This window comes from Coturnix japonica, chromosome 9 (assembly GCF_001577835.2).
Source record: "Coturnix japonica isolate 7356 chromosome 9, Coturnix japonica 2.1, whole genome shotgun sequence".
NCBI classification, from domain to species: Eukaryota; Metazoa; Chordata; class Aves; order Galliformes; family Phasianidae; genus Coturnix; species Coturnix japonica.
Window position 1 is genome coordinate 18,143,978 of NC_029524.1, and position 60,948 is coordinate 18,204,925.

Below are 60,948 nucleotides of genomic sequence, written 5' to 3' on the forward strand. Positions count from 1 at the left end.
ATTTTGAAAGGGAACATACACGCCTGTTGAAAAACACAGTCAAAATAATCAACCATGTAGAGGTCTGTGAAGTAGGAATACTGCTGGCCTGGCACAAGGCTACCCTGAACTTAAGTTATTGAGGCTGAAGCAAAGTGCACATGCACCCTTCTCCTGTGCCTTTCACTAGCTGTTTTCAGGGTCTTTGAACCCCAGCAGCATCCCCAACGAGCTCCACAGTGAAAGACCCATAGGATTTCCATAACACATGGCAGAGAATGAATGACAGAAGCACCATATTTACCATTTCCAAAGTGACTTACACTGGTTTTGTTCCTGCCCATAATTCTGGCAGATAGAGAAGGATATTACAGCAGTTATTTTTGCACGTTATCATCCAACCATAAGCAATCTCATATAGCAATAGATTGGTTCTTTTGATGAAGTACAACATTGTTTTCATTTTACAAGTAAAGAACAGTTTGCAGCACAGCCCATCTGCTCCCGGGAGCATGGAGGCAGCTTTCTGTACACTGCTGGCATACGTGGTCTAGAGGGGGAAGTAGGGCTGAAAAGAAGGGAAGACAAGTGAGCTCATGAGAGCCAGAAAGGGAACAGCTCCCCCATTCCAGAAGGTTCAATGCCTTCCTGACAGTTTTAGCTTGCACAGCACAACCCCAACACCTGGATCTTTGATGAGAAGGTAAGACTTTCATTCTATCAATCCACCTTCTACTCTGCCTCAACTTAAAAATCAGGAAGCTGAAGCTAAATCAGTTTAAAGGCAGTGAGAGAGCAAACAGACATTAAGGCATCCCTAAAGGTTTCTTCCAACAATGCAATTAAGTCAAAATATTAATATGAAGCAAAAAAATGTTGCAGGTCTTTCCACAGAGACAGAGTGAACGACACCACCTTTACACTAAAGCAGAAGGCTGTTAACATCTTCCTACAAGCAAGATGTTGTAGACTGCATGTTCTCAGCTGAAGAATTTGCAATCTGAGCAAAAACACCAGCAGCTTCTTCTCTAAGAGTGCTCCAGAAGGACCCTTGCAGAAGCGTGCTGTGCTCCAGAAGAGAACAGCTCAACACTGCAACACTGTATGCAAACAGGATGTTGATTAAGGTTTGCTATAAGGAGCTTCTCAAGTGGAAAAGGAAAAAGTAATTTCTGCATTTGGATGAAATTTAAGTTAGGAAGTAAACCATGAAAAGAAAAGGCCTAAAGAGCAAGTTAAAAATATAAGGATCTATTTTGTATATGGAGATATTTTGGTTAAGAGCAACTATAATTCACGAAGACTGGAATGACAGAAGAGACATTTCTTCCTTTTAAAATCTGCCACACACTCTTCTTTCCACCCTTCAACTATTTTAAGGCTCATTTCCCCACATTTCTCAGACAAAATTAATCAGCACTACCAGAGACAATTAGGGCATCCTGCTCCCCTGACCGCTAATCAATCCCTGCTCTCTACTGATCCTGTATCAATATTTGTGATGTTTATGTGCCCTCTGGGATATAGATCGGGAACACCAGGCTCATTTAGATTAGGTCTCATTATCACTGCTGTTCTCGGGATCTGTGGATGCAGGTCTGCCACAGAAGACTCTTAACCCCACGGGTTACTAATGCACCACTGCGTCTTATTCACATCCTCTCTCTGATTAGATGGAGCAGCTAAATAACACAAGAGTTCCTCCAGCCTTTGTGCACTGCATCTAGATGCAAAGCAAATCAATATGAGATGATTAATTACACACTCAACTATTATAACAACAATAAGATTTTTTAGTTCCTACTGCTATCGGGCTACAGCATCTGTCCTTCAGCTTCTACTTAACTATCCTCCTCCTTCCCCTAGGGTAGAATAATCTGTTTTGTTTAGCAAGAAATGTAGAAGATAAACGTGTACACACTGATCATTCAGCAGTGATTTGCCCAGTCACTTTTCTTGCATCTTTAATCCAGGAGTTATTTATTTTAAATTGAGCCAAATACTCCCAGCAACACCAAGTTTCACACTTTCTGCTACTTTCTGGCTGGCTTCTACAAGACCAGGCCTGTGCTTTACCTGAAGCCTGGAGGGGATGGCAAATGTAGCATCATCACTTCAGCATGCAACTCTGATAAACTCCAAATACCCACCTCCATTCACGTGCAGGGAAGCTGAGTACATTGCTGTGTGTACTGCATCCAAAACAGCAGGTTATCCCACAGCAAGGCTGGAGTGAGGCTTAGTGTAAAGAGTTTGTGACCCAAATAGGAAATAATTGGCAAGATGATCTGTTAGCATCTCTTTAACCCCTCTGGTTTTCTTTACAGTTGGCTTTTGTGTTAGCTGCCTTCTGCATACCTCCACACACCTCTCAGTTGGGGCTATTTTCAAACAAGAGAATGGAAAGGACAGCATCCTGGAGCTGCACAGAGAAGCCCTTCCAGCAGCAGAGTGACTTCCAGGCAGCTCAAGGATCCAGCTCCAGAGTAATAACAAACCATGAGGAAAGTCAGACAGGAGAAGGCTAACAGATAGTTTGCATATACACACCACTAAGACAGAGCAAGCCATTGCCCAGAAGTCAGCTGTAAGAGGAAGGTGTGAAGCAGCAGCAGGCACTTCTAGATGAAATTTCACTTTAAATACACCCAGGCTCAATTATCATTCCACTGCAGAAGAGTGAATAATAAAAGTAACCCCAGCAAGTCTGCCAGGTACACACGCTCGAGTTTCTCTTGGCAAGAAAGCACAGGAGGATCTCATGCTAAAATATTAAAATGAAAACCACTGAAAAAATATCACACTACTTGAGCCAGAAGGAGAAAAAGCTCAGTTTTGTTTACAGCAAATGCTGCATGGCTTGACATTGAAACCAGTGAAGCCAGCGGAAAGCATCAGTGTTGTTCGTCAAACAGCAAAATGGCTTGGACTCTGCCATCTCCTTCATGGTGGATGCCAGATTTTTAACTAAACTACTTTTCCTCAAAGCTCACTTCCAAAGTAATGCGTAATACATGAAGGAAAACTTCAATTCTTACATGTTGATATCTTGAGCAGTAAAATACCCCTTTTCTTTAGTCTCCAACGAATCCTCAGGTTGATACCACTGGTGCAGGATTGCCACCAAGCAGTTTTGGTAGAGCTAAATGTTTGATGAATTCTAGCCACACGCAGCCAACAGAAATGGGGTAACTAACAGACATACATGAGTGTCCTACTGCTCAGCAGGGATAAGCAAGAAAACAGCATTTGCATCTTTCACAGTGGAAACTTGCATTCAAGTTCTAAGTAGCCCACAGACTCCTGGTGCTATTTCCAGACAGAAAGGGCTCAGGTCCTTGTCTTGTGAGGAACACAGTTATGAGATAAGTGCATGCATGTGGAATCCTTTTGCAATTGATGCATCTGGCAGGCAGGCAGAGCATTAGCAGCAACACAGAGGCAGAATCACAGACTGGTGTGAAGGGTTGAAGCATATAGAAACTCACTGCCAATGCAAGAATAGCCTCACCGAAGAAGACTAGGCACAAAATACATAAACACATGGTAATTTGAGATGCATTTTCTGTTACAAAATCATAAGGAGCACCACAAGAAAATGGCTTCTCAGCCACAGCCTGAGCTATTGGGATATATTTTCCAAGTAAAAAGCATGGTATGGGCATGATGTCTGCTGCCTAAAAGCTGCTGTAGATTCAGTAAAGGAAGAAGGCATGATACTTCCACTAAGGAATCCAAAACTCCAGCACTCATATTCCTCTAACTCTTCCCTTTCAAATGCATGGATTGAATGCTAATCCACAGGTCAAAGCACCAAAACAAATAAATAAGTAATAAAAAAATACAACTGCATGTACAGCTCAGCTTATAGAACCAATACAGCTGAAAGCATGCACTGGAGAGGCAAGAAATACTTCAGTGCACTCCCAGAACTATTAATGCTGAGTTTCAAACCAAGAGCAGCATGGAACCCAAAGCAAAAAGAGCAAGACTGCGTGTGCTCAGTACACAATCTTCAAAAGCTTTGATTCAGCAATAATGAAAGGAAATTTCTTTCTCCTCAGAAATAAATTAAAAGCAATGCATTTTAGAGAGAACATAAGCAATAACAGGCTTGGATTTCAGAAGGAGGAAATCCATTAACTGTGTTCAAAGAAGGAAGGTATTTAATTGGTGAGTAACATGATTTTGCAATATGGGCTGTTAACTCTCTGAGAGCCAAAGCATCATTTCCAACACCAAGGTTCTGCTGAGGAGCCAGACTAGGTTTTCCACTAACATGACTGATGTGTGCATTAATACTGAGTCGTGTCAATATTTCAGAATGACACTTAATTAAACCTGAAAAAGTGCTGGCAAGTTCTCTCTCTCCTCCTTAGGGTGTGTTTTTGAAGAGTAGCTTAAACCCAAACCCCATTGGGAGTAAGAGGAAGGAATGGCTTCTTTGCCTTAAACTTGCAGGTTTAAAGCTCATACTGTGTGCACATAGAATCGCCTGGATTGAAAAGGACCACAATGATTATCCAGTTCCAACCCACTGTTATGTGTAGGGTCACCAGCCACCAGATAGGGCTGCCCAGAGCCACATCCAACCTGGCCTTGAATGCCTCCAGGGATGGGGCATCTCCTTGAGCAACCTGTTCCAGTGCATCGTCACCCTCTGGGTGAAAAACTTCCCCCTGATATCCAATCTAGACCTCCCCTGTCTCAGTTTAAAATCATTCCCTCCTGCCCTAACACTATCCACCCTCACAGTCATGAATACATACATGTATATATTTAAGTTATTGCAATTATGATTAGCAACTTTCTAGATCTCTTTATGAAAGCAGGCATTCATGTAACCAGGAAATATATTTACAGTCAATCAGCTCAGCTCCCCCTTACAAAAATACAGCATCTTCAAGCTATCAGATTTTATTACCACATATTTCCATTATTTTATGGCTATGCCAGAGTTTTGATAGAAGTATCTTGATCTCATTTTTCTCCTGAAGAATAAAGTGTTATACAACATGAACAGAACATCAGCAGGATGATGCTCACCCACTTCCTTTAATCATCCCATCAATGAATATACCAGGGCACAGAAAGAGAAACCTTTACTATCTGTTTAAAAATAAATAAATAAAAGCCACACACCTGAACTCCAAGTTGATTTTCCTCCAGAAATTCTGCTGAAAAGAGGCTTTACAGGCCAACTCTTTGTGAACATGGTTCTGTTAGGGAGACGACCAGCATGAGCTCAATCTGCTGGCAGCACACTGTAGTGCAGCAGCTAGGATTGTTTTGTTCAGCACGACATTCATATTCACAAAGATGAGAAATTCTTCAATATTTATTTTCTTTCCTAGCAACCACTACTGGATACTGGAGAGAGATAGCGGGATTAAAAGCCGCCATCTTTGGGAGCAGAAGATTTTCCATTACAGCAACAGAAGGGAAATGTACCACACTCTTTATTTCAGCTCCCAAACCTGAATACATCAGGCCCCAGAAACCATCTCTCAACAACTGCAAATGGGCTTTGCTGAAGCTCAAAAACCCAACATTCTGCCTAAATAGGCTGAAACAGTGTCTCACCAAGACATGACTACACAGCCTTCTTCCATATCACCTAGAGAGTCTTGTGACAAAATTCCAGGCAAAGATCTATCACCATATACCTTATGGAAGCACTCGCAATGCTTTGCTATAGCCGAACAAACCACATGTCGCTTTAAATATATTTAAATTCAGTGCAAATAATGATTAGGATCTAAATGTACCTTCTTGTATGAAAGCACCCTGTACACCACTAGTTACAGTGAAACACATTCAAGTCCTCAACAGCACAGACTTCAACTTTTTAGTTACATCTACATGCCTGAAATAATTAAAGACTGCAGTTTGCATTGCTTTGAAACAGTGTCCACAACCACAGGGTCAGCAGTGAAGCCCTGCAGCAGTAGCTCAATACCTTTGCTACACATTCACCTTTAGAGATGATTGGCAGTGGTAAAGTAAACTGTCCCATGCAGATACAAAACTGAATACTACAATTTGCTTTTGGGGAGTGATTTATCTTAAGGAGCCTATGTGGAATTAAAGAAGCCTGAAAACTGTTTCTAAGCCAGGAATCCAGCTCTAAAGTCAGGTGTTCCTTGAGATGCAATCAAAGTGACTTGCCTATGGGGTAATGTGGCAATACGCAGCTGCAACATCTGAGGATTTTAAAAATGGAACAAAATGGTTTTAATTAAAGACTGTGGTGAAATCCTATAAAACCAAAGCAGACCCCTCATGTGTCATCCCAGGCCACAGAGCATGGCACTGGGCTGAGTGTGGAAGATAAAGTAGCTCTCACTTATGTGCCAGCTGGGAGCAGGAGGAACCATTCACTGAGGCACATCTGAATTCCTGCTAAGAATGAGTCCAAGTAGCGCACAAAGTGAGGCTCTTGGCATTCACCTTGTAACCACTCCTTCCTCCTGCTCTGTCCTATGTGGATAACTATGGGGAAGCATATATACTTTCAAAACATACTGTGAATACTTCTTGAACAAAGGTTTTCTTCTTCTGACAGCAGCTTAAACCTTCTGGTCTTAGTTCTCATTCCTGCCCCAGCCCTGTTTTCTGTTAGGCAGAATCCTGAATGTAAGCTCAGTGTTGCATAGCTGCACATCACCAGCTTCAATGTCATGATGTGTCTCAATTTTTAACCACTGGTCTTACAGCAGCAGATGGAACTGTTAACAATAAGCTTTTTGAGATTCTTCATTTCAGGGTCTCAATGCTATGTCCTTTTAGTGAAAATGTGTATTTGGACCCTGGTTGTTCTTTAAGTTCTAATATAAGATCATCAAGGGCTAATTGTCTGGAAACACAGCTGATGGAGTTAGTCATCCCATGATCTGTTCTGCATTATATCTCCTCAGGGGGCTTGGAAGCAGAAAAACCAACATCCACACAGACCCCGTGCATTTCTAGCTAGGAGCAAACCTTCAAGTTAGCAGCGAAACAAGAGCAATTATGAGAAATATCTTACATACCCTCAGCCACATAGGAACTCGTTCAAAAAGACAGTAAATGCTAAGGAAGAAAGCATCCAGCACAAAATGTGCCAAGGGATGCATTTGTTGTACTTATCCCATTGACCACAAATTATCAATGCCAAAAGAACAAAACTGAAACAGCAGAAAAGGTGATTGATGGCAGTGCAAGCTGGGCAAGCAATGACTTCTTGTATTTCTGAGTGCACCAATGTCGCTAAGCAGGGCAAAGGGAGAGGGGAGAAATACTTAACACATGCTCAGACTCAACAATGCAAATTAGGGTGATTTCAGGGATAGCCCACCTGGAGAAAGCACTCAGAACTTGGCACCTGCATTAGAGCTGGGGGAAGGGAGAGGAGCATGTGTTTTCCTGCACAGCTGCTCCCAATGACTCGGACACAATGGCAGATAACTCTTGTATGGTGCCATTCCTAGCAGAAATTGTTCGGGGGCAACTCACAGCTGGCACCACCTTCAGCATCAGAAGTTCTGGATGGACATTATTACTGATAGAGCAACCACAGCTCTATCTGGGCCGACGGTGCCCTTCAAGGAGATTAATTGCTTATACAAAGAGAAAGGAGCCCCAAAGAAACACTGGGTGCTCCACGAAGTGCAGGGCTTCAGCAGATTAACCTGACTTCTCTTACACACCGTAGCCCTACAAAATGGAGTAAGGTTTACCATTAGTCTGCTAGGGGCCATTTACGCGTATTGGCCTGATATTGCCTGGGAATACATTGCACGACAGACTCAGACGTTTCACTTTTGCGACGCGAGAAGTAATGACAAGGAAACCAAACAGCAAGCAGTGAATTGTGCGAGAGCGGGATGGAGTTGAATGGAGCACAAAGTACGTAAATAGGAGGAGGAACAAAGAGGGCAGGGATGGAGGTAGGAACACCTCAGGACCGCTCTCACAGCGCTTGGGGGTGGGGAGAACGGAGCGTCCGCGATCTCCTAACAATGCAGGGGAGCTCTGCAGGGGGAAACTCTCTACACAAAGCACGCAACAGTTTCCAGCCATCACATTTACACTTACAACCAGCAAAAACTTCATCCGTGAGATTCCGCGCACGTTTCAGTCTGTCCTACTAAAGAATCTGTCCGGAAAGATGAGCGTTTCGCCTCACATTCCTCAACAAAGGGCTCTCACCGCCGAGAACACCTCCGAAACTTGCTCGGGGCCGCGAGCCGTGCTTGCAGCTCTTTGTGTCCGCTCACCACCAACTGCCGCGGGCCGCCGCTGCTACGGCTCTCAGCTCCGTTTGCACGCGGTCCGTGCCGCTCCCGGGCGGCTTTGAGGTTTGTTCCTCTGTTTTTGCTGCTCTTCCCGCACCGCAGGTAGCGCTCCCGCAGCCCTCGCTCACAACAGCCCCGCACGCGGCTCAGCGCTGCCACCCAGCAGCGTCGGGAAGAAGAAAAACCTCAGCCCCGAGAGCATCACCGGAGAGCTCCTGGTCTCCGCCCGAACTTTCTGCCCCCGAGCCCTCAAACAAAGCGCTCTCCCCTCCCAGCCCACACTCACATGCCCCGCTGCAATCTCGAGTCCTCCGCTCTGCTCACACGGGCCGCCAGCGCCCAGCCCAGCCCGAGGCACAGCCACACCGCTCCCATCGCGCACGGCTCCGAGCCCCTCTCAGCAGCAGCCGCCCACCACCCTCCAAACCCTATAAAGGGGCGGTGAGGCCCGGCCCACAGCCCGCCCCTCACCGGGGCTGAGAGCGGAGAGACCCCGGCGAGGAATCCTCACGGACCCCTTGCGCTCATACAGTCCATATGCTCACTTACCCCTTCGGCTTCTCGCTGCGGAGCTCAGAGCGCCCTGCCCCCATTATCTCGCTTGAAGTTGCCCCCAATTAACTCTTGTGGCGGAGAGATGCGAGGGGATTTCTCATCTACAGCAAGGAGACATACAGCCCTTCTCTGACCTTAGAATTGTACCCTAAGATCAGCACCGCACTGCTGAGCCCTCCCCTCCCCTCCTCTCCCTGCATCTGGAGCAGTTGGAGCTCCGCAGGACACTTGGTCGGGTTAATCTCATTACCTCCCACAGAGCACATCGTTTTCTAATCATTTTACTTCTTAGAGCCCGGGAAATCTTTCTTCATAAAATAATAGACCTTCATTATGTCAAGGCTGAGTGTTAATTATGTCCCGAGTCGTCATCCTTATTTGGACCACTTTCAGGATCACATCATGGCCAAATAGCAAAATATCTGATTGCCCGGCCATGGTTTCTCCAGGAAAGGTAAATTAGTATTAAATTTTTGTTCTGTCTTAAGGAACTCAACTATAAACCATCAAAAATTATTCAATATTTCAAACCTGCATGTGATGGCTCCAAATGATGCACAGTTATTAAGGACAGTGGAAAGGCAGCATGCACATTGGGTCTACTGAAGTGCAGAGTTCCCATCGCCTTCCTTGGTGAAGGCCACTCAGTGGATGAAACCTTTGCATGGGGGCATGGAGTGGAATACAGCTGAGTTCTAAGGATGGTGTGGTTTACAGCCCCTTGTAATCAGCACAGGACAGCGTGGAGGCCTTGCTTTAGGAGATGACACTGACATTATCCAGCACTGAAATGCAAACCCAGTTTGCTCAATGTGCCCTTCTTCAAATATTATATAATGTTTTATTCTCAGCTGCTTTTTAATTGAGAACATCTCACAGGGCTGTTGACTTTAATGGGACGATTCACACGAGTAAGAGTTGCAGGGAAGCGGCATTTGTGAAGGCAGCTTCAAAAGCCCATTGGGATAATTGATCTGACTGTGCCTGAGTCAGTTAAATCTTCAGGCCTGATACAGACAATGCAGACATGAAAGCAGACTCATTTATTCCAGTTCTTACAGTGGGAGCAGTGGGAAATGTCAGGAAAAAAGGGTGGTGGGTACAGAATTACTGACTACTTCACATCACACAGCCCTGCCAGGACCAACCAGATGCAATCAGTCATGAAACTTATTTGCTACAAAACTGTGTATCCTTGAGTTTGATACCTATAAACTGTCTCATACCCACCACCAAAGCAATGTTGGCAAAAGTGTTTTGTTCCTGACTGGTGAAAGGAACAAATTAAATCCTGTCTTGCTCAGCATTGGAACTGAGCAGCCAAAGTCCTGCTTCCCCCAGGCGACTCTGTGCAGGTGAGCTATAATCTAAGCCAATCACACAGAATAAAAGCTGTCAGAAAAAAAGAACATCTCATGTAGCACTGCAGGACTTTCTGTCAGGTGGAAAATACGTAATTTCCATTATTCTCATCTTGCACTGATCAGGACGTTCTTTGTACAGTTTCAGGTGCAACCCTTTGCTAGGCACTATCGAACGGCGTATTTACAACAGAGTGGAGATCATGAGTTCTGCAGAGTCACTGGCATCTCTCGTGGAGTCTCATACTATCTTCTTCATTCTAAAGTGTACTTCTCTCCCCATTAGCATTCATTGATGATTATTTTATTTTATGAGTGTGAATGTGTGAATGAGGATGGCTACAGTTCTGAGTCACACCACCCTATGCCATTCCCATTTTTTCTGCCCAATCCTCAATATCTCCAAGTCTTTTTTACATCATAGTTAGTTCCAGGATTTAACATTCCCTTCTGATTGGAAGAAATTCTCTTGCAGAGACTGTAATTAGAAAGACTGTGCTGTGTTCTGTTATTAGCAGGAATTGTGATTTTTGGAGTGGTGGGTTAATTGCTAATAACCATATGCAATGCTTCTCTCAAGATGTTTCCCATTACAGTAATTAACTTAGCAGCTGGGGTAACAGACATTTACCATTTGTCTTCACAGTATCCCTGATTTAGGATTGTTCCAAAAACCGATTTGGACTTTGTTCAATTCCCATGCACAAGATGAGAAACAGGGATGCCGAGAGAGAGAGACTTGGGAAAGAACCAGCTGCAGAGATGGTACCTGTTTGTGGATGCAGATTCTCCATCCGTGAATCCTCAGGACTCCTGAAGTTTGCTACAACAGCCTCAGATTGGGACTGCCACCTTCATTGTGCCAACTGGAAGGCAGACCAGTGTGACAAAAGAACATTAAAAAACAAAGTATGGATTGCTGTGTTGCTCAAAACATCAGCTGATTAACCTTTAGCCTTTCTGAGGATTGATTAATTGAAAAATGCACAATGCTCTTTTTCAGACTCATATTATTAACCCCGGGATTCCCTATGGTTTGTAACTCTTTTTTTCTCCATGTTTCACAGTCAGCTCTACAGATATAAACATTTTAGGTAAATATTTCCTTTCTGTGCCATCTCACTGGAGTTCCTCCTTCCACAATAAGCAGTAAGAGCCAGGTTAGAATTACAGCAATATTTGCAAGTCTGTGGCTAACCTGAAATTTAAGAAGGAAACAGAGGTGGCCTACAAAGCCAGACCACCTGACAGAACAAAGGCAGCTTTGTAAATTTAATTCATTAATGGAAGATATTTAAAGGATTCCTTTTGCTCACAAGGTCATAGGAGCACAGTGAGAAGCTGGGTCCATTTTTCAATTTGTTCTGGCCAAACAGAGCAAGTCCTCTACAAGACTGAATTAAAGAAGGTCTGTTAATGCCTTCAAAGATGTGAAGCCGCGTACCAAGGCAACCAGAGGCTTCCTCTGCTGCAACAAATTGGCGTTGCTCCATTGCAGTGAATGGGGGAGCACTAATCTACGGTAAGTGAGGATCTTGCCTGCACCGATAATCCTAATTATGGACTTGCTTCCAGAGGTACATTTTCTAAAGCAGCTGTGTAAGGTGAGACAATTTAGTTCAAATTATTTTATCCAACAGGTAAGTAAAAGCGGTACATAAATACATATTGGTGCTGCAGTGGATCTTAACATCCAATAGCTTTCTGGCACTGCATCATTCTCTGATATTTTCCCCTACATCACAGAACAGTAAGTTTCTGATAACGGTGCTCACAGACAGTTTTGATTATCACCACTTGTCAGGGAATGGATAAGTTGGAGAATTAACTCCATGTTTGACTGAAAATAATGCTACCTGAAGCACATCAGGACAGTGATCATTCCTGCTAGTAAAAGCCTCCAAACCCCATCCATTAACCCAGAATCAAAATCCCTGCTTCATTCCTACTGACAGTTTTGGTGTGGGCGTGAATTTGCTGTCACCATCCTGCCTATTCCCCATCTGGGGTTGGAACTAGACGATCCTTGAGGTCCCTTCCAACCCAAGCCATTCTGTGATTCTATGATCTCCTCTATGCCATCCTTCCAACAGGCAGCAACTCTGCTTTCCCATTTGCACTGAATAACAGAACTGTGTGCTCTCATTGATGTTCAGTATTCGGGCTGAAGAGAGGGCAGGAAGGGCTGGGAGGGATGAAAAAGAAAATTTGACCCCAGTGTAGCCTCTCTAAAAGGAAAAAAAATATATTAAGAAGTATTTCTTTTTGACAGAATAAGTAGAAATCTATTGATATTCAAGTCAAGTATGTATTTCTGTAGGGAGCTCTTACATCTGATGGAGAAAATAAAATGTTACCCACGTTCACAATTACTTATATAAAGGCCACTGACCTCATCTCTTAGCTTTTCGCTTTAACATTAGTTAACCAAAACCCCAGTAAGAACTGACTATTGACAGTGTAATCCTAAAGTATGTTTTATGTTAGCAGGCAATAACAACTGGGAGTAGTTTCATCTATTTCTGGATTTGGATTAATGACACTCCAATGAGCAACTGATCCAGCATACTTACATTCAAATTAAGATCACACATCTGGGAGACTTTGCATCTTCCCTGCCCTACACAGGTGAGAGCCAGATGTAACTGAGGCTCAGCAGAACTATCCCAGTTCCATTTTGGAGCAAAGAATGAGGGTGCAGGCACTTCAGGGTTTCCCAGAGCAGTGCAAACATTACAAATCATTTTCTAGGAGAAAATGTTGTTTGGGTGGTTGATTTTTCTTTTAATTTTTAACAGTTCTTTACTGAATCCTTTAATTTCTTTGGGCCATTCTATTACCCACCTGTAAAGCTGCAGACAGCTGAACCAGCAGCTCATTCCAACATGCAGCAGGGTACCCATGTGCTGTGTGCTCCCAGAAATCAAATCTGGGGAACTCGTGCTAGGAGTGTTTAAAAGCTCATCAAGTGAGGAAATACAGAGAGCACCCTGAGGTCATCCCTGTGATGGCAGGTAAACAACACCATCTGAATTCCAGCTATTTTTGGTCTATCTGAGGGGGAGGAGGTCTCAAAACGTTATTCGCTGAGAAGACTGCAACAGAGAAATGCACTAAAAAAAAAAGAAAAAAAGATTAAAATGTGTAATGAAATCACTCAGTTTTGCATAATAACTGGTAGCACAGTGCAGCAGTGTCAGGGCTGCACTGGGATCGCAAAGGGAGGAACTCAACCCCAGAACACGGGCACTAACAACACTGCAGCAACTCCTTATGTGAACTACAGTCTTAACCAGCGCTAATACTTCAAGAGCTCTAATTTATCCTCTGGGGTAGGCAGCCTCCTCACAGTTTGGTTTTAGATGTCGGGACTGGTAACTTTAATCTGCATCGCCAAAAATGCAGTTGCAAAATATATCAAAGGCAAGAAGTGCTCAGAAGTAGAGCTCTCCTCAGGGTTTCCCCGTCCCTTTGGAATTGCTCACATATCTCAGATGTGAGCTCCTTGGAAAGTCTGCGTTGTCTCCTTTGTCTAACACAGTGCTGAGCATATCACTGCTACCGAAAATACCGAATATTCAAAGGAATACAAGTTTTGTGGGTTTGCTTCCAATTAGGAGCTAATTAAATCCCAGGAATACACTTTCACACAACTTGTCACAGAAGAATCGAAACTCCACAGTGTGTCTCTGTGTATAACTGTGCATAACTTTCCTCTCAGTTCTGCTGACACAACTAGATCACACTTCATTCTGAGATGTGAGAGCTGTACTTGGCCATTTTTCCCTCTGAATTATCTGCTTGGCTACTGTCACCATTGATCTCTTAAGTCCTTGACTGAGTAATCGTCAACGTAGCGGCTTAGAGAAAAAGAAGGAGGGAAGGATGAAATGAAAGAGGAGAGCTTTTTCCTCATTCTTCGTGTTTTTATGGCCTTTGAAAGATGCCGTATGTATGGCATCAAGGAGCCTTGCCTGTGTTTTTTCCTTTCAAGATGAATCCACTGCCAATGTGCTTACCGACCATTGACAGGAATCAGGAGGATTTCACTGGAGTTAGGAAACTTGAACTTGAAATCTAAACAAAACATTTGAATACCTCATGGTTATCTTTTCCTATTAACACTCGAGGACAGAACTATGGGTTTGGAATCAGTAGCAAGCACAGGAGCTGACCCTCATTTTCAGTTTTCTTAGAATATACCATGATTTAAAATTCAGACAACTTCATATTTTAATAGAAAGAGAAGTTTTTCCCTTCCTCCTGCTCCCCTTCACCTTCTCATACAACAATGACCCACATGATCTTGATAATTAAAACTCCCTTTGAATTTGTTTTAGTCAAAATGAGTCAGACTCAGACTCCTTCACCTATTCTTCAAACAGCACTGCTCAGTTGACTTTAGTAAGAGATTAAAGATGTGAGGAAACTGAAACCCTCACAGGGTATTTCCAAGCATCCGTCCGTCCTTCCCTATCAAGTTACCAACCAATATCTCTTGAAAAGATAAATGAACTATTAAGAAAGTTGGCAATAGAGGGATTCTGTTTTCCTAAGCGTGGCTACATGAAAGGCACAGAGGGCTCTTCTTTGTGACAACTATATACATAAAAAGATTTTCATTTCCTTTATTCTCAAGAAATCTTAAGTATCCTTGAGCAGCTCTTTGAATACATTGAGTTGGCCTGATATTGCTGTGCACATATATATCAGTATTTACATATTACAAGGGAGGATTTTCACGTTCTTGTCTATGGGGAGTTGATGAACTGAAAACGGTTTGATAAGTTTTCTTTTTCAAATCTCACAGGAGACAGATATTAGCATCAGCACTATCATCAGCATTTGTTGCTAAATGCAAATAAAATCATTCCAAGTATGGGAATTATGCTGACCAGGCTTCCTCAAACAGCGAGCACAGGGCTGCAGCACGAAGGTGGCAATCCAATATTTCACACATGCCTGTGTGTCTGTTTATCTGCAGCTTACCAGGTCACACTGTGATCATACCAACCATAACCAAACACTGTTGGAATGGAATTGCCAGGCTCAATGCCCACACCTATTACTGACTTCTGGAGAAGTCTGCAATGCTACAAAGACTTATAGAAAAAGTGTTTCAGAAGTAGATAAGGGCCCAAAGCGCAGTCATCGCTCCAACAAAATCACTGAGTGGGTGAAGTACAACAGATCAAACCTGCTTTATTAATATGAGTAGCAAGAAAGCAACAAATCAAGCTAGATTATACGCTGGAAAGGGCAGTGTCATTGGTTAGAGTTGTTTTAGACTGACCTCAAAACCTGTCTAAAAATCAGTAATTTCTGAGGGTTGTTTCTCAGCTATTTCTCTTATAATTAAATATTTATGGACTCAAATTCTGAAAAGTTATGAGGGAAAATCATGCCAAACTAAATCAATGTTCTTTTATAATTGCTCTTTAGGTGTAAACTCTAATCTATACAGCTTCAATGAAGCACTTCTTGCACGTGGAGCATCATTACTTTGACATCAAGCAGCCTACAGTGCACGAAAAGCTAAGGAGAATGTCATTGTGAGCAATCATCAGAAGAGAACTCTTCACTTATGGGAAGGTCAGTAGTGAACCTCTCAGGGCTGAGCCTGGTGGGTAGAAAAGCATTGCTGTCTGTGCCATGGGACAAGCAATAGGTATGGCCTCACTGCATTTGATGGTGAAAAAGCTCAGAGAGGATGTTGAGAGAATATCATGCTGGAAAACAAGAAGACCTTGAGGCTGGTTGGAAGAAATCAGAAAATACAAGATTTCAGGTGATACACTTTGGGGCTAACAACAAGCTTGCAAGTAAGGCTTGTTGTGACTAGAAGAACGAAGGCTGGGGCAGAGAGATGGATCACTGTGACTGACCTCTTAAAGCACACTGCAAAGGAGGTGGGACAGGATAAGTATCAGCAACACACTTGAATGTTGGCAAAAGGAAAAGACAATGCTGGCATAAGAACAAGGCAGCTAAACCAGCCATATATGTTTAAACAGGAAATTATGAAGGAATGTTTAAGCATTTAACAAGAGAGTGTCTAGAATGGCTTCCTATTGCAAGTGATTGGAAAAACAAGAAAAAAAAGCAAGCTAAACAGTGGAACTTTGTAATTAATTAAATGAATTCTAAAATATGTTTTTGTGTGATAACAGAGAACTGGATTTGGTCACCAGGTGATGCCTTTCAGTCCTGTGTTCCTGGCTGTTGTTCAGCCTTTTAATTAAGAATCCTATCACCATAACCATAGTGTGTTGCAGCCTCAGGTACAAGAATAGCACAATGATCTTTTCTCCGGTAATTCATGTGCTGAAAATGAGGCTCTACTGTAAGCAGCTGCATGAAATAGCTTCAGAGGTTGGAAACTTTACTAAGGTTTGCTGATTTCCAACAAATGAACCTTTTGCTTCTGAAAGGTGGGAATCATCTTTTGGTTTATATTCAGGAACAACAGAATCCTGAACCTTGCTTAGGGGTCCTTATCATTATGCTAATATAAATAACAACAACAATAACAGGCAGTCTGACCCCCAAATCACAGCATGCTATCATGTTTCCCCTTAAGAAGAGGGCAATGTCTGTCCTTTAGATCACGCAGAAGTACCTAGAGGCTGAATAAAAGGAAGGCCCAGCTACATTTCTAAAACACTTCTCTTGAAACCATTCTTTGACTGATAAAGCACATCTACCAAGGTTAGCACTAGTGGGTAAACAGGAGAAGTGGGCAGGTTCTGTAATACCTTCATGCAACATCAGCGAAGTTGTCTCCTAAATTTGCTTTATAAGACCTTCACCTCCAGCAATGAGGCATGCAGGGAAAACTCTGGCTGATCAGCAATTGCAATGCTGATTCCATGGATCTAATGTTTGCACAATGTACTTTTGACCTGGATACTGTTTGCTACAAAGGAATAAAATCTCACTCCTACTCCCTCACTCTTTGTAACATTTTTTCCACTTTGTTACTGAACTCTGGGTAGGAAAATATGAGAGAAACATTTAATTTCATAAAGCTGATATGACAGACAACATTCACTTAACATCAATTAGCTTTTATTAGAGTTGATAACTTGAACCCAGGCAGTGAGACACTGACATTAGGAGCTTGGTCCAGACATGAGAGGGACAAAGTGGGATGGCTCTATGGCTCTGCTGTTCCTCCTGGGTCACTTAACTACGGGTAGCAGTGCCTGGTTACTGGTCCCCATGCTGCTCCAGATACCAGAAATTACAGCAATGTGCTAAAACCAAGCACGGAAAGTGATTTTATATTGATTTTCTTTTAATTCTCACTGAAAATGATGTTTGTTTCCTGAACTGGCTATGCTGGCTGCTGGAGCATTCGAGAGCCAGAATCCTCGCAGTCAAAGAGAATTTCTTACATCTTCTCTTTCAGATGGGGAGCACAACAGTGATAGTCCTCGGACACATAATTCTAATGGGTAAAATATTCTGTTCATTTTAAGGCTTGCTTTTACTTAGCTGAAAGTCTGCACAGGAACCAGAATTCAAAAGTTCAGGTATTCAAACAGAATCATAGAATCAACAAGGCAGGAAAAGTCCTCCAACTTCATCCATTTCAACCATTCACCTACCACCAGTATTTCTCCACTAAGCTATGTCCCTTAGTACAACACCTGAAATAAGACTTTGGGTTTATTTTCTTGCTCTCATTGCTCACAGGCGACCTAAAAAAAGTCGCAAAGAGAGTTGTAAATGCAGTTAATTAACTTGAGGCTGTTTAGCACTTTGAAAATAGAGGCAGAACCTAATCTTACTGCACTAAAAACAAATGGACATTCAGCACATGGCAGCTGTAATCTATAAGGAAGCCATTCACATTATCCAACAAACACAGAAGACAAAACTCAACCTAAATCTCTACTCTCTCTGAGCTTAAATACAAACTATCTAGATCCATTTGTTAGCCCATGCTCAGAAAGCTATGGCTACATGAAAGCCATCAGAGTCAAGCTGCCATAGAGCTCGTGGGCTCAAGACAGAGGTTGGCACTGGGGCAGAGAAGCAGGGTCATCCAAGGCTCCTTCTGCTCCTGCATCCCATGGTTAGGTGCAGGGCACTGTGCAGGAGCTCACAGCAGCTTCTCTTGCTTATTTCTAGAAAAACAGACCAGAGGAATGAGGAAATTAAAACAGGAATCAGTGAGAGGTGGGTCAAACTCTCTAGTTCTGTGCTGACGACAGTCTGGAGAAGTTTTAGCGATGTTAATTGTTTGTCTTCCTCAAAGGTCTTTCTCTATGGACAGCAATGGCAAGAGGACAGTGGACAAAGAGCTCTGAAAATTGCTCTTTGAGGGTTAAATTATCATACTTAAAAGCAACAATCAGTGTGACAAAATCCCTACAATAGACTATTATTCTTTCTTCATACAGAAATCCTGTATTTCAGAGTAGAGAGATACTTTTAAAGGGAGAAGAAATCAAATGTTTATTTGTCAATTAAAGTAGAAATCAAGAAAATGCTACTTATTACTGAAGGAACCAGAACAAAAAAATCTCAGATCCTTCAGGGGGTAAATATCAACATACAGATACAGCTCACCTGGACGAGCAGAGCAGTTAATGATCACTATTTATCCAAAGTGAAATTTAAAAAGTCACTTCAGGACATTCAAAATTCATGTCACTGCTCTCCCAGCAGGTACCCAGCATGGATTCCTGTGTCGCTTCTGCTGTCAAACAGGGGCTTTCCATCCTCCTCCATTCAACCAGCCACTGATCCTCAGTGCCTGGTGAAAGACGTGATGTGATCCAGCAGAGCTGCCGTCCTACACCAGCTGAGAACCAGCTGCTTTGTGTCTCCACATTCTATCCAGAAACGAGATTCACCGTAAAGATATAATTGGCAATTACAAGGTCACATTAAATGGTATGGAGCGAGCTATTTAAATACATCAGAGTTAAGTATGCAACGAATACAAGTACATCGGGTAAAAGGCTATAGTCATGAATAAATAATAAGATAAAAATATCACAGATCAGCTCGTTCCGTTGCATCACATTGAAACTTCAGTTTGGTTTCAGACATGTGAAAGAACAAATGAAAGGCAGAGCAAAGACAGGAGCTGTGCTTGGAGGATGATTCCTTGCTGATGCTGTGTGAGCAGACTGCAGCTCAATGGTAAGCACAAATGTGTGAGCAAAACCAGAAGAAACTCCTGCTGACATCTCCTCCTCTTGTCTGAGATGCAGGTTTCCTGAGTTGATAGAGTTAAGGTACATTGTTACCTACTTTGAGGGGAAAAATAGACAATAGACGTATGCTGAAATAAGGGAATGACTTTGTGAATGTGGACAGCAGACTGTACTCCGTCTTTTCATGCTGTCATGTTCCTTTGTTGATGTCTCTCTTCTAAGATCAGCTTGCTCCATGCCTCACCAATTGTCTTTTGTTTTCTCACAGCAGGGAAGGCTCAGTTAATCCATATGTCACCACAGAAATTCAGGCTTCTCTTTGATAGGAACCAAGCATGACAGCAATCTATTGTAAAGGTGTTTGGAACTATCATTTCTTCCAAGCTAATTTATTGACTGGGTGGCTTTCAGAAATAATACGTCTGTTTCCCAAGATAATGAGCTGTGACTTACGAAGGCCATGTGAGCACTTGGATAGCCTAATGATGGGAAATAAACTCATAATAAACTACTGCTCTCTAGAAATCACTCTCTGCTGTGTGATGTGCCACTCCAAACCTCAGACAATGTGAATATTTCCATCCGTTCCCTGGTGCAATGATTTTGTTTGATAAGCCTTAGCCTTGTAAAACAAACTCCTAATCATGAAGCCTTTGACAGATCAGGATACCAAGAATGTATCTGATCTTAGCGCTGAGGATGACAGCTTTGCTGAGCAAACTGCAGCTTTAGCACTGTGGCCCTATGGGGCAGATGCGATCCCATTAATATTTAGGTAGGGCTCCAGAATCCATAGATTAGTAAATCAGAGCTGACAAAGTGAAGCATCCATGCAGATAAAAGACCTTTAACACACTTCACCGACCAGCCTCCTCCCAGGATACTTCAATTAAATATATATACCACAGTGCCATCACGTAAACACTGCATCTTTCCTGTAGCATTCAGAGAATCATTTCAATACTTGTTAAGAATGGTTTCCGTTGTTCCTGTTGCCATTTCTAGGAATGAGGATGGACAACACACAGCTACATTTCCACAGTATAAAGAGCACACGAAAGAAATGTGACTTTCTTAAGGAGGGGAGTCACCTCTTTGAAAGGGTAGATAAGAGCAGGACATGGGGAAATGGTTTTAAGTTGTAGGAGAGAAGATTTAGGCTGGCTGTTCTTTACTATGAGAGTGGTGAGGTGCTGGAACAGCTGCCCAGGATGCCTCCCGTCCCTGGAGGTGTTCAAGGTTGGATGGGGCCCTGGGCAGCCTGGTCTTGTACTACAGATGGAGGTTGGCAGCCCTGCCTGCAGCAGGGAGTTGGAGCTAGATGATCCTTGAGGTCCCTTCCAACCCGAGACATTCTGTGATTCTATGATACCCAAACACAACAACAACAACAACAACAACAACAACAACAAAAATGCCTATGGTGTCACCTTCAGAAAACAGGACTGTGCTCAGTGTCTGCTGAGGCTGCAGGAAAGGCCACCACAGCCCAGTCCAGCCCATCTTTAACTGTAGGATGCTGAAGAAATTGCTGTGATGCACAGAGCTTTTCTGGCACATTTGCAACATTCAAAGAAAATGGGTATTCAAAAAACCCATCATAAAGTTTTTGTGCCTTTAGGTGTAAAGCCAGCAGGGCTTTTTACGATTGCTGCCACCCGTGCTCATTCTGGAGTAATCAGCTATAAAGCAGTTGAGCACCAGAAAGCTCTGGGCCGCTCTGTGTTTATGGTTCTTTTAAGGCTAGCACTTTAAAGGCTGACCCTGAATCATCCTGACCTTTACGGAGGTGCTGAAATGTCTGTGCTTTACATCATCAAGGAAAGAAATTGCTGCCTTCAAATGTTCTTGACCTTGTTCAGCACATTCCTCATGCCTTCTCTGATTTGCTTTTAGTTGCCAATGAAGCACCATCAATGAGTTTAGAGATGAGAAATAAATTGCAGAAGTTACATTCCAGGAGCATTTACAATTTCTTCTAACAATTAAGAGTTCCCTTCCAGCACTGTGAACTCCAGATTGCTGTGGATGCTCTGTCTTTTGCTTATATTTCTATGAATTATTATGTGATTTCTACAAACACACTTCAGCATATTGTACTTACATCAACACTTACCAATGCTTAACAAAACTTTTGACAAACATGGTCTGTTCTGAGAACATACAGAGAAAATAATATTGAGCTACAGAGTCATCAGTATTTTCTAAGCCCTATTTTCTCTTTAGCACAACAGATGTCCATTGAAAAGAAAAATATGTTTTAGATGCAGTCACAATTAGGGGGATTTTTCCTCCACAAACAGGAGCCCTTAAAAGCTGTTCATGAGAAGAGTGGGTGAGCAAAGCTCTTACTTCAAGCTGCCCTGCTGGGTCTCTGTGTATTCAGAATTCCACTTTCTACCCCAGTTGGAGCAATTCTGATCAGTGTGGGATGGCTCGGTAGTAAAATTTCTGTTCAGCATAAATGAACTGATGCAATTTTATTTGTGAAGTAAAACCTGGATTTTGAAGGGTGAAATTCTGAGAAATGAATAATCTCAATGAGCTACAGCAGCCCTCTTACAATAGGTTTAAAACCAATTTGCCATAAATACTTGTGTGCAAGCCTTACAGGCAGTCCAAGTCTTCTAAAGTGATACCTCATAGGTCACATCCAACTAGTGCAGGTCAGACAATTACCTGTTGCTTTCAATTAAGCTTTGCGAAAACACCTCTGCGTCATAGTGTGCCATGAAGGAAAATAATGAGGCAACATAAACCAAAGTGCTTCACTTGCAGAGCAGAGTTGGGGCTGTGTGAATGCACTGAAAACAGGCAACTCAGTCACACGTAAGGATAGCAGGGCAGTGAAAATAGGATAAAGAGCTGAGGGCAGGATGGAAGGCTTGCCAAGACACAGCCCAGCTTCCACCAGCTGTGAACTCACACTCCATGACTTGCTACCCCTGCAACTCCAAGGTAATAATCAGTGTTAGCATTGCACTTGGCACTGCTTTAGTGTGATCATCCTGGTGATCTTGAAACACTTCACAACCTTCTGGCAAATACTGCCTTAAAGTTCTGGAAAAGTTTCCCAAATCTTATAGACAGGGAAAAAAAATATTAATAAAAATCATGGAAATCAAACATTGTTTCCATTATATTAACATCCAGGAATACCCACACAGCTGTGTGAAAAATACACAGTGAGAGAAAAAATCTTTACAGCATAAATAAATAACGCATGTGAAGATGAGAAAGATCATCTCAAATTTAGAGAGAAGCAAAAGGCATTTATGCAATGTGTCTAAAGAAATCAGAAGCAGAAATGAAATGCTCAGAGCAGAACACAGACACACAGAGCACAGACAGGATGCTTGGAGCAGACAGCTTGAGGCTCATCGTGCTGTCCTTGCCAGGTGTAGTACAATAGAATGTTCTCACTTTTTTTCTAGGGGCATGTAACCAGTACATGAAAGTGCATTAGCTGTTGGGAAACTGAGATGAATGTTAACGTACTGTTATAATTCCCTGTCTAAAGGCATAGTAAACATCTTTGGACTGTGGGATGAACTCTCTGATGAAACTGGGGAAGGATATTTTTTTCTGTTTGCTATTTGTCATCCATTTACTGGCTCTGAAATAACAATTTACGACTCATTTTTTCTTCTCTTAAACAGAACCTACTCCCAGGTCACGTGGAAGAAGAGTGAATTTACTACTTTGGGGAACATTAAAAGCTGTTGGTTTGGGTAGCTAACATCTTCAGTCACACTGCCCATGTTAAATGACAGAATCTACCCAGTGTAGATAGTGGGATCACAACAGAAAAAAAGCCTTGCTTTACTTACGTGTATACCAAACACACACTCTGAGGACGGGATGCCTTGGTGACCAATTAATCCACCTCTAAATGTACAAGTCAGTTTATGTCAATAGAAATCAGATGTGCTTTTTATGCCAGAATTTTGACTGAAGCTGTTAGAAATGTACAGTTTGTGACAGAATGAAAGCATTAATATTACAGCACCTTGCAGTAAACAGAACCCATTCAGCTCTATAGCAAGCCTGAGACACACAAGAGAACACAGGAGCCAGGGATGGGTGGGTAAGGGCACTGGCTTCCAACAAGGTGCCCTGATACAATGGAAGGGTAGGATAGGCAGAAAGAACCTCTCACAAAGATCCACACATCCAGAAGACTCCTTCAGGTCCCAGCACCTTCACATATACCCATGGAAGACGTATTTCCTTAGAGAACCTTGATTTCAGGAACTTTGTGAGTCAGGACTTTATTTCCATCTCTGTAAGTCACCTTATGTAGCAGCAAAGGAAAACCTTTCATCACATTAAGTCTGAAACAAAAACAGACCGCTTCAGATCTCGAAAAGAGAGACAAAGATAAAGCCAAGGCACACCTCGCTCTCTTCAACCACTCGAATCAGAACCATGGCAATGCCCATCACAGTCGGGATATAGGCAGAAGGTTTTACATGCATCAGTGACTTGGTGCCATCTGGTGGACACAGACTGGAAGCCTACAGCACCATCTGCACTGAGGTTACCGAGAAGCACTTTCTGGATGAAGTTCTGTGACAGGAGGACATCCACACTGCTTCCATTTCTCAACCTCCCTTTCCTCCTTCTTCCTCCTTACCCCCTCTCCCCCCCCCACCTCCCCCCCCCCCCGATCTGATATGCTGTTGTTGTTGAGGATAAACTGAACATAAAGTGCAAAAGTTCATAGTTAAAGAGCTAAGTCTGCCTAACAAGAAGGACGGGAGAAAGGAGAAATCTCATACCAGCTTCAGCCCCGAGGCCTGGATGCAGGGCCACTCTGAAAACGTTTATGTCAGTCAGAGAGAAGCACTTTCCATAGTCATGAAGAGCAGCTTCTTCTGTAGCCAGCAGGTTACTCTGCCTTTGCTAAGAAATTCACACATCAGTGCCATCCATACACTGCAATGAATAAACACAACGTGAAAATTAACATTTAATCCCATCCAAGCAGTGTTAAAGCAACCAATCCATCATGACTACAAAGCAACCTAATAGCAGGCACGACCACGCTGTGCTAATTGGGGCCAGAACATTTCAGCACTTTACTCACAAGAAATATTTCTGTCACTATATATTCTCATTATAAGGTGCTAAAATTGGCGGACAAATATACTGATCCTTTTTAATGTATTACCTGACTGTGCTACAGTGAGGGCTCCTTGTCTCAATGAAAAGTGAACCGATTTCTCAAAAGCACTGGTGCCACTGATTTACATAGAGGTTTCCATTCACTGCCACTGACATGCTGATAGGATGGAGAGCTTCAATGCATGTTCTGGATCTCTGTTACAAACAGAGGGTTGACCTGAGAAGGCATTTAATAGCTCAAACATCACGTCTGAACAAATTATTTGCCTAAAAATTGCATTTCAGAGCACCATCCAGACTCTCTGAGTTAGCAGTGGAACCACAGTATCACAGATACCCAAACCAAACCATTCTGTGATTCTGTGACTCCATGATTCCCACTCAGAAAACATGGAAAATCACTTTCCATGAAGAGAAAATCCTGTTTTGTTTCAGACCAGTCTGAGTGTCTATATTCATAGACAAATGTTTGCATATTTGGCTGTAAGTGATGGATAAAGAAGATGGACCATTCTTACTAATCCCAGCGTCTTCAGGAAATCATATAAAACTTCTTGAACAAGTTTCAGTATTTGTTCTGGAACACACGAGCAGAGCCCTCACAGACAGAGCATGCTGACCCGAGGGAAAAAAGGCAGCCTAGGAAAGTTCAGACAGCCCATTCTGAAACATGTTTCCAAATATCAATGTGAGAAATGCAGCAAAAATTCCATGTTTCAGGGTGAACAACTCCAGAACGGGCAAGAATCTTGCAATGCAATCTCATCTATGCTTACTATACCCTACCTCTCCAACTCCATTTATTGGCCCCAAAGCACACACATCCCTCTTCCCTCAAAATACCCTACAAAAGTGAAAAATAAGTGCCTGACTTCAAAAGCTCCACAGCTCTGTAACAGTAGACCAAGAGTATTTTAATTAGAAAAAGATTCAGACAGCATGCTACAGGTCCAGCTCTGCACTTCAAACTGCTCCAAAATGCAGCTTGGCTGTTGTATTTCAGCTGGGGCCTCTTACGTTTATTGTGGAAATAAAGATGAGGAAAAAAAAAATCCCCACTGTAGCATTGGTGTAAGTCCAGATTGACAATAAAATTACTGGAGTTTCTCAGGATTGACTCTAAGAGGAAGTTTTATCGCTGCATATTGACACCAGTCATACACCAGGTTATAAGGCAAGGAAAACAAAGGGATCACATATTAAATTGTGAAGTCAGAAGAAAGTAAAAGTGAAATCTTAAGTATATGATATTCAATAATCTGATGGTGAACTTAACAGAACTGGTATGTCAACTGACAAAACTGTCTGCAGGCATTCCAGTCTTTGTCTCATATACATAATATTCATCACATAATGCTCTTCTCTTCTGAGAAAAGGAATAAACTCTCTTCATTGTTGGTATTCAATAGCTAAAATATTCAGTGATGTATTTTGATTTTCAGTCATTTGGGTTCTTTAACCCCTTGGAGCAAAAGAGCTCTATTCCAGATGTACTTTAATCTTCCTACAGCTTCTGCCAAATTTCTGCTTTCTGTTTTCCATTCACTTAGTGCCCTCATCACATGCAGTGTGTCTGTGTCACTTCCTCCCTATATGTTTAGGCTTTTTCTTCAGTCATGCAGTATGTAAGAACAGCCAAAACAAGAATCCAGGCTCTTTATGGTTGCTATGTTTAAGTATGGGAACTTCTGTGGGGCTCGGTTTGAAAAGGAGATTTCTTTGGAAGTTAGTAGTTACAACACTGCAATCAACTTGCATGTACAGCTACTCTCATCAATTCTCATGCCCCCCCTTGCAGGTGAGCACAAGCAAGACTCCAAAAAGCACCAAATATCTAAAGAGAAACAATGGGGAATTGGGTTTCCAAGCATACCTGACACTGCAGGGATTTGGGGTATGTGCTGAAACAAATGGACTGCCAACAGCCATCTGTCCCAGCAGGCACCTGATATCTCTTTTCTCTGCCCTGTATCAGCCTTGCTTGTGGTAAACACAGCTTTGATTCATATGGGTGCAAAGCAAACTGCCTGCAATTCAAACCCTCCTCACAAGGGTTCAATAGGTGGGGAGGAAGAAGGATTTTTCCATGTTGTCAGATGCTCCCTGATGCAACATTTCAGCTTTTCTCTCTCTGCTCTCCCCCCTCTACCCAGACACCTCTTGGCATGAAACCTTCATATTCATCCTCTGTGGAATGCTGATATCACCAGTGAGTAGATTTTACTCTAAAGGCTTGTTATTTACAATGCAGTACTTCCAAAGAAAGGTTCTTATTAGCAGCCACAGTGCTGCTTTATTCACAGTGTAAACGTGCAGTGTAAATGCTTGTAAAACGTTACGAGCTCCATTGCCTCCAAGCACTTACAGTGCAGAAGATGATGAATAAATCACACATGCACACTGCATCACATCTCCCCTGCCACTTCCAGCAGCACCAGGGCTGAGTGTCACACTGCAGGCAAAGAGCTCTGCAGCGGCTGTGCAGGGATTTCATTGACTCCCTTTTGTCACCCCTATGGCTCACCAGCTATTTCTTCTCCTCACTCCCTCCCTGACTTATTGGTTCTTATTGATGCTGCTGTGCTCTCTGTGCTCTCACACCCCTATCAGTGATTTCTTAATTTCAAGGCCTGACCTGTATGTGGCTTTTTGGGGGTGTGAATCATAGAACAGACTGGGTTGAAAAGGATGTCAAAGATCATATACTTTCAACCCCCCTGCTATGTGCAGGGTCCAGACCAGGCTGCCCAGAACCACATCCAGCCTGGCCTTGGATGCATCCAGGGATGCTGCAGCCCGGTTGGTGCTGGCCCTCCTGGAGCACCCACTAGGTGGCATCGACTCTCTGACTTTCCCCTCTCCACCCACTATGCATTTCCCTCCCTTTGCTCCAGGTTTTCTCGCCCCTTTTAATTTATTTATATATCTTGCAGCATTTCCAAACACTGAGCTCATCGGGATTAACCACTGCAAAACCAAAGAGTTCCTGAGATCTTTTCTTTCCTGAGCTTACAGAGCTGCATGGACCTAAGCCAGAAGGCAAACTACACTTCTTCACAGACAAAAACATCCATTTCTGATGTCATTTCTACACTAATTCAAGAGTCTTCCTGGTGTAACCGTTGATTACTTCTGTCAGGAGCATCTTCATATAAAAGGTTCTTGGAGGCTCCCGGTTTTGTCAGCCTTGCTTACATGTGTATGCAAAGCAAACCCAACCTCTGTGGGAATTACTATTTCCCTGCAGGTCGGTAGGCAGGGAGAACTGCAGGGATGGCTGCAAGGAAAAGCTTTCTATTTTCAGGCTTGGAAAGGCCAAGATAATATCACTAATGGAGATGGAACTCCTCTGAACATGGAAATGAAGGTGAACATGGATGTTCAAGTGCTGACTACATTTCAGTTTCACTTGAAGTTCTTTATCTGCATGTCTTCAGATTTTATAGCTAGATTCCCGAGTGCTTGTTTTCTCTCCTTGAATTAACTGTAGAATATAAACAGTTCTCTCCTAACTCTACATTCTAGTGCCATTTCAGATCCTTAAGAAAAAGCAAAGTTGTCACAGATACCAGTGTCAATGATAAGTGCGCTAGTTCATCATTCACTGTCCTTATCTTGCAGTGCCAAAGATTTCTCTTTCCTGCAAGGTCAGACTGTTTCCCAGATGTCGGATATCAGACTCTGACTTTTATTCAGGCGCTGGAAAACAAAAAGATGGTGAAAAAAACAGACTCATCTGACAAGACTGGAAAAAAAAACAGGGGATGGAAAACTTCAGAATTCACTGAACTGTTTACTCCTCCATCTGCCATGGCTCCTAGTCTGGCCAGCACAATGGGAAATGCACCAGGAAAACGTCATCACAGGGGATTACTCTGTGTACCAGAAAAGCACCAGTGTCTGTAGTCACTGTTCCCAAGGTCAGTATTTTCCTCTAACTCATAAAACACAGCATCCATCTGCTATCTATTGAAACAGTAGAATGGGGAAACCCATTCCTCTCTCAGAACCATTCAGATAGGAAGCAGGATTCCCCACGCTACCGAACAGTACCACACAGGAATACCCTTGGGCTGCTGTGCTAAAATGCTTCTTATATCTGCATGGTGCTCCCTAAAGAAATTCTTCCTGCCTACCCGCAGCTCATTGGAGGCACAGTGCATCTTTTGTGTGCAGCTGCTCTCACTGCACAGCACATCCACCTGCCTGAGTCAGACACAGCATTATCACTGTTTGCATTTCACTTAGTGGTTCAGATTGATTTGCAGTGTAAACACAACAGAACTGAAACACACAAAGATCCCTGCCTCGCAGCACTTCTGTGCTATGCAAATAACATGCTGTCAGAGAGTGCCTAATAACTTAAATATCATCCCTTCAACCATACAAACATTCTTATTTCCAGCACCGCTCAAATATTACTATTTTCCTCGTGGAAAATGCCAGCCCTCGGGAATGCAGGGGTTTCCAACTGCAAGTTTCTTATAAGGTGGATCATCTGACCATTGCCTAAAGACAATTAGTGATTTAACAAATGGTTTAAAACTGGAGTCCTAATACATCTCTTAAGCTATTATTATTGAACAGTCTTTATGGCAGCAGTCACCATTTCTTTGCATATTAAGAAGCATAGTACTGTCTGTATTAAAACACAACCTCCCCCCTCCCCCCCTCCTTGTCCTCAGATCAGTTCATCAACCAACAGAATCCATCTGGTTATTGAGGTGGACGCTCAGACACAGGCAGATACACACAGCTCGGTTTTCATAACTTCCCCTCACATCACAAACTGTGACCTCACACAAGGGTAAACTCAATTTTACCACAAGCAACCACTACTTGAAGTCCAACCTCCTTGTTTCTTCAGTTCCTGGCAACTAATAAGTGACATGGAGTGTTAAAACAATCTCTGAAGCATTAGAGTACTTCAGTCATAGGACAGAAATGTCACTCTTGCCTAAACATCTGCAGTTGGAATGTGCTTTGTAGCTGGAGAAGCAATGACATATGCCCTGCCAATACATTCCTTAAGTTTTGGCAACTAAATGATTGGGCTGTGAGATGTATAGGACAATCTTCACTGTACATTTGCATAACTTTAGTTCTCCAGTTCATCAAAAATAATAAAGATCTGCAGTCTGATCTGTTTAACTGCTGTGTTCACTGAGTCATTCAGGAAAAACTCATTGTTCTCTTATGGCCAACCTTCTTGAGCTTCCCATGTCTTGTGGTTGATAGTGAGAACCTATGTTCCAAACAAACTGGATGTCCCTCCTCCACATAGATCCTCCATTATCCAATCGAGACTGAGCACATTGTCCCTCCTTCTCTTAGGGAACTCATGGGGTTATTCTTTATATATTCCTCCTCTAATGTCTCAAAACTTGCAGGAACTTAATTTTGCTCAACATTTTTCTGTCCCGGTTAAAATCTATCTGAAATTGGCCAATGAGTTGGACAACTTCTTGGCCCTACACAGGAGAGATGGACAGATGGTTTGATTGCACAAGCCTCATTTTCTTAGGAAACCAGGTTAAAATGAGAGAAAGAACAGCCTATATAAATGTTTCACCGTGGATTCCTTGCTGCACACTCAGAGCAGGTTTCTTATGGTACAACATGGCTCAGGACGCAGCCAGACCCCATCTTTCCTTGACTGTAACTCACTCAGTAATTAGTCAAAGTAACATTCCTCTCCTAGCAACTAATGCAATTTTAATATATTACAGTCTCTTTTAAGTCCAAACCTTTCTATTCTGGGACTTCCAATTCGGATTTGCCTAATAGCTTCACATAATAGTCCCAGGCACCCAATAAATTCTTCATTTTAATTAATTGGTTTGCTCATGAAGAATCACAATTTACATGAGCTAAAGATGAGATGTATTGCAGCCATTACAGAATGTAGGTAATATTTGATTAGAAAAAAGCAGAGAGACACTCATTCCTTTTTTTTTTTCCTTTCCATGGTACTTGTTAATGATATTGCCAATTTCTACCAGCAGATAAATTAGATTTACCACATAATCAATTAAATGTATTTGGAATACGTTTTAAATAACAATGTTAATTGAGTGTCCTCTTGAATTTATGATGTCTATTCAATGGGTATAAAGCATAATGATAACCAGAAGTGACTACTGCATGCAGATGCAGTTGCTGGACAGCCAATTAATTGTTCCTCAGCACAAAGCCATCAAAACTAAAGGTGTAGGCTGATTCTATAGGAGGTACTGTGAGCAACAGCTGAACACCCAAGAAGTTGAGAAATTCAATGAACATATCCCATCCCAATGACTTGGCAAAACAGCAGCGTGCAGGATGAGACTGAAGGACCCTGGGAGAGGAAGGGGAACTGCATTCTGGGTGATACCATGAAGCCCACTGAGGCTAATTTGGGGAAGTAATTGATATTTAGTGTAAATGGGTCAGTTTCGAACCAAAGTTTCAACATATAACTTGAAGGCTTTCAAGAAGCTTCCTAAAGGCAGGGGAAAAGAAAATGATTATTATTATTTTTGTAGGTATCACTATTTCAAAGCATTTACAATGACCACCCAATTGCCCAACTCACAAGTTTCAATGCTTCAATGCTCCACCTTGTTATTAGGAAAGTGAGGTACTCTATTACATTAAAAGGCAACAAATAAGAACGTGAAATACATTCCGACTGCTATTAATTATTGGTCCATGCAGGATATTTGAATAACAAATTTTAAACCGCTTTCATGTTGCTTTCTTTTAAGGCCAGAATTATCCCTGTGTGAAAAACACGAATCAATGAGTTGAATATGCTTAGAAACACAACTTTGGAGCACGTCTTTGATTTCCTTAATATTACTACCAGCGTAGCCTGAGGTGAGCAGGGTGTTTCTTTTTAATGTGTAATAAACACAACAGCGGAGAGAACTCTAGTATTGCCAGCTCTGTAATCACGCTGGTTAAGGATAGATGCCATGAGGCCTGTCTCACCTTTTTTACTCATGAAGTGGCACTGGGGAACGTTGCACCACACAACACAACACAACACAACACAACACACAACACACAACATAACACAACATAACACACAACACAACACACAACACAACACACAACGTAACACAATGTAACACAATGTAACACAACACACCATAACACACCATAACACACCATAACACACCATAACACACCATAACACAACACAACACAACACGCAACACAACACACAACGTAACACAACGTAACACAACGTAACAACGTAACGCAACGTAACAACATAACGCAATGTAACACAACGTAACAACATAACACAACAACACAATGTAACACAACAACACAACACAACATAACACAATGTAACACAACAACACAACAACACAACACACAACACAACATAACACAACACACAACATAACACAACATAACACACAACACAACACAACATAACACAACACACAACATAACACAACATAACACACAACACAACACACAACACAACATAACACAACACAACACACAACATAACACAACATAACACAACACAACACACAACACAACACGCAACACAACACAATGTAACACAACGACACAATGTAACACAACGACACAATGTAACACAACAACACAATGTAACACAACAACACAAGCACTCAGCAGTGGTCTGAGCTCGATTCTTGGACAAGGCAAAAGCCAAGACTAGAGAGGGCAGCACACCTCCACCCCCGGAGGTGCTGAAGGCCCGAGCTGTTGGGTGCATCCAGCTCACAGCAGGGCGGACAGTCGGGCTCTTTCATCCTCTTCCACAGCTCCGTGAGGCGCTGCCCCCTCCCAGGCGCTGCTCCGTGAGGGGAGGGGCGGGCTGAGGGAAGCGGAGCGCCCGGCGGGGCCGGACGGACACAGCGTGCACCCAATGCGCTCCGGCTCTGCCTCTCCGAAGGGAGGGGAGAGCCCCGCGGTCGGGCCCAATGAGGCCGCGCCCGGAGCGGGACTTCCTTCGGGGATCCCGCGGCGGGGAGCTGCGGTGAAGCGGCGGTGACACGTAAGTGCGGGGCCGGGGAAGTTTCCTTTGTTCAGGTGGCGGCCGAACCGGGTCGGGCCGGAGGAGCCGCCCGAGGAGAGCAGGGAGCCGCCCCTCGCCCCGCAGCCACAGCGCCGGGGGCCGCCCCCTCCCGCCGGCCGGGCGGCGCAGCATGCGGGCCGGCTCCGCCTGGAGGTGCGGGGCCCGCAGGCTGCACGAGGCCGCCCGGGGCGTCGCGGCGGTGCCCCGGGGCTGAGGTGCTCGGCCGGCCGCACCCCGCCTCGTTCTCACCCCCGGTGCGGATCCTGGGCCGCCGATGTCTCCGCCTCATCGCCGCCGCCCGCCGCCTCCCGCTGCTGAGCCGTGAGGGGCGGGAGAGCCGGGACCCCTCCGGGGACATGGGCAACGGGATGTGCTCCCGAAAGCAGAAGCGGATTTTCCAGACCCTCGTGCTGCTGACTGTGGTGTTCGGCTTCATCTACGGGGCGATGCTGTACTACGAGCTGCAGAGCCAGCTGCGGAAGGCTGAGGCCACGGCGCTCAAGTACCAGCAGCACCAGGAGTCCCTCTCGGCCCAGCTACAAGGTACTGCTGCCCGCCTACAGCCGAGGTTTGCACGCATCTCCCTTCTCCGTAGGAGCCTGGCTTCCCACTGCTTGCAAAGTTTTGCTCCTGAGAGGCTTCCATCCCTCCTCTCCCTGCCAGCTGTAGGGCTGCCCTGCTGTGTGAGACCCCCCAGCTCCAGCAGGGTCAGATGGCTCTGATACAGAATCCTAAGGGTTGGATACAGATCCCCTCTGGGGATCGTGAGTCCAGTCCTCCTGCTACAGCAGGTTCCCTACAGTAGGTATAGGAAAGCATCCAAGCATCCCTCGCTCCCATGCATTGCGTAGGGTGCCTGTCAATCCCAAAGGCATGCACAGCACACTGAAGCTGTTGGTATGAGGGTAACAGGCAGCTATGCTGCTGCTCAGCAATACAGAACACCCCGCTTCTAGGACTTCCATGCCTCTGTGCTGTCCCAGCTGTACTTGTTCTGGCTGCAGAAGCACAAAGTTCTAGTTCCAGGAGGACAGGTAACGTGGAAATGACTCCAACAGAGTGAGGGATGTTGTAATAAATCACTCCCTGAAAAGAAGAAGTTGGAGTGTAAAATTCAAATAAACTGTATTGGTAATGAAACAGCCTTGAGTTTCTTGGCTTAAAGCTGTCACATAAATGCAAGTTCTTACGTAGCTTGGTTTAAGGATGCACCAGATGTATGCTTTGTGTACTTGATGAAAAGCTGCTGATCTCTGACATGCAGGAATCAGATGCAAAGAAGCAAACACATATGTGAAGCATCAGCACTCTTGGGGGTGCAGGACCTCAGCACTTGTCTAACTGTGAAGTGCGAGGTTATCAGCCCAACACATACAGTCCGGAGCCAACTTTCAGAAAGCTTTAGGAATGTGTTTTCTCCCTTAAAATGGTGTAAAGCAGATGAATGAACTGCTCTAACAACTGTGATGCTACTTAACTTCAGGGTGATCTTCCACCAGACTTGTCTGTGTGGGAGCATGCCTAGAAGCATGTAGGTTTTATACAGAGATAGAAGAGTCTAATAGAATAATCCTACATTACTTTGTAACTTGGATGTGTTTCATTGTGACTCAAGGCCTCCGTTACTTTGTTTTTCAATTCTAACAGAAAATAGTTAAAACTTTTCATTTTAGTTGCCAGCGTGGTGCACATGTTTGGCTGGGAGGTGGGTGTGTGGCTGAGGGCTTAAAGGCTACTTTTGCTATTCTGTATATTTGCCAACTGTATTTGAAGGGGAAACAGGAACATCTTGTTCTCAGGTTAAAATTCAACAAGCCAGCTTCCTCTGTTGCTGTGGCAATGCCAAAGAGGAGCATAGGTTGAATGCAGATTGTTAGTTCATGTGTTCCCCTTTGGAAACGTACCGTCAGCTGTCCCAACAAGCTCATGGAGGAATCCCTGTAGATTTTGTGTGATGCTCTTTGGAATGGAATTCTGTTTTATCATCAGTGTTTTTGCTGCAGGAGTTTGTTAGTGGTGGGAGCACAGAGGGCTCAGGGGGCTGTGCCCAGTTGACCTTAAGATTCACCAACTCCTTACTAACTGTTGATACACAAAACCTAGAGCTATTTCTGAACGCTTCCTGCTTTGTTAACCTCTTTCATATGGAGCAAGATGAGGGGATTTGTTCTAAACAGGGATGTATAAACAACACAGTGTGCTAACAGAAAACCTTGTGTTTGCAGGTGCAGCATCTGACTGCACTTTGAACCTTTAAATAGCCCAGATTTTAAATCAACAATGTTCTATCACCAAACAAAACCAGCCCTACAAGTACCAAAGCTACATCTTTTTGCCATCCTTTGTGACACAAAAGAGATTTTTTTGGATTTATTCTTTCATGAATATTGTGTTATTACTGAAGCAGCGCAGCTTATCTCTTCCATGTGACGTAATTGTTTTCTCTAAGATAATGTTGAGTCTTGAATTGTGCACCAAAATCCTTTAAATGGGAAGGAGCTGGAAGGGCTGGTTCACTTACATTGCATTGCCAGGAGGGAAAGAGTGGGTGTATTCACACTGGTTGATTCCTCAGTTCTTTCTGCTCTTTTCTGGTTGATTGAATAAGACTTTAAAGCTCATTACCAGCAGAGAAAAGAACTCAACCATGGACATGTACTTCCTGAGCAAACATTTCATCAGTAGGCTTTTATTTACTTAAAAAGGGGGAAAAAAGGCAACTTTACGGAGTTGTTCTTTTGAGGATGCTGGGCTGGCAGTGCTCCTGGAAGGGCTGCTGGGCTGAGATGCTGGGATGGCAGTGAAATAATGTCCATCCTCTGTGTTTGGTTGGGTTTAGCTGGGGCTGATCAGCCTGTAGAAGGGCTGCTCTCCTGACTGCACACAGATAAACACTGTTGGGGCTTCTGGGTGAATTTTGTGCAACGTTTTCTGATTTTCCTTGAAAAGCCAGTCTTGGATTTTTATGCTTTGCACGGCATTGCTTCATAAATGTGATGTGTGAAGCAGGCTGAATCTTCTGTACAAACAGGGGAGAAAAGACAAGACCTAAATGTGCAGAAGTACAGATAGCTGAAAAGCGATGCTGGAAGGGATGTCAAAATCATTTAGCGTGTGCAATGGTCTGAGGAGCGGTGCATATGGCTGTTGTTGTAGGGAGTTCTGCTCTTTCAGGTGTTTGCAGCTTGTGCTACTCAGCTGAGAAGCATTTTTGCTCACGAAATAAGGGCAGGCTGTGATGGGAACAGTGGCTGACATAGGCAGCATGGGAAGGTTAACTGGTTAGAGGCTGGATCTCAGGCATGCCCTTCAGACAGTTCACATTGTAGCAGGTTTTCTAGTCAAGAGCATGGCTTTCAGGCCACATAGAATCATCATAGAATCATAGAATGGCCTGGGTTGAAAAGGACCTCAAAGATCATCTAGTTCCAACCCCCTGCTATGTGCAGGGTCACCAACCACCAGACCAGGCTGCCCAGAGCCACATCCAGCCTGGCCTTGAATGCCTGGACCCACTGTAAGAGCTCCACGTCCTTCCTGTACTGGGGGCCCCAAGCCTGGACACGGTACTGCAGATAAGGCCTCACAAGAGCTGAGTAGAGGGGGAAAATCACCTCCTTCTCCCAGTTGGCCACCCTTTTTTAATGCATCCCAGATCACAGTTGGCCTTTTGGGCTGCAAGCACACACTGCTCGTGTCCAGCTTCTCGTCCACCAGGACCCTGTGGAAGAGAATGTCAAATTTTGGCATTTTTACCTCCTAACAAAGTTCTGATAGGCAGGAGAAAGTAGGGCTGCTTCACAATGGGAATTAACCAGAGGCTACATTTTGAGATGAAACAAAATCTCTTGGCTGCTAAGAAAACCCAAAGCCATTGTTATCTATAAGGTGTTCTGCTGAGAAGCTGATCTTCCTGTTAAGCTGATTATTTTAAATCTCATTCTCTGAGCATTAATGTGATTGAAACACGGAGACAATCTTATTTAATATTTCTTAAAATGATAAAAAAAAATAAACTTGATGCTGTTTGCCTCCTGCAAAGATGCCATCAAACTAAGTCTTAAGCTGCTGACTGTATAGGAACGGACTTCATTGCTGAAACAGATATGTGCTGACAGCTGTAGACAAACCTGATCGTATCTTGGACTGCTTTGAGATTAATGCATCTACAAATGGGTTTTTAGCTCTCACAACTTCTGTCTTCCCATCCTCTGGGCATTAGGTAATTCCTTGTGTACTGCTTTAATCTGTTTAATCTGTCTTAATCCCTAATCCTAATGACAGCCTACATCTAGTGTCTTTTACTACCTTCATTTTCCTGATCTTTCTGTTAGAGCCTTGATGTATCTGCTGCCTTCAGGCGATCTCTGCAGTCTGGGACTGTACTGTAATCTTGGGCAGCAACCCAGCTGCTGAACTCAAGAGGTCAGAGTTGGCACAGTTGCAGACAACGTGTGGCTTTCCACAAAGCCATCTGATCCAGTTCTACAAAGCTCCAGCTGAAAAGCCAGTAGAGTTCCTTGGTGCCTCTTGGGCCTTTCAGCCTGAACTGAGGCCCCTTTTGGGAGGTGACCTGCTGGTACTTCATCAGAGGCACATGCATGTGCAGAATGCATCAGCTACATAGTTCAGGTGATGGCTTGCTGTGCTAAGCACACGGTGTAGGAAGAGTGGAAGAGGGTGGAAAAGCCTTTGCAATTATATTGACAACATTTTTTTTACAGTTCATGTCTGAGGTTACACACTCTCCAGGTTCAGTTACAATTGTAAGATTAGGTCTTAAATATAACGTGCCAGACACATTGTCTCATCGGGCTGGTTGTTTTGGCTGAGCAGGATACAGGATACTCAGCCAATGTATCTAGGTGGAGCGACTCCGTGACAGTTTCCATCCCCTCTGAGGTTGGAGTATTCATTGTAGCATCTCTTATATGGCTGTGAGGATATCTCCAGCTATTTGTGGTTAGTATAGTTCAATAATTTTGCAATAGGATCCTTGCACAGAAATAATATCAGGTCCTGTTCTGAGGTCCAATTGTAATGAAAGCTTAAATAATTGAAATTACTGGGGGAAGAAAAGAATATACAGAGTGATTAAGGCAGAATATTTTCACTTTATATTGGGTAACTCATGTTGGTGGGTTTCTTGTTTGCTTTAATAATGAGTTAAACGCATGACTTTCATATCATGTTGGAGGCTGAGGTCAGTGCTGGGGGAATGCAGTCTGTTTGGGTGCAAGCTTCTGTCTAACAAACAAATCACAAACCACTAACTCAAACAATTCATTTCTGTATGCAGTTCTTCAGACCATACACCTGAAGCTGATTCCTATCCCCTACATTATAGCAGAACAAATTGGGGGAAGTGGTTGAGCAGTTTTGCAAGGTGATAATTATAGCTGCTGTGTCACTTTCTGCCACATTCCGTTATGATAAGCCAGCAGATGTAGGTGTCAGTTGGGACAGACCGTTGCGGTGTGTGGGTAATCAACACCATTTCAGTATAAGTTTTTGCTAATTTTTGTATATATGTATATATATGAAAAAAAAATGTACATGGAAAATACACATACATAGGATTTTACTGACATTAGAATCACTGGAGTTCTTCATAAAGTTGAAAGGAGTCCAAGACAATTTTTGAGAGCAAGAACAGGCTGTTGTTTCCTGGAGCTGAGAGATGGATGAGCAGAGCCAGACAGTCAGAGGTGATGTGAAGGAGGAAGCTGTTGTCTCTGGAGCTCTTCTGCGTGTTTTTGTGTTTTCTACAAAGTGATCTCCTGTGTTATGACAGAAATGGCAGGATAATGGAAGGAAGAAATGAGAAAGGAAACAAAATGATTCTGGGAATTATTCTACAAGGGCATCTGCTAATCATCCCGTGTAGTTTAAAGGATAACTTGAGCACCACTAGGAGCAGAGGAATTGAACAGCCAAGTAACTGTGTCTGGCAGAAGGATGTCTTACAAATGCAATCCTAAAAATACAGTTAAAAATGTGAATCTAAATTCACCAAATAGGTTTTGTGTGAACTATGTGCATTCATCACTTCAAAACAAGAAAACTAACAAAACCACTTCAGCAGTGACAGGAGTACATGAAATGCCATGTGGGAGGTGAGATCTTAATCTGACCGAGTGTATCACAGCCATGTGTGGCACCAGAGGCTGGAAGAAATCTTTGGAGTGTACAGGAAATCTCCTCTGGGATGGAAAATATGATCATTTTTCCAAGTAAAAGTCATGTCTGGAGCCTAGCAGCTAGGGATTAAACATTCAATCATGTTTAATAATCCTTCTCAAACTGGAATAGCTGCTGCTAAAAATAAAAGGTTGCTGCTCCAACGTGATAAATACCTTCCCTCGTCCCACCTCTTTGCTCAGTTTTGCTTGGGATTTGTTTTTAAACCTTTTTGTTTCCTCGAGGAAACTTCTTACTTCTAAGAGAGTCCACGAGGCAGGTTGAAATAGGATTCTGTTAATTTAGATGTTTACTTCAGTTTGGGAATTAATTTTCACATCATCCTGATAATTGAACGGAGGCCAAAACTATTTCTTAGAACTAGAAGCGTGTCTTTCTGGGCTGAACTCTATTAGTGTGCCAAATTCCCCAGCACTGCCCCATTTCACAACTGCATGCAAGCAAAACCTTTCAGATCTGCGGCACTCGTGCATGTTGTGCTTTGGGTTTTCCTCTTTTCTATTTGAGGATGCAAAGCTGAAGGTTTGATAAGCATGTAGAAGTTTCATGTCCTTATCTGAAGCCTGCACACATTCCAGAGCGTTTTTGAACTTCGATCGCGATTGGTTCTGATATCTTCTCCAGTCTGTTTCCACACTCAATGGTACAGAGGTTGGTAAAACCCCCTGATGTAGGGCAGGTTGCAGAGGGACCATCAGTGATGGTTCTTGTCCGGCAACACAGCAGGGACTGAGTTGGATTTTGCAGAGCTGGAAGCAGGAGATCCCACTGTTAAGTACAAAGCGCTTTCTTAGAATCATTAATGCCACGCACAACACAAATGACTGGAGAATTAGGTCAAGGCAGTGGTTATTTTTGAGTACAATTACCAACACACGGTTTAGTTGCCAAGAGAAATTCTGCTCCTTTGTGGGAACTGGTTGTAATTTGACAAAGCTGTTATCTGATTGTTCTTCACCTGTGAAAACTGCCAAGTGTAGGAGTTTGTTTTAGAGGGGACATAAATGGGATACTGCAGACAGTACTGGCTGTGGTTTGCAATGAACAAAATGAGAGCAGTCCATCCCTGCCTGTGTACAAAACTATTGGGTAATTAAGCCAGAAGAATGCTTGTTCTTCACGCATGATCAGCTCCACATTATCTTGGCTTCTGTTTCAGTTCTTTGTAAATTAAAAGTCGAAAACATACAGGACATAAAATATGAAATAGCTTCAATATTTTGTTCGGTATATTGTAGCTGTCTGGTTTTGGTATAAAATACAGTTTTACTGGTAGGGAAGCCTACTGTGGCTCTACTTCAGCACTTGCAGTAGGGGCAGGGCAGTGGTAGAGAGCTCATCCAAGAGCTCCCTATGCTGTAAGACAGTGTTCCTGGTCAGATGGTTGCTGGTGGCATATGAGATCTCGCTATCTGAATCCAGATTCGCTGCCTTCATGGCACACAGAACTGTATTAATCATGTGTTCTCCCAGCGTGAAACATTAGCATCAGATGAGTCAAGAAATCTCTTCTGAGATTAAAATTGTAATGATTATCATTGGACTAGAAAATCTGCATGGATTGAAGGGGCTCTCGCTCGTCTAATCGAAATGGGTTTTCTCTGAGCAGAAAAGTTATTTGCCTGGGTTCACATTTCAAATAGTTCTCTTTGCAGGGGTGAGAATTGGAGATGTAACAGTGTTTTTATAATGAATGTCTGTGTTGTACAGACCTTCATAGCATTACTAGAAAGGTGCCAGCGTGGTAGGGCACACTCTGCTGGTTCCGTTCAACTCCACCACAGTCTGACACAAAATACCATTGGATGTTGCCAAGACTACTGAAATCTGCTGGTTTAAAACCAAAGATGACATTACTCTCAGCTCAGAGAAAGACTGCAGAAGTACAGAAGAGATGATAATGCTGCAATTAATAAGACTTGTTGAATTGTGTTTGTTTAAATCCCAGCGTATTCTCGGTGTGTAAGGTGATGGGAGTTGGGGTGTTTTAGATGCTCTCAGGTTGTGCTTCTGTCAGTACAAATACCAAAGTAACGTAGCTGAAAAACTGCTGACAATGACAAACAGGAAATACTTTTTATGCATCCAATAACAGCTTATTTTTCTTAATAGTTTGACTGTGAACCAGAGTGGACCAACCATGAATATTAAATAACCTTGCTTTCATCAGAGCTCTCCACTCCTGTGTTGCAATTAACGTTCAGCAGCGGTCGTGGTGATGTGAGCTTCCTCCCCTTTCGCAGAAAAGAAGGTGATAGAGAAGTCTTAAATCTTAATTCAGGAACTGCTGAACATTTCATTATTGAACACAGAAGATGCCTTAATTAGCTCTGATCTCACTGGTTCTGTCGCTGGGCTTTGCTCTCTGAGGCTACATCACCTTGCTATGGAAGAGAGAAGTATTGCTGAGTGTGTTTAAATGAGCAAATTAAGTAGGAGGGGATGGAGGAGAGGAACTTCCCCTCAGCCCTTTCCTCACTTGCTTTTTGGCCATCTAAAAGGCTATTTTAGGACACGGTGAGCTTTGTTCCAGTCTTTCAAAGGCTTCAGCACAGAAGTGGCAGAGGGATGTGCCACCCAGAGGGACGTTAATAGCACTGCTCTGAAGTGCTGTGTGAAGGCAAGGCAGCCAGAGCTTAGCAGAGCCAAAATTGGATGTGAAAGGTATAAAGTAATGTGGTTCCTAAAAGCTGAGATGTGGCGTTCCTTTTCTCCTTTCTTCCTGCCCTTATCATTATGGCTTTATTGTGCAGGGCTTGTCCCCACACTTGCTAAAACACAGGGAGGAGTTGAAGGAGATCCGCTTGCAGACGGAGCAGTGCAATGAGAAATGTTACCTCCAAATCCGTTAGTGGTTTGGTCTAATTGCCAAGAAGCCTATTTCCAGTCCTGATTGCGTGGGAGGGGAAACCATGATGGATTTTCATTTCTCTCCTGAGTTGCTATGCTACAACCACTGCTCCTTTTGCAATGCAGTTCAGCATTCACCGTCTTCACTGCTCAGATAGAACCATTACTGTCATGGTGCCATGTTTATTCTTCTTTTCTGGAAACTTACTTGCTGGTCACTTTGTGAATATTCATGAAATGCTTGTTTTGTTGCAGAGGATGTCGATACATTCTTTCATCTTGACTGATGCCCTTGGCTTTGGATGATGAATAGCAAAACAGAGATAGAAGCTGGATTGCTAATCAATCCTTGTCACCTAAGCCAAAATGTAAACACTTTGAGATAAGCCAGGAGACAGTGAGCCTGCAGAATGCATCTTGCTGGAATACAAATGCTTTCTAAGGTGCAAGAGGGGTTTTCTGTGGCTGCCAAGATAAAAATCCCTGTTTGAGGCTTCCTGTTGAAGGCTTACACTCACCAATGGTCTACTTCTCAGCAAATGTGTTTCCTAGTTTCAAAGGAAAAATCACAGGTTCCATTAATTTGTTTAGCTCCTTTGAGGAATGCAAATTAGATATATCTGTGTTTGTTAAATTAACCAGTTGGATAAATTCATAAACTGAAACCCCCGTCTGGAATATCATAAGCAAGCCATTGCCTTAGATGGTCTTTGAGGTTCACAAATTGCTGGGGACAGTGGCAAGGACATTCTGCAAGCTCCAGGTATGCACTCCTTGGTAGGGGTCTGCTTGTGTCAGCTCTCAAGGGATGGCACCATTGGTCTGTTGGTACTGAGATGTGACCCAGAGTGGCTGCCATGTGGTGCAAATCTACTGCTATACAAGCTTTACAATTAAAAAGAAAACCAAGTTGTCCAAGCTTGCAGAGGAACTTAGGGATTGATGTTGGGTTTTCCATATCTTAGACTAAACAGCAAATCTAATGTGCTGCTGCACCTTTCAGAGCCATCCTGCTCTGTGCATCTGTCTTGCTTCTCTCCTGTTGCATTTTGTATGCTGCAGGGTCTCCTGTGGCAGTGCTGGGGGTAGGGCTGTCCTGCTTATGTCCTCATCTCTTTACAAACAAGGCAGAAGAGAAGGAAAGAATGAGAAAATTTGTACGTATGTACCCTAGGAGGAAAACGGATTGGGTAGGTTTTCTGTAGAACAACCATAGCTGACTCCTCATAAACAAATACCATATAGTTACTGCATTCTATGGATATACAGTGGAGATGATCCAAATGTCATGTTCAATATCAGATACAGAAAAATGAGCTCAAATAATGTCAGCAGTCCTTAACCCTGTGACCTCATTCTGCTTGCATTTTCTGGGCACGTTCTGTGCTGATGCTTTGCAGTATTCTGGGTGGGGTTGGATTTCTTTTCTTTATTTTCATTGCATCTATCACTCATGAACTGAACTGTATACAAATTTTCTCTCCTTAGTTGTATATGAGCACAGATCCAGATTAGAAAAATCACTGCAAAAGGAAAGGCTTGAACATAAGAAAGCAAAAGAAGGTAAAACGTTATTTTCCCTTCTCTTTCTGTGATTGGTTGGGTATTTAAGAGAAAAGTAATTTCAGATGCGTTTTGTTGTATTTCAAATGAATTCCTGATATAATAAATCAGTGGGGCCACCTTGGCGGATCTGTGGATTGTGTTTTTAGTACTCGTTGCGGATCACCACAACATGGCAAACTACGCGAGTCTCCATTATTCTTCAAACTGATGACTCAGCCAATGAATTAAATAACTGCTGTAGCAAAGGTTCCAAAAATGACGTAGTGTGCATGGGGTTCCTGATGGCTGCCTGGTGCCATCTGCTGGACAGCTGCCTCGTGATGCACAAAGGCAATTTGTCATTGTTATATCCCAAACTGAAGCAAAAGGCCCTTTTTTGTGTTTTGTTTTGCTATACTTCAGCTTAGTCTTGACTTTCTCGCTTTTTAAAGCACACATCTGTATTGTAATAGAAAAATCACAGAATCACACACAATGTGTTTGTCCTTTTCCTTTTGAGTGAAGCTATTGAGAGAAGCTGTATAACAGATTTGTGTCCGTGGCTTTGAACTTCTCACTCCTATACCTCATACAAATACTTTAAATATGTTTTTATTTTTGATTGAATGAATGAAAATACCTTTTCAACACTGGAACGTTCTGTTAAGTTCCTCTGTTTCTGAAGATCTTTTGAGTATTGCAACTGCATTGTATATTTAAGTACAGATTCTAGAGTTTTGGGTTTTGTTCTTAATGAGAATTTTTCCTTTTATGTTACAGATTTTCTTGTTTATAAACTGGAAGCACAGGAAACTCTAAATAAAGGAAGGGTAAGTTATCAGTCCTAGTACCAGCTTTTGAGATTTCAGTCATATTTGATGCTATGTGGGCTACAAGATAAAGGCTGCGCTCTGCAATTACAGCTGTTCAAAGAAAGAGGTCTTACAAGTGCTCATTGAAGGAGCTCTCACAGCATTTCTCCTCTGCTGTTCTTAATTATGTGAGTTGCAGTAAGAGATACAACTAATAAGCTGTAATAATACCTTTCCAGGAAATTACTTTAAAAGATATTCTCCTGTTTATATTATAGTTGTTCAAACACTGTTAGTAGTTTTAAAGGGACAGGGGAATAAGAAGGTGTTAGAAACCTTTCCATTTCTTGGTTCACAGGGAAAAGAACAAGGACAGCTTTCTAACACATGGTCTTTGAACAGGAAACCACATATAAATAATAATAATAATAATGAAATCGTTAAAAAACCCAAATGATAAAGTGTTTTAGATACCAAACCCAGAAGGAGAGTTGTCTTTGGCAAGGCCCAAAGACCTGTAGAGCCGGTATTTTGTGGAGGCTTCAGGCTGAAAGTGGGTACATTAAAATGCATAGTTGCTGCAGTAAGTACTAATATATATATTATACTATAATATAATATATTATATATATATATGTGCATGTATGTATATACACACTTGTTATGTTTCAAAGCAAGCTTAATTTGTTTCTTGATGATGTTATGCCCTTTGGTTTATGACTCCTAGATAACTGCATGTATTTGAGGCTAGGTGAATAACAGTGTTGTTCAGATTAATACTAATGTGTGCTTGTTTGGTTTTGTTTGTTTTACAGCAAGATTCAAATAGCCGATACAGTGCACTGAGTGTCCAGCACCAGATGTTGAAGGTAGGTAACTGAGCTATCCAGTTTCATAAGACACTGGTATTCTGCAGCTTGAAGGGTATATGGCATCAGTCATCTCATTCCAAAATGTCAGCACACTGATGGTGCTTTCCTTGTATGACTGCTGTTGAAAGCTGATTTACCATGGTGTTTAGTAATCAGGTTTTCCACTGGGTAATGTAATCTTACCGAATGCGATTACTTGTGTGGAGCAGCAACTTATCAGACTTTACATAGTTTGGCATCTAAGGAATTTTAGTCACATTCAGCTGCTCCCCATGGGACAGTGCAACTTCTGGGTGAGGTGACATAGCCCTAGAAAAGGAGACTGCTCTTCACAGAGATCATTTTGTATTTGAGAGGATCCGCAGGCTGCATGCTTTGAGTAATAAACTTCCTGTTATGAATGCTTCGTATTCATTTAGACTTATTCAATAAACTGCCAAAGTCAATATTAGCCAGATATGCTAATGCAGAGCTGTTCCAGTGTCCAACTTGGTATTTGCAGAGTCAACACGAAGAACTAAAGAAACAGCACGCTAACCTTGAGGAGGATCACCGAAAACAAGGGGAAGAGTTCAGCAGGACATTCAGTGATCACAAGCAGAGATACTTAGAACTGCAGCAGGAAAAAGAGCAGGAGATCTCTAAGCTGAAGGGTATATGCTGGCTGTCCGTATTTTAAGTGTGTGTCTGTCTGTTTTGTGTGATGTGAGCTAGAGAGGCACAATGTCTGTTCTCACTAATTAGGAGGTGTAAGCTGTGTCAGACTTATTATTTTCATTATGATTTTCTGTGGCCTCTTTCAGAAATCGCTTCTTTACAAAAGGAAGTTAATAATTTTTGTCACTTCTATCTGATATCTAATTATGCCTTTTTATGCAGAGCCTTCTCATACCTCATTTCTCACAGATCTGCTTTTCTTTGTATTTCTCAGCATGTCTGAAACATGTTGCACCTGCATGCGTAGAAGATGAGGCATTTATTTATATTTAGTGACCAGTTTCCTCTTAGAAAGATGTCTTGAAGTTTGCAGAACTCTCCAATCCTCATTATACAATTGCATAAAACAGAAGGATGAGGGGCTCCCCATCATGGCCACTTTCTCCCATGTGTCGCTAACACACGAATTTGTTTTGGAGCTCTCTGCAGTTTTGTCTGCACAGTATTTCACAGGCGAGGGCTGTGTGTATTAGTTCTGCCTTGGCACCAGTGAAGTCACACAGCGAGCTCTGGGGCTGGGCTGGATTGCAGCCTAACAGCTTGGAGTGTGGGCAGAGCTTGCTTGTGTCTGCTTGCAATATTCCACATCAATATAATGTAAGAAGTGGGAAGAGATGCCCCTCTCCCTGGTCCCAGAACATAAAGCTCCTTAAATATGCTGGCCATCTGGGCACCTCTTCCAAAATAATAGCTTAGTCCTTTGGAAGAAAACTCTTACTCACCAGATGCAGTGTGGGGGAAGAGGGAAGAGGGGAGGGTGGCTTCCTCTCTGCATTTTAAAGATTCACATTACCATAATGAATTTTGCCATCTGCAGTCCCTGGAATGAGTGGTAATGCATAGTTCCAGTTGCAGGCTGGGTGCACTGTAATAAAATTTAACCAAATATTACAGTTATTTTTTGCTTGAAAATGTAAGATTCTTTATAGGATAAGCGAGACATGTAAGGAAAGCAAATCCTACCATTTTGCTGATCCAGATTTAGTATTGGAATTGTGTAGACTCTTAGGTCGTTCCTGCTGTGGTTCTTTAGTATTATAAACCTGACCGGGTTTAACCTCTGTTGTTTCTTTTAAATAGAATCCCTGTATAATTTACGGGAGGAGAACAGACAGTTGAGAAAAGCTCACCAAGATGTTCATACCCAGTTACAAGATGTAAAGGTAGGTTTGTTTTGAAGGAGGGCTACCAGAACAGTTAGTTAGGAAATAGAACAAAAATCCCAAGATTTAACATGCAACAAATGGGCTGTGACAGAGACTTGTCGTTTCTCCAATGTGGCAAAAGGGAGAGGAATATGGTTGAACTGCATTTCTTGGTTTTTGTCACCTGAACTTACAGAACATAATCATTTTAAATATATATTTATGTGTGTGTGTGTGTGTGTGTGTGTATATATATATATTTAAGAAGAGATTAAATTGGAAGAGAAGGGTTTTGTGTAGAAATTAGAATTGGAAATTTGACTTTGTAAGTAGCAGATTGTGTGTTTGCCATAAAGAATGTTGCACTTTGCAGTGCATCAAATGATCTCCGTAGTTCAGAACCCCCTAGGCTACTCGACTTATCTTTAGAATAAACTTTGTAAAACATGTCATGCTCTTCTTTTTTTTGTGTGTATAGCAACAGCATAAGAACTTACTCTCCCAGCACAACCAGCTTGTAGTGACATTGGAAGACCACAAGAGTGCACTAGCTGCTGCACAGGTCAGAAAGGAAAGCAGCTTGTATTAGCTTTAACCTTCCTTACAGCTAGTTTCTCCTAGTTCAGCTGACTGTAACTGTTATGCATGTAGCCTTTCGCATGGGGAATCTGCAATTAGCACAACACTGCACACTGCAGAGAAATGCATGAGTTTAAGGGTTGCTTTAAAGAAGCTGCAACAACTTACAGGGCTCTCAGGAAATACAAAGCTGTATTTGTAGGCCCAAGAGTGCATGTGTTATTGGGAAGAAGAGAATCTCTGCACTTACGGGAGCTGTAGAATTCCTTTCTTTCTGTCTCTGATAGAACTTCTATTAGTTTAACATCTTTCTCTCTCTGATTTCACATGTATCACTTTTACAGACCTTGGTGCTGATGTCTAATCAAGTTTCTTTTTGTATACGAGTAAGGCTTTGTACATCAGTGCAAGAAAGATTTGGTATATATGTATGTAGATATACAAGCTCCATTTGAAATTCAAATTAGTTTCCTTTTTATTTTAAAATCTGCAGCATTGTCTTAAATCTTGGCTTCAAATGAACCACCCATGTAGCCCAAACTTTGCTAGGCTATGGCAAATTCAGTCAGCTGTACAGCATGTGTAAGTCACAGAGAACTGGAAATTGGGAGTAATGTTGGAGAAAGGAAGACTGATGCAAGATGAGAGGGAAGGTAACGAGGCAGTGGGAAGTTACTTTTATTCCTGACTTAACTTTCTTCATCTAAATGGTTTTCAAGGTCCACAAAATCTTTGCATTAAAAGGGTTTTGGTTTTTTTGGGGTTCTCTTTTTTTTTTGTGCATTGCAGGCAGATATTTTAAAGACAGGGAGAGACCAGGAAAGTCTCTCATAGACTGTATGAAGATTCTTAATTTCCAGCATTAAGCATGCTGGAAGCTGACTGTAAGCTCTGTTTCCACTGTCCTTGTTAGTTACTTGGTATGTATTTGTAATAACTGAAACTCACCCAGGGCAGAGCCAGAGCCAAGGTCTACCAAAGCCAAAGGGAGGCTCCTTTTACTTCTCCTGGTTTCGGATTTAGTTTTGTGTCACACAAAGCCTTTCTGTCTGTAAGCAGAATGTGTCATTGATCATTTGGAGAACCTCATTTAAGCGGAGGATCTCCTGCAGCCTTTCAGAACAGAAGGTATTCAGCACACTCACAGTTTCTCCTACAAATCAGCTGCAGAAAGTGCACAAGGGATTATCTCTTAGAAATACTGCTCTGTACATTACCCTGCTATTTCTAGGTGTATTCTAGACATTAAACATCAGTAGTCAATACAGCGCTAATGTATTTGTGACCTGAATCTTCAAGGCATTGTAATCTCTGTCCTTTTCCATAGCTCAAACAGCCAGAGAGACTCTTTATACATTTTTATAAATCCTGTCTTTCTGCCAGCCTTAATACCTTTCAGGCTGTGGCCCTGAATCACAATGTTCAGCTTACAATGATTTGTATGGTGAGATGGAGTACTTGAAGTCTGATCGAGACATGCACAGTTTAAATACCCCAGCACATTGGTCTCTCTGCGTGGTCAGCGAATAGGGGGAAAAAATAAAAATCAAAGACCTATGTATCTGTCTTATGTTGAGTAAATACTCTGTTTTCCTCTAAAATTTCACATTGGACTCTCCAACAGTTAATCAGGACAGAGAAGTATCCCTCTGGAATGATGAAAGTAATTACTTTGCGTTCTGCTCTGCTTTGCTTTTAGGCCCCTCTGTTGTAACGGCTGCCTTAGTCTGTTGAGGATGCTTCGAGGTGCGCCTAGCTTCGGAGCTGTAATGCAATGCATCATGTCAATCTGTAGCACTGTGGATATTGTTTTGTATGAGTATTATGCATTGTTCATCGATGCATCGTGCCTGTCTGCTGTACTATTGATTGCTATGATACCACATAACACACTGAATGACATACAACGTAACCAGATTTTAAGTTGAGTTTTTAAATGACTTACGAAGCACAACTCTGACTTCAGAGTAATAAATGCTCCCACCACCTCCACTGGAGTGACAGAGGGACCCTGCTGTGGGGCACTACCTCTCACATAAGAGTTGGTCAGCACTTATAAATCTTGCATTTCTCAATAAATTTTACTTTGTGACGAGCTCTCTTCTATGCCTGTCATATAGGCAGTGACCAGTCCTTACTTCTCATGCTGGTTTTCAAGGCTTGAGAAAAATATTCTGGTCTTATGCAGCATTAAACTGCAAATCAGAATACATCCGACTGTTACAGTTTAGGAAGAGTTAAGAAATTTATATTTGGTCTTTTTTTTTTCCTTTTTCCTTTCACAGAAGGTGTTCTGTAACTTCTCCTTGCCTCAGTTCTGTATCTTGTCTGTTGTCTTTTGTAACACCTGTCTAAATGTTGAGGATTTGGCATTTTCATGATGTGTATATGTACTAAAAGAACTGTGCTGCTTTCTACCAGTAAAGAAGCTGGGGTGCTCTGTTTCCCTTTGCTTTAATCTGCCAAGGAAAATGCATCATCTCCTTGTGACAGTTCTCCTGCTTGGCATGAAAAAAACAAATCTTCACCTTTGTCCTATGGGGATTTTTCCAACAATCTTCTCATGCACGTGCACTTTGGCTGAAAAGATTATGATGAATCAATGCTGTTTAGCGCATGGAAATGACCATTCTTAAAAGGTCTCATCCCTGCTACTTGCTAGTAGTTGCTGTGATGTGAATATTGAGTCTTTCTAGCATATGTCTTGCCAGCAAGCTCACTCTGGCATCGCTACGTTTTATTAAGAAGTTGATTTGGACATGGTGTAATTAATGTGTTGACTTCAGTCCCAGGTGGAGGAATACAAACAGCTGAAGGACACACTGAACAAAATACCAAGTTTCCGCCAATCTGAGAAGTCGGAACCAAACAAAGAACCAGAGGTGCAGGCGCCATCTCCTCACAGTGACCTCCCACAACACCACAGAGCTGGAGAGCATGAAGAGGTATAAAGCGCAGACTTCCTATATGAGCTGTAGGAAATGGTTTCTGTTCAGTAAAATACTAGCTATGTGCTTAACTTCCATTGGAAACATGCATACAGGACTACTTGATGATGCTGTTGTATTGTGTAACAACTTGCTTAGGTATGCAGAGCCAAGAATCAGGTACTGATACCTTCTGGCAGGAAGGGCAGCATGTGCTAAGGCAGCCAGTTGGCTCTCCTGACTACAGTTTCACTACTGCAGGTGGAAATACAGGTATCTGTATCTGGTGCTTAGCTCTCCTGAAAAGATGAAATCCCTAATATCTTGTACTTGTATAATGTTTTCCAGAGTGAGAAGCCAAAAGAGAGAGAAGAAATAAATACCCAGGAGAGAGATGACAGAGCTGAGTCTTTTCATCTACAAAGAAGGGCTAACGAGGGCCAGCATGCCAAAGAACTAAATATTCAGGAGCAACAAGAAGCTGGAGAGGATGACGATCAACGTGTTGATCAGGCTGAAGAGGAACGCAAAAAAGAACTTGAAGAAGAAGAAATGGAGCAGGCAGGTCAGCCTCAGCACTTAGAAGAGGAACAGGACCAAGCACCAGAAGAGCATGAGTGGAAGAAACAGGAACAGAAAGAAGAAGAAACCAACATACTGGGTGAAAGTCTTCCATCAGAGGTATGGAGCGCTTTTCTTACCTACTGGTTGATTAATTCACTGTTTAAATGGAGGCATTGCTCATCTTTTCTGGCCCTGGTACTTCACTTGCCTGTTCCCAGGTAAATTTAGTGTAGCATTTATAGAAAATTTGGGATTCAAAGCACTTACACGCTTAGGATCAGCACATGCTTACTGCTGTGCTTGCCAAATGCAGCTTAATTAACATTAATTCTGCTGATAAAGAGCAACAGGTGGAAGAAAATCATGATGAATCCTGTGTTCTCTTTTAAATTTGAAGCCTGTGGTAGGTAATGGAAAGTAGACAGTTTATGAGCGTGAATTGTAGAATAGCCTGAGCTGGAAGGGAATTGTGATCAGCACTTTGATGAGGAGGTGTTCTGCCATATTAATTTGATCAATCTTAGCAAATTACAGCCTTTCCTTTTCAGATATACCTTCCTTCTATAAGAGCATTTCCAACTCAGTGTTCACTGCCATTTAAGAGGGAATTCAAACTGCAAGGTGAACACAATTAAATCAGGGGAAATCAGTGTGGAGCAGTGGCAAGTCTTGTTCTGTGCAGCTCTATATAAAACCACTGAGTGCTGGATTTATGTTCTAGATCAGATCTCTAATGGAATACAGATTTTACTGATTCCTTTTATATTAATGAGTAGGAAAAATTTCCTGCAGTTTCTTATCTTCTTCACCATGTTCTCCACAAACACCCCTAAAACTCTCAAAGTTTGTTAAAAAAAATTGCTTTGAATTTAAACAAAGACAACAAATAATGAAATAACTTTGTTACAATTTTCTCCGTTGCATATAGGATCTGTATAATTTTCCCACTTATTTTTGGTGTCAGAAGTTTCTTCACATCTGCTTCTGATCACTGAATAATGGGATTTTAACCTGTGACTAAAACATTTCTTTGGCAGGTAACACCAACAAAAGCTGTCACAAAAAGATATAAACCAGCCTACGAACAGCAGCTGGAGCAGCAACAGCTTGCAGCCCAAAGAGCAGAGGAAGCCAATCAGCTCAGGGAACATCAGGAATCGCTGCACCAGCAAAGACTTCAAACGCAGCTATTACGGCAGCAACAGCTTCAAGAAAAAGAGCTTCAGCTACAGAGAGAGGCAGAGCAAGGAGAAAAATTCTATAAGAACCGACTGAGGTTAAAATCTTTTATGTATGTTTGTAATGGACTGGGCATTGCATGGTATGTGCTCTGGGCATTATGACATCCCTCACACCATCACTGAAAAGAGGCAAATCTAATACAAGTCTGGGCTGTCCAGAAATTAAATGAAGTTAGCTTTATATCCCCCTTTCTATGGATAAATATAATGGCTGTTATTCAGAGTGGGGGTTGGTTGGGTTCCCCTTTTACCATGAAAGCCTCTGAAATCTGGAGAAATGAGAGCACACAGGTTAGTATAGGGAGTGCTCATCTTATAATGGGCATTGTCTTTCAGGAAAGGTGATTCTAAAAAGTAGCAGCTAATATAAAGCTAGAGTGTCAAATGTTCTGGCAGGAGTTAGGAGAGACAGAGGTGCAGTATGGTGGTTTGTTTCTTGAAGCTAAAATGCTTTTTGAAGCTGAAGTAATGAATTTGCATTTACTTTTCTCAGTCAGCAGGCTCGTTATGATAACATGGACCATGATATTGTACAAGGGGAAGAAGAGCAAGGTATTCAGGAAGAAGAAGGAGGTAAGGTTCCCTCTGAACTCCCTTCCATAAGGTTTTCATGTTATTTTACATTCAGTTCAGATTCAAATGAAGTATAAACAAAGAAAAAAGAAGCAGTTTAAAACCCCAAGCTCAAGTAACACTGTCAGAACTGACTGAAATACGGGTTTCACTATAAAGATCATATCCATATTTCTGAAAGGTGTCCTTTTGATTAAGCTCCTTGAACTGGACTTTAAGTCTCTGTTACATTTATGGCTTTGCCTTATGATTTTCTTTGATGTCTTCAAATTTAATGATCTTTTAGTGTTAGTTTCCTTCTATAAGTAAAACAGCTCTGTTGGCATTACCTGTTTGGTAAGCTCTTCAGGGAGAAGCTGCCTACTGCTAAGAGCACATATGGAAGCTACTATATGACACTTAAAAGGGCTACCTAGAAACTGCAGTAGTACAATAATATCAAAAATTTGTCAGCTTATGAACATGACAACCAGCACCGGGATGAAGGTGAGGATGAGGATCAAAACAACGCAAATGAACAGCACGAACCAGAACATCAAGGAGAAAATCAGCAGGCTGATGAAGCAGTGAGTATGAATTAAGATGCTATGGATTGCAATTGCTACTGAAATGAAAACCCAGAAGTCTCATCTAACATAATTACACATTACAGAAATAAGGTGAAGCAGAGGTCTGCTGGGAAGACGAGTCTGACAGTTTGAAACTACATCCGTGATCTATTTAAGGTTGCTGTGTCTAATTTGGGAGGAAATGAAAGAGAGCTTTCTTGTTGGAAGCCAGTTACTTTTGTAAATTCTTTTGATCCGCACGTTAGGTACAATAAAGGATTTTGGATAAATTGATTCCTATTAGATAAGAGGAGGAGAGCCAACTTAATAACCACTGAAACCAGCTGGAACCTTTCCACAGGAATCAGTGGTCACTAGATCAAAATCCTGTCAGTACCACAAAGTGTGAGTTCTTGAAAGGAGAACATAACTTCAGCACTGCCAGCAGTCCCAGTATGGGTTGCACAGAGATTTAGATGCAGCAGAATCAGTATCGTGCCTTCCCCAAGTTCAATTTTTATACATGGTATTGTGGAAAATAAAACGTGTCATCTTTCCTCCTCACCCCATCAGCAAATGTGGTATAGTAAATATTTCTAAAGGACCTTTGTGTTGTTGGCTATAAAGATACTGGAAAGACTGAATGAAAAGCACAAAGAAAATGTTCATTTTTGAACGGCAAAGTATGGTGAAGACTAAATAAAGATGAGGTCAATGTTATAAAACAGACTGATACCAAGAGATCTCTTTTAAACTGTGTATATTAAGTTCTTAGTTATTTTTTTAACCTGGTCTTCCTCAAGGCACTGTCAGTTTTCAGATATTCAGTAAACAGATGAGTCCAGCAGCCTACGTGGCTCTAACATACCTTGTGCTAAGGTAGCTTTCAAGTGAAATGGAATTTGACTGTGAGATTAAATGAATATGTATTTAATTTTCATATCTGAAAAATACAGAAGGAAGCCATGGAAGATGTGAACCCTGCTGATGACCCTAATAATCAGGGAGAAGATGAATTTGAGGAGGCTGAACAAGAGAGAGAAGAAAATTTACCAGATGAAAATGAGAAGCACAAGCAGAACAGTGAGAAACAAGGGCATCCCGGAGTGGAAGAGCACCTAGTGGTCAGTAAAGGGAAAGGAAGCACCTATGGGTCCTCTGTAAAAGCACCATAGTAGCGTTTGATGAGAGAACACTTAAATTCCAAATGTAAAGATCTATTGTAAACCATGCATAGGTGAAAGTATGAAATTACTCCTGGTGATACATCAGTAGGTCTTTCATGACTAGCTTTGCCCAGAAAGGTTCCATAGCCTTATTCTTAGGGGCCTCTGTAATGACCTTCACACAAACCACTGCTGCTGGAGTCCCTGTTCATGTAGTCTCCATGCTTTTATTCTGTTTTTCCTTGCTGTGCTGTCTCCATGCCATCAGCACTCAATCAGCTGTAAGAACTGACATCCTGTACCTCTGTGGCCATTCCAGTGAATGCTGCGCCTTTCAGTTATGTTCTCACTATAAGCTCCTCTAGTTAGAGATAATCTGTATTTTTACGACATCAGTCTGTATTGGTGTGACTGTTTCATTCCCAATTAGTATGGAAAGTATTGCTTAATTTTATGAAGTGATTTTTATTATAATCATTCTACTGTCTATCTTTTAATTTAGAGCAAGTCTAAATCTTACAGCCAGGCTATCATTAATGCTAATGAACGCTCTGTAACTTCTTATCCTATTATATTTTTATTTGCCTTTACATAAAGTTTTTAGTTCCAGAATGAGAATCTTTAACCCTTTGTCTTCTAAAATTAATGGCTACGTGCACAAAAACTGAATTTTCACATAATCTTTCTGCAGATGGCAGGAAATCCTGACCAGCAGGAAGATAATGTGGATGAGCAATATCAGGAAGAGGGCGAGGAAGAGGTAAGAAAACAGATGTAAGGCATATGTGGACCAGATAGCATAGCAAATGTTCATTAACTTTCAAGGCTGGTATCTTTTATAACTGCAAAGTGAACCCAAAGCACGTTGCCAACAGTAGTTTCTGACTTTATGAAACCTTGCTAGTGTTTGCCATTACTCTGCTGTGCATTGATGGACACAGACACATTTAGTGTCATTCCTGCTTATGTGCTGTGATTTGTTAGCCTTCCCTGAAACACAATATTAATTGTGAAATAATTGAAAAGATTAAGCCATTCACAATGCAAGGATAAAATCCTGCAAACCTAAAACCCTTTGAAGGTCACCGCAAACCTCATTAACTTTGCACCTCTAATCACACATTGTTGTTCTGGGCAAACTGCTTTCTTGGTCAATTATTTACTGTTTAAGACCGACTTTGATTTATCTGTGCTCCTTCTAAGTACTGCAAGTTAGTCCCTGCTGCTCTGGAGTCAAATAGGTAGGAAGCTGTTGGTACATTGCTTTGAACTGGAGAAATAGAAGGAGAGAAAAGGGAGCTTTTCCTTCATATGTTGAATGGCATTCACATTAACATACACTACCCTGCATTGTGCTCTGCAGTTCTTCAGTACTTACCCAATCAATTGCTATTTTCTACTTCATACATAATGATTTACAAAAAGCAATATAAACGGCTATTCATTATTCACTAATGGGGATTAGCTGCTATGCACTTAGAATTCAACAGTTCAAAATACAGTACTTAAATCAAACCAGTCATTAGGAACTGGGAATGGCTGGCGCTTAGCAATTACTTTGGCTACAGGAAATAATTTGATGCACCTTTCCTAAAGGACTAGAACCAGCGTCCTTACTGGAAGCATTAATTGTAAAGCAGCAACTGAATGGGTAATCAGAAATGAGGTAAGATGCTCTAACTAGGAATAGATGTGCACACTTATGCCATAGGCTTCTTTAAAAATAAATAAAAAATAAAAGACTAAAATGTACAGAACGTTTCTGTGCTCTGCAGATTCAGGAAGATTTGACTGAGGAGAAGAAACGAGAACTGGAGCGCAATGCTGAGGAGCCATATGGTGAAAATGATGAAAACGTAAGTGCTGTGTAAACCCTTAAACTCAGTGGGTGACATGACAGGATTAAACACTTAACACAGCTGTGATCGTGTCACAGTGACATTGCATAATCATGGTTTTAACTTTCTTCAGGCTATAGATCTTAAACTTTCACACTCTATCTGAATTTCCTTTTGCTCATCCTTCCACCTCCACATCCACTGTTGGTGCTTGGACACCTATGGAAAGCTTTTCCTATACCTGGAAAGCAGCAGCAGCAACTCTAACCAATTCATTTCCTTTTTTTTTCTCCTTAACCTCCTCTCATTGCCCCAGAATAAACTATGAAAAAACTGCCACTTTTGTGGAATCTGATTATTTTTCTTGTCATAAATCAGGGAGATGAAAAGAATAATGGAGAAACAGATCAAGAGCAAGAAATGCAAGATGAGAACAACCCTCAGAAGGAAGTTCATGAGGAAAATTATGAGGAGGAAGAAGAGGAAGAGGAGGAACGTGGAGCTGCTGCAGCAAAAACACGGAGACGAGGGGAGATGTAGTCCTCACTTTTTGGTAGCACACACATTCCTGAGTTTAAGAAAAACCTTTTTGGGATATTTAAATCCCAAGAGAACTTTGTGTTTTACTCTTGTTACTTTTCTATTAGATGCTCTCATACGTTTATATGAATACAGTATTTTGATACTCTAGATTAGGATTTCTTTTCTATTAAAGATGTACATAAGCAGACATCATGCAGGTTTCATTTTTCATCCTTCAGGGCATGTTTTAAGAGGCCAATCCGTGATACATTTCCACTTTATCCAAGCCTGACGAACACTTGGTCTAATTCCAGATATGCTCAACATCTGAAGGAATACATCTAGTGCCTAAACCCAGTCAGCATTAGTCAATCCAGCTCTGTCTTCCTTGACACCACTCGTGACTAATGGCTGGCCAGCTACCTGTCCGAGGCACAACCTGCAGTGCTCCTGAAGGCCCACAGGTAGTTTCATTCATTACAACCTCATGGGATTCTTCAAATCCTTGGAGATGAGCACATACCCAGCTGTTTGTGGGACCAAACCTCTTACAGATGCGGGACAGTTATAAAATATGCAAGTTTTACAAGCCTTCAAAATACAGCCAGGTTAACAGCTGTTCATTTTGGCAGCTGTTTATATACAGCTAAATTATGCATTTATTTTAATGAGCATGCCTAGGTACTTCAATTACATGCACTACATAGCAGATAACGTAAATGGTGCTATGCTGAGATGCCAGCTAGGAACCGATTTAGACTTGATGATCCTTCATGACAAATCAGAACACTACAGCTGTCACATGAATTAAGATTTACAGAAGGAACAGTTCTGTCATCCTAGCTAATATATTAAAAATGTGACCTACCAACTGTACTTAGATCACCTTCATGTCATGCTTTCTGGAGACTGGAGAGAGGGTTAAGGCATTCAAAATGAGTTGGTGTGATTCACCACCAGATGTTGGACTGAAGCCTTTACCTTCTTTTACTTAATTATTTTTAAGTCTAAGCCAGAAGAATTTCTGTGTCCTCCGGTGTGAAAAATCAGATGAGAGACAAATCCCACAGAAGTTTTTTGAACGGCAGCATCTCTAGCACTGCATGTAACAGAAAAGGGGTGGGGAATGACACAAAAACGGTGCCTTGGTGTGAGCTACTATGAACATAATCACAGTGCATGAATATATACAATATTTGTATTGGTACAGACTGTAGTTATTTAATATATGTTTTAAGGAGAGTGGGAATCAGGATTTCCTAGGCCATGCCCCATTGCTGGAAATGAGGCACGCAGTAGCTCCCCTTAGGAAGTGTGTGTTAATATATAAAAGGAGAAAGTTTGGGATTTTTCCCTTTTTAAACAACAACGCTTAGCAACCGTTTCAGTTTAACTTCTGTTATGAATGTAATTTAATTCATTTTTCTACTAACTCAATTACGTTATGTTTTACAGTTGGTTTCCATTCCCGGTAATATTCCTGAATATCTCAGACACAGTGCTTATGTTTCATAGGAATATTTTTGTCAGCAAGTACTTTGGGTTTCCAGTTACCACACATCAGAGTTACCTTATGTATAAATAAAAGTTTACATGATACTGTAAAATGTATAATATGTACATAATCTGCAGAATACAATTATTTTGGTAAATTGGCCTGTATTTTTAATGTCACTGTTGCAGTATTTAATTATTTGAGGCATAATAAAACTTGACAGCAGTCAATAAACTAGAATATAGTCACTGATTTTTCACAAGCATGAAGTGCTGGAGGATGAACACATCATCTCTTCACCTTTCTATCATCTCTTAACCTTTCTAGCAAGTAAAAGAAGATGACCAGCTGTCATCTGCCCAACCCATGGTGTAGCAACCAGTCAGTACTGTGTGTTCCAATAGGAGAGTCCTCCCTCATCCTGTGACTCCTTCATTACCCCTTGGCAGAAGGTTAAGGCTGTAACTATGGAGGTAGATGTGCAACTATTAAACTAATGCTGAACATGGGAATACAAAGGGCTCTGTCTCGCACAATATATACTTCATTTATTTTAATGGAAGCAGCATTACCTGTTACAGGACATATATGACAGCTTTAATGCTGGTGGATAGACAGAGTGTGGTTATTAAGCAGCTGTGATGATTCCCTTTTGTTTTCCTTCAGACCCTGAGGCTTTGCTTGGCTAACATGGCACTCCAGCAAAAGTCCAAAGTGACAAACTCTGCCCAGACTTGGGAGCTGCAGAATAAGGGCTCCTATTGTATGTTGTATGAGCCAGTGTACGCAGCAGATGCAATATTTACTTCAGCAAACAAAGCAAGTTCACATTTACTGTCAATAGGCCAAGAATATTTTAATGAAAGCTTTTTCTGTCCTTCACCAAGGGCCTATTCACTGCAGAGAATACTTGACCAAAGCTCAACTTTCTAAACAGTGTTTTAACCTTAGCTGACAACAACACTGTGCAACCCATAACACCCAGCTCCTACTACAGCACAGCATGGTGGGGCTTTCCTAGGGCTTCCCAGCCCAGCTGCTGGATGTTGGCACAGCTCACAGCATCACTGCACGACTTCCCAAAGTTTCCATAAGCACAAACCACACGAGAACATCTATAGCCACTCACCCTGAACTGCCAGATTCCATCCCCTTCGCCTGACACACAGCACTCAGCACCAGACCCTAAGGTCCTATTTGGTAGATCAGCAGCTGGTATGAATGCAAATGCTATCCCCATTGCTATCCCTACAGTTCTGGGATACAAGGAATGGCAACTATTTTGCTAATCAACAAATTAATGGATACGCGTGGAAAAACAAACTGGAGATGCCCCAAGGCTGCAGCTCCATGACAAAGGAGCTTCAGAGCCATCACCGATCAATATGACCTTCATGCAGCTTTTCAAGTCTGAGCACATAAGATGTGTTTACTCTTTTTATTCTGCTACCAGCAGGAAATAAATGTATACTATTACAATGGAAATAATCACAAAGAGAGAGGACAGAGAAACCCAGAGCAAAGTGTCCAGAGCAAGATAGAAAGTTGCACTCAGAGCCTTTGACACATCATCAGGCTCCAACATGGCTGTCCTTCCCAAGTTCTTGCAGGTTTAGATGCAAAGTTATTCATTATTTCCTCATCATTATCACTCCTGAAGTGATATAACTCCATTATCTATGAAGAATGTATTTTTAAGCTTTCGTTAGGGCTTTAGATCACTAAAGGGAATCACCAACTCTGTTATGTTTGGGAGTTCAGTTGACAACACAAGGCCCCCTCAGGGTGTAATTTTATGCTGGCATCTCTCTACAGCCTGCAGATTTTAACCATGAATTCACATAGTGTCTGATGGAATCATCTTCCTCCTTATGGAGGGTTTTGGCTGACAACAAGAGTAAGTTAGCACAGTTCTACTGCTGCAAGAGCCGCTGCTCATGCCAAATCTGACCGCGTTACATTTGTCTGCAAGATGCAATTAAGAACTCAGCCATGGACTGAAGCAGATAAAGAAGGTTAGCTTTAATGAAAGGTTAAATTTCACAGGGAATTTTGTACACTGCCCGATGCCAGCCTAGCAAAATGTCAGAGATGGCATTTTGGAAAAGGCAGCCTTAATTAGTGAACAAATTGTACTGTTATCTGTTATCAGAATAAAATAGCCAAAGCTGTGTAACAATGAGAGTAGGAAATTAATTCACACACGGGCTGGGGAGCGTTGTGCCACTGGTGTCAGAGGATGGCGAGACCTGAACGCTCAGATCTACCCTGACACACCCAGCAAGGAGTGAAGGTAAGAAGGGGTAATTAGAAGGGAAAGCATAGAAAAATAAGGATTGTTTGTATTTTGGGGAGCTTCTAAAGACCCAGAAGCCCTGGCTTCCAAGAAGAGTCACCTGACTCTCCTTGGTGTGTTAAAGGTGTGATTCTCTTCACCCTGCGTACAGCATCACACATGCAAGGTTTACAAACCACCACAGCCTGCCTGTATTTTAAGCCTCTTTCTGTATGAGAAGCCCATGCTTTACTCAGTTGGTTCATGTTGATACAGATCAATTGCAAATCCAAAGATCTGCTACTTCTTATGGCGATTAGAACTTCCCACAGCCAAGCACACACTGACACCGAACCTCACTGCTTTTGTTTGCTCATGCTGCTCAGTATCAGTTGGACTTGATGACCCTGGGGGTCTTTTCCAACCTTGATGTTTCTATGATCTCAGCCTGCTCGAAGGCAGCTGAGCTCTGCGCTTCATTCCTCTCAGAGAGAGCACAGTTCAACATGAGTGCAGCACAGAGTCAGATCTTGGCTTTCAGAAAGTTTGCTTTCTGGTTACATGCCTGC

The 60,948-nt window shown here is 42.2% G+C and overlaps 2 protein-coding genes across 29 annotated transcripts in view; one reads left to right on the plus strand and one right to left on the minus strand.

The window, feature by feature from the left end:
• LOC107318346 (multiple epidermal growth factor-like domains protein 6) overlaps positions 1 to 9,062 on the minus strand; it is a 188,637-nt gene extending 179,575 nt beyond the window's left edge. For 20 of the 22 annotated variants that reach the window (XM_015872052.2, XM_032446637.1, XM_015872049.2 and 17 more), the window contains exon 1: positions 8,542 to 8,669. In XM_015872052.2, coding sequence (XP_015727538.1) covers positions 8,542 to 8,630 — 89 coding nt within the window. In that variant the 5' untranslated portion in view covers positions 8,631 to 8,669. Of the gene's footprint in view, positions 1 to 8,055; positions 8,438 to 8,541; positions 8,670 to 8,804 lie in introns of those variants that run through there. The other 2 variants (XM_032446640.1, XM_032446641.1) reach the window with 2 other exon arrangements.
• A 23,394-nt stretch (positions 9,063 to 32,456) lies between these two features.
• On the plus strand, positions 32,457 to 58,344 carry GOLIM4 (golgi integral membrane protein 4). Of its 7 annotated transcripts, none has more exons than XM_015872015.1 (17): positions 32,457 to 33,052; positions 43,049 to 43,123; positions 43,886 to 43,935; positions 44,733 to 44,786; positions 45,292 to 45,442; positions 46,587 to 46,669; positions 47,130 to 47,213; positions 48,855 to 48,893; positions 50,017 to 50,175; positions 50,506 to 50,838; positions 51,759 to 52,042; positions 52,456 to 52,535; positions 52,989 to 53,101; positions 54,040 to 54,207; positions 54,941 to 55,009; positions 56,025 to 56,105; positions 56,466 to 58,344. In XM_015872015.1, exons 1-17 carry the CDS (start codon positions 32,866 to 32,868, stop codon positions 56,625 to 56,627), a joined length of 2,172 nt encoding a protein of 723 aa, XP_015727501.1. In that variant the 5' UTR covers positions 32,457 to 32,865; the 3' UTR covers positions 56,628 to 58,344. The 7 variants fall into 7 exon arrangements, with proteins under 7 accessions (XP_015727501.1, XP_015727503.1, XP_015727502.1 ...); XM_015872017.1 differs by having other exon boundaries at positions 51,759 to 51,997; XM_015872016.1 differs by lacking the exon at positions 48,855 to 48,893.
• Positions 58,345 to 60,948: the final 2,604 nt, after the last annotated feature.

Excerpts from the sequence above, each read along its gene's own strand:
- GOLIM4 (XM_015872015.1), top strand. The coding sequence starts at position 32,866 with ATGGGCAACGGGATGTGCTCCCGAAAGCAGAAGCGGATTTTCCAGACC. Across the intron at positions 50,176-50,505 it reads GAGCTGGAGAGCATGAAGAG|AGTGAGAAGCCAAAAGAGAG; the intron begins GTATAAAGCGCA and ends AATGTTTTCCAG. Across the intron at positions 53,102-54,039 it reads ATCAGCAGGCTGATGAAGCA|AAGGAAGCCATGGAAGATGT; the intron begins GTGAGTATGAAT and ends TGAAAAATACAG.